The sequence below is a fragment of the Argopecten irradians genome, unplaced genomic scaffold (genome assembly GCF_041381155.1).
Source record: "Argopecten irradians isolate NY unplaced genomic scaffold, Ai_NY scaffold_0236, whole genome shotgun sequence".
Classification (NCBI taxonomy): Eukaryota; Metazoa; Mollusca; class Bivalvia; order Pectinida; family Pectinidae; genus Argopecten; species Argopecten irradians.
Window position 1 is genome coordinate 1 of NW_027187703.1, and position 66,798 is coordinate 66,798.

General features: G+C 36.7%; 3 protein-coding genes across 6 annotated transcripts; 1 reads left to right on the forward strand and 2 right to left on the reverse strand.

Annotated features, from left to right (window-relative positions):
• Positions 1-349: 349 nt before the first annotated feature.
• LOC138312179 (uncharacterized) lies at positions 350-5,009 on the reverse strand. The gene is given in 3 exon segments (XM_069253183.1): positions 350-1,878; positions 2,132-3,401; positions 3,403-5,009. Coding segments are annotated over 3 exon segments (2,280 nt in total). The 5' UTR covers positions 4,381-5,009; the 3' UTR covers positions 350-1,846.
• Positions 5,010-9,082: 4,073 nt separating this feature from the next.
• LOC138312177 (uncharacterized) lies at positions 9,083-16,604 on the forward strand. Of its 4 annotated transcripts, none has more exons than XM_069253182.1 (5): positions 9,083-10,514; positions 12,235-12,455; positions 13,393-13,734; positions 14,915-15,153; positions 15,445-16,604. In XM_069253182.1, the coding sequence occupies exons 3-5, from the start codon at positions 13,618-13,620 to the stop codon at positions 15,470-15,472; spliced, it is 384 nt and encodes a 127-aa protein (XP_069109283.1). In that variant the 5' UTR covers positions 9,083-10,514; positions 12,235-12,455; positions 13,393-13,617; the 3' UTR covers positions 15,473-16,604. The 4 variants fall into 4 exon arrangements, 3 of the variants coding, with proteins under 3 accessions (XP_069109283.1, XP_069109281.1, XP_069109282.1); XM_069253180.1 differs by having other exon boundaries at positions 10,249-10,514; positions 15,413-16,604; XR_011206882.1 differs by having other exon boundaries at positions 10,255-10,514; positions 13,393-13,625; positions 15,413-16,604.
• A 6,755-nt stretch (positions 16,605-23,359) lies between these two features.
• LOC138312180 (uncharacterized) lies at positions 23,360-54,494 on the reverse strand. Its single transcript, XM_069253184.1, is given in 19 exon segments — positions 23,360-25,770; positions 26,709-26,801; positions 28,353-28,434; positions 30,564-30,703; positions 32,352-32,465; positions 33,163-33,272; positions 36,154-39,792; positions 39,979-40,074; positions 40,398-40,466; positions 40,707-40,921; positions 41,343-41,450; positions 41,711-41,787; positions 42,119-42,355; positions 42,715-42,994; positions 43,769-44,066; positions 44,276-44,389; positions 44,972-45,103; positions 45,335-45,475; positions 52,671-54,494. Coding segments are annotated over 13 exon segments (2,274 nt in total). The 5' UTR covers positions 52,922-54,494; the 3' UTR covers positions 23,360-25,770; positions 26,709-26,801; positions 28,353-28,434; positions 30,564-30,703; positions 32,352-32,465; positions 33,163-33,272; positions 36,154-39,536.
• Positions 54,495-66,798: the final 12,304 nt, after the last annotated feature.

The window sequence follows — 66,798 nt, forward strand, 5'->3', positions numbered from 1 at the left end:
CTATCATATGCTGACCTTCTTTTACAAACCGCGTGAGTTATATGATAACAATATATATATTAATGTATGATGAATTTGCCTGCTTGAAAGGTAGACCCCTATGCTAGGACTGCAGTTGCCATGGTCACTTGGGCTTCATACTGTTTCCATCAACCACATGGTTATGATATTCTAAATTATCTAACTTTGGCCAGAGTGGGGCAGGTGCCTGGGGCCTTCTTTGGGCAACCTTCAATATGTTCAGTCAAGTGTATCACAGACTATATAGCTAACAACACCTGTATATACATGCAGTACCTTCTCCTACAACTCCAACGGACCCTTTTAATAACAAACACAAACAAATCACTAAAGTGCAACCGGGGCGACCGACCCGTTACTGTTTTATTACACACCACTTTCTAATCAACAATCCTCGTACCAGTACAGTATATGTATACATTATTATCAGAATTCAATAAACTGTTTATGAACAGTGTTACCTTAAAACAAATTTAAATAGTCTCTGCTTAAATATACCCTACAAAAATGTAAATGTACACATAACGTAATTTAATTACCATGATTATATCGCTTATTGAACAAACAGAAACTATTAAAAATTCACCACCACCGAATTAGATGTTTACGGTACAGATGCCGGTCGCCTGAATGACCACGCATTGAAGCACGCACGTGCTTTCCGACCACGCTCACGACGCCACCTGGCGGCCCGTGCTACGACAGGAGAAATTAATTTCGTTCTAATTCCGTTGTCAAACGAAAGAAATAATATTTCTCCTACAACTCCAACGGACCCTTTTAATAACAAACACAAACAAATCACTAAAGTGCAACCGGGGCGACCGACCCGTTACTGAACCCAAAGAAAGGGAGCGCATTTTATATACCGAGGTTTCTAGAAACCAAAAGCCTTTCTTCTAAAGAATCTTTAACATACCCATCCTTCGCGTTTTCGGATTTCCACCTCCCGTGTCGCTTAAAAATCCTGTCAGACACTTTTAAATTTGCCGCGCTTGTCGCACCGCCAGCCCTCAAGCTATGTAACCCGTACTTAGAAATATCCGGTACAAAAGGAGTAAAGACCTGTAAAAATAATTCGCGCATGCGAGTATACGACAATGGCTTATTGTCATCACGTAGCGTATGTCCGCTTGAGGTCTTCGTAATAGATCGAAATATGTACTGATCGGTACCTGTAATTAACCCCGCGAGAACAATGTACCTCTCCAAATTACACACGGGACATAACTTAGAGTATGTCTTAGCTATAACGACATGATTCCCGTCTCTATATATATCGGTTTTACTCTGTCGAATTGACACTATCAAGTATCCATCATGAAAATCAAGATCACACATACGTAATTGCAATAATTCCGAAACGCGCAAAAAACCAGCATAGGCTAACAAGCAACAACAAATAGTGCGCTGTGAAAATAAGTCGTTATCCTTATAATTGGCACAATACACTGAATCCAACAGTTCTGGAGTAATAGGGTCCTTCCTGTTCTTCGTTGTAGATAGAAGCCTCTTTGCACCCTCGAGAATATTTTTCACTAATAACGAATCTGTTGGTGAATCACTACCAATCACAGAATGAGCCCATTTTATACTATAAAAAGCTTGAATAACAACACTGGGCGTTGAACTGTTCTGCACTAAACTCGCGAGATAGAGGGCTACATGAATGGCCCTAGCCGGAAAACACTGTACCTCCTTAAGCCCTTTTCTCAAAGCCCATTCCTTCCACCGCAAGAAACCCTGATAATACGCTTTGGTGGTACTGTTAGCTTTGCTCTCAACCAAAAGTTGTGGGAGGAGACTGACGTATCCGACTAAGGCCTCAGGCAGCTCTGCTATCTCCCGCTTGAAAGCCTGCGAAAATACATTTAAACAAACGAGAATTCCAAATTAAAATATCAAACTATATTGCATTAAAAATGTAAAACAAACACTGGCATTCATCTATGAATGACTTAATTTGTTGTAAATCATAATTTACATAAGCAGAAAAAAGTATATACTTTATGTTCTGATATCCCATCTCAAAAACTACTAAAGTTTAACTGTAGAGCAATCATATCGAAGGGGAGATCATTCCTCCCAAAAATGGATTTATTGCCTCTACCTGGAGTATAAGACTCTTTGTTGGTAGGTAAATAGATAAACCCCACCACCTCTGGAATAAACCCATCACCACTTGGACATAAAAATGGCCAAAAACTGGCTGACCTCCACATCGGTACAACCATGGTCCCGTATGCGCCACACTGCTGCATATAACACAGAACCCGATGCACTATGCATACTGGTGGAACAAACCACCCGTTTACTCCATGCCAATCGGCCGTAAACGCATCCGTACCGGATGACCCAACATTCCAATACCTTGAAAAAAACACAGGTAGTTTGTTATTGTTAGTACTAGCAAACCAGTCTATCTCGTGGGGCCCCCACAGGGTATCCAAATAAACAAAAATATCGCTAGACACGCCCCAATCGTCACAATCGACAATACGACTGACATAATCAGCCTTTTCATTTTCGGTCCTAGGGACCCAATCAATATCTATTGATATACAGTTGCGTACACACGTGTCAAAAATAGAAAGGGCAATGCTCTGTAAATCGGCCTTCATACTACCCTTGTTAACAATAGATACGACATTCTGATTGTCCGTGTACCACTTGACCTTTTTGCCGCAAAATAAATGCAACATTGATAACAATACCCGGTCAACTGTAACCAATTCCCGCCAGGTAGAACTCTTTTCCATTTCTGATTCGGACCACATACCATGCGATGTACCCATAGGAGAATCAACAACATAACCGCCAAAACCTGTATGGCTAGCATCGCTATAAACAATAGACTGACATGACTGATCAACCGTGAACTTTCTTTCGTTTATCTTTTCTACACACCTGTCCCAAAACTTGAGTTGTTCCACACTCTGACTGGACAAAGATATACGACAATTCCACGAGGCTGACATGGCCACGTCCATACTTAAATTCCTCGTCATTATATTTACAATATTTCCCAAAATATATGACATGGATATAATCTGCCCAATGACTGAAGAAACTTTCTTCACGCTAACACATCCGCTCCCTGAAATATCTGCCATTACCCCAGAGATGCTAGAATGCAACTTGATCAATCTAACATCAGGTATTTTTAAAATACCTAAAACAGTGTCAATGTAGTTACCAAGGAAAACCAACTGTCTTACAGGTATCCAAGTAGACTTCTCAGGCTTAGGAACAAAACCACTCTGTACCAAATCGTATTTGACCTGTTTAGAAATCAACGTACACATAGCCTCGTCTCGATGAGTACCCAACCCGTCATCTAAATACATAAGTATCTCCTTTCCTTCAGACCTCCATTTTTTTAATTAGTGGTCTGGTCAATTTTGTAAAAATGTAACAGGCAGAACTTAAACCAAACGGAAGTACTTTGAATTTGAAATATTTGACTGTTCCTCCAAAATTCCAAGAAAACCCTAAAAACTCTCTATGGGGCTCGAATATGTCAACATGATGATAGGCCGAGTGAATATCAAACTTGAAACAAAAAGCATCTTTCTTAATAAACTGCATTGCAACTCTGATATCTTCAAACTTAACGCTAGTTTTCCATAAATGACAGTTTACATGCCTTAAATCTAAAATAAGGCGTTTCTTTCCACTGCTTTGTACGGAAACGGTTAATGGATTAACAACATAAGGCCTCACTTTGCACACTTCTACTAATTCTCTAGCTATCAACTCTGAAATAGCTTCACCAACAAAAGTTGTATGTTCCATCGCTGAACGATTATTCCGTAAAACTACCGACACAGGTGTAGAATAAAAAGGTATTTTATAACCTTCCCTAATAGTATTAAGGATAAATTCACTACAACCAATACGCTCCCAAAAACCAATACGTTCACGTAACCTGCCCCATACCCTGATATTTGCCTGACCCTGCTCATATTCAAAATAATCATCAGTAAGTACAAATTCAGAATACTCATCTTTTATAAAGTCATTCTTTCCCGACGTTTGGGATAGCCTTTCCTTGGTTCGGGCACTCGTTTCTCCAGTGTTGAAAGGATCCGCAACTGTGACAAGCGCCTGATCTACCTTTCCGCTGTGCGTATGCGTGTGTGACACCTGAGTGACCTTGTCCTGTCGTTGAATGGAACACAGGGACCCCGCTAAACCACGGCTCTGGGGGCCCACGAAAGGGCTGCTGGTAAGAAGGAAAAGGCCCACGAACACTGCCGACACCGCTGTGAGACTTGAACCCTGCTGATTTCTTTGCCTGCAGTTTTCCTTTTTTCTTTTTAATGGCACGGTTCTCAGCCCTGTTGATCCTTCCTTCATCGTCTGAGTCACTAGCTATCGGATTGTTTTCGTACTGACGAACTGTCTCCCAGCCGCCCTCACTAGAATCTGCAATTTTTATGTGTTTGTTTCTCTTGGACAGTTTCTCCGAAACACTCGTGACTAAGTCACGTGCATAATATAACTTTGCGTTGTCCAAAGCCCAACTAATTTGTCCGATATCTTCAGAAATTTCCGCGTTGAAATTATGCTGAACTTTATTACCCTCAAACTTCCACTTGTACGAACTTTCAACTTTCAGCTTCTTAACTTGAGTCGCCACGTTGGCAGCTGACCCTTTGACCTCCGCCTTCAATTGTATTATTTCTTGACGCAAATTGTTGTTAATTGCGCTAATGTTGGTACCTTGCGCCTTCACGGCATGCCAAATGTCTGTCAAGCTAATTTGCTCGTTAGCGGACTGTTCGTTAATGTCATCCATGGAAATAGCAATAATTCACCACCACCGAATTAGATGTTTACGGTACAGATGCCGGTCGCCTGAATGACCACGCATTGAAGCACGCACGTGCTTTCCGACCACGCTCACGACGCCACCTGGCGGCCCGTGCTACGACAGGAGAAATTAATTTCGTTCTAATTCCGTTGTCAAACGAAAGAAATAATATTTATCCCAACCCCAGGGGGTCCATTTATAGCATGCTGTACTTAGGTGGCAGCCTCTCTACATACATACATTGTACTCATCACACAAATACCTACAGTTATAAAACAATGCTAGTCAATAGGGATATGTGTTTTAACTGGTAGTGCATTTTAATTTATTTGTTAATGAAGCTTTATATATTAAAATTAAAAATAATCTAAATACCAAGTGTATAGTTAACTGAAACATTTATTTCAAGATTATTGGAATATCATATTTCATCCAATATCTTTTTATTAATTTAATTTTGTACACTGGCTTTTTACATAAATCAGAAACCTGATTATTATGACTATGTATATAAAATACCATATTACAATGTTGAATAAGTACCTAATCAACATTAATTTTGATTATAATATATATATGTATTATTCAAGGTTGTGACAGACATGCATGATTTACGCATTGTACAGCTACCGTCAGCTCCACTTCACGGCTGCCTGTCATGACAATAATTGAGGTGTATTCAGCATCACTTACTATATGTTTTTGCCAGCTAGTTTTTACCCTCATACCTCATCCCAATCCCCCCCCCCCCCCCCCGGGAACCGGTGTAAATGTTTACCCAGGCTCTACAACAAGTATGTACATGTATCTAAGTATCTAATAAGAATGGTACTTATGTGTTTCAAACTCACGAACCTATATGATTTTTAAACGGTAAAGTATATTTGTTTGTCTTAACAAACTTCCATAGAAACAATTCTAAAAACAAATATTATATAAAGATACTGCCCCCATTCTCATAAAGCCGTGCAAACACAGAAGGTAACGATTCTGCCTCTGGCCATCTATCGATGGTCACCTTGAGGCACCTGTATAGCTGGATACTGTGGCTTACCTGTATGTTTGACAAGTTATAATTATTGGACCATGACGCAATATACGATCAAGATAACTTGCGGGGTTGGGATCATAAACTTATGGTGTGTACCGGTAATTAAGAATCAAAACAATTAATTGGGTACTTGTAGGTAGACTAGCCACCAATATGTGGAGGACGTCGTATAGTTTGAAGTGGATTTAATTCTGCATGATATTTCAAAGACGTTCAGTTTTTAATAGAGAATATGTAATTAAGCTATTTTTATGTACAATACTTTTAGAACTTAAAATAGCAAGAAAAATATTATAAAAGTGTATATATTTTAATGAAAGACGATCTACAAGGGTATCGCTAGACAACTGATTGATAGGCACCAAATCTTTTTGTTTAAAAGCTATGTATTACCCGGTATATGATTGTATTACTGATAGCTTATTATAAAAGAAAAAGTGTCTCAAAAGCACATTAGGACTGGTTTTTGCTGCAATTCAAAGTTGTTTTTAACTTGTGAAAATGCTTGATGTAAACGATATATATATATACTTAATGAATATAAATCAATCTTTATTACTTTTGCAGTGAAAAGGTTTTATTCGTGTATACTAAAAATATTGTAATGTATAGTTATATCATGATAGTTATATATACTGTACATTAAATTGTAGATGTTGTAATTAAAAAAAAAATAAACACTTAAAAATTATAATTATGTATTATTTCAAATTGAAGAACTTATTCTTCCCCGATCCCTAACTGTAACACATCACCTTGTCTGTCTAGGTCTCAATGTATCTGGACACGATGTCCACCTGTAGTTGACACCGTGTTCACACGTAGTGCACTCCGTGTCTACCTGTAGTCTAAATCTTGTGCACTCCGTGTCTACCTGTAGTCTAAATCTTGTGCACTCCGTGTCTACCTGTAGTCTAAACCTCGTGCACTCCGTGTCTACCTGTAGTCTAAACGTAGTGCACTCCGTGTGCACAAGGGTGTAACCTTTAGTCTACTACCAGATGTAAATGCTATCAAAAATATGCGCGAATCTGTGCCGTCATCTTTGGCGTCAGGTTTTGTGAAGTCACTGCTGACGGTTCCGTGCGCTTGAGAACATACACAGTATATATTGGACCAGTACATTTATTGCGTTGTTCTTGTATATGTGTAAATTAAAACTACGTACAGTAATTTTAAAACGTATACTGATAACACATTTCGTCTAGTACAGAAATTTCAAATCTCGTGCTGATAACGAGAATTAAAACATGGCTGCCTACATGGAGGCGCGAGACTTTTCCCGCGGGACACAATTTCAAAGTCCAAGGGGTACTGGAATGTATTTGAATCTATATGCTCACACGTATTATGGTTAGTAGAGCTTCGCTCTACGCGGCCTTCGGCCGCGCAGAGAGCTGGGCTCTTATAAATCTACTTCGTCTAGTATAAAATATATATATAAAAAAAAATACCCCTATAGTATAAAAAAACATATAGGGGTATTTTTTTATATATTTATACTAAATATTATTGACAGAATATCAAGCTCCTGTGATGAGATATACCTCAGTTATGTCAGTGTCGTATCCAAGGAAGTGTCAGCCATTTTTCTTTCTGCTCTGCTTAAATTAGTTACCTTCACTGGCCAACCCCCTATATAAAGTAGCGAACTTCGTAATCTCCTCGCTGAAATGACGTTAGCATGCGTACACGATATTGTGTTTTGACGTCATTCCATCACCAATAGAAACAATAGTCCTGCACAAACATTAACGGGTATCCGTGGTATGTGAATAAGTGCCATTATGTCCAATACAAGCTAATATAAATTTTCAATATACATTTAGGTTTTATGCGCACATGTCACTCGTTCTGGACAGGTAGTCATGTGCACATGGCCAGTTGAGTGCATCGAGTATGATGATGTACATGGCAATATATATGTGGACGGATTATTATTTGGAATTCTATTCAGCTTTAGTTGACGTGTTTTTTAGGTCATCTGACCCGAAAGGTCAGGATGACCTATAGTCATGTTTCGTCCGTCGTCGTCTGTCGTGCGCCATCCGCCGTGCGTTAACTTTTCACATTTTGAACTCAAGTTCTACCAGTGTGATTTGGCTGAAACTTGCCTGAAATGATCCTGACATGGTCCCGACAAAGTGTTCTTATTTTTCGGGTCGATCCGAAATCCAAGATGGCCGCCACAGCCGCCATCTTGAAAACACATTTTGAACTTCTTCTCAAGTTCTACTGGTGCGATTTGGCTGAAACTTGCATGAAATGATCCTGACAAGGTCCGGACAAAGTGTTGTTACATCTCTGGTTCACTCAGATCCCAAATCGAAGATGGCTACCATGACACTATATCTAATTAATTTCCTATATGATTATTGCCAAGGTAGTCAGATGACCGTTAAGGCCCTTGGGCCTCTTGTTTGCTAAAACAATTAAGCCCCATACAGCATTATTAGTAGGTGATGCACAGTGGACAAATGCTAGGAGTAAATGTACATGTGTAGACTGAGCGCAGGTGTGTCAATTAATTTCACACGCTTTATATAGGGGTCGGTAAGCGTGTCTGAATGTAAAACAAGAATGGCTGTCTTTGACAGGGGAATGTCTCATAACAATTCTTGAAATACAAGTACATGTTTACTTTATTTTTAATCATTTGAATATTTTTTACCTTGCATTGTCAGCTTTAATAACGTAACTAATAGTGGCGTTCCGATTAGTCGAGTTCGTCGAGTATCGTTGGTTCGAGGTGTTTGATCAATTAATCGAGTAAGAAATCTGTAATCGAGTTTCATCAGAATTTTAGGACACCATGATAAAACAAAGTATAAAGTGAAGAAAATCAAGCGACATGAAAAAATGACAGCACCGAGAGGCCTCGCAATCGTAAGCCTTTGAAGGATTTTTTTTATATGAAATTTGTTTATACATCAAGGAATAAAGTAATCGATTTTAATCAATCATTGATTGGTTAAATAAAACTGATGATCGACCATTAAATTTCAACCTATTCCCAACATTACCAGGATTTTACAATAAATTTAATATCTGCCTCTGCCAGGGTTTGAACTCAGAACCTCATGATTACTAGTCTGACGCTCAACCGATTGAGCTAAAGAGAAGTTCTCTCTAACCGAGCGCTAGTATTGACCAGGGTTACATACTCCCCCTCCAGGTATCAACTCGTCCTCGAGTTTCAAGGGGTCACAACGATTCCTTCGCAGGTATTGTGAAGTATCATTCCCGAGTCCCTACATGGGAGCCAATGTAACAGGGTGCAGGATTTACAATAAATTTAATACCTGCCTATGCCAGGGTTCGAACTCAGAACCTCATGATTACTAGTCTGACACTCAACCGATGGATCTAAAGAAAAGTTCTCTCTAGCCAAGCAATATATTGCTGCTGGTATTGACCAGGGTTACACTAATTTATACTAGACTAATTAAGTAGATTTATATATTATAGACCAATTTCCTGTGGTCTCAGAAAAAAATAGGTATAACACCATGTTTATGTAGTCACTATAAGTCTAGAACCAGGGGTATGTACACATTACAAGTCTAACACCAGGATATATAGACACTATAACTTTTTAAGTGTTGTGATGTCATTGTAGGTAGGGCTGAACTTCCCAAATATTGGATTTCCAATGATCATTCACTGACTGTTGGTTTTTAATAATTGAGGAACTGGATTTCTCTCATGAACATTTTCGTTCATACTAATATTATTATATACAGATACACTTGTACAATTGTCTTGTAAATAAGTATATAGAATCATAAAGAATTATGAATTGCATTTATATATATGTTTAGAGATCTTAGGAACATATTGTTCGTATGCTTGCAATTTGTTGTCCATTAGATATGTGTATATTAATTAGCAATAGGGTTGTCATTGGTATTTTTTTTTTATTTATTGTCAATATTGATTCCATTAGTTTAGTATTGAAACAAATTTAAAAAGATCTATATTTTTTGGAATCCATCTCAGAAACACATGTACATATTGTATAACTATTGCCTAAAATTATATATAAGTACCGGTATTGTCAACATCTGACTCATGGACACAATCATGTATGCCTTCACTAGTACTGTCAAGTCATTGATGTCATTTAACTCGATCAACATGTATTATAGAGGCAGGGAATATAACTGGATACACTGGTTGCATACATAAGATAATGTCAGGATCAATGCCTTCGGGTAAAACGAGGATTCACAGTCAGATCATTTTACATATTCTATATAAGTATTATTGGTTTCAATGTGTTAAAACATTAATAGATTTGATTGAGTGCAAAATGTCTGCTTGTTTTTAAATTATTAATAAGTTACTCATTTTAAATTGACATCAAAGTAACAGTCAAACCAAAGCAAAACTGATATCAGATATTAATTTTTTTAGAGAAATTAATATTTAATAAATCTGTCATTAATACTTAAATCGACTTAGCCTCCTTATAATGCATATTTTTTTTATTGTAGATGTCACCACAGCATAGACCCTATTTTGTGACTTCTGCAGAGCACAATCTTCCCTACAATGCATATGTTGCTGATCATTTCACAAAGATCTACAAGAAAATGTTTCCCGATATCAAGCTTAAGATTTCCTGTAAGTTTGCCTGTAGTCAAACAAAGACCACCATGCTAGTGAAGAAAGCCCTGGCCCCAACGTTAGAGCAGGAAGTAGTTCAGCACCTGAGATCTAGCAGTAATGGTTCATTTCTTAAACAGCAGGACTGTCTCACGGTCCCTGGCCATGCCTATTTGTAACGTCAGCAATTCTAACTCTTCAACAAATGTTCTTGTAAGGATATCTTTCATAAGGTAATAAGTTCTAAATGAAGTAAGCTATAGCCTGTATGTAAAAAACCCATCTTGTTGGAATTTGAATGTAAAAAGAAAATTACTGTAATTACCTGCATATAACCTGCGCTGGGGTATAGCCCAGGGGAAGCAAAATCAAGCATTCTTTATGATTTTGAAAAATAAATTACAGATAACCCACACAGTCAGATTGCCTTCGGGTTATTCTTTGATGTAATCCTTGAAAATACAGTTGATTTTTGACAGGACATATGTAGTATATGATGATATACTAATAATGGTTCATGAGTCTATATATATACACATATATATATGCTTTATAGTCATTTCATTTCGAAAGGGCTATAGGTTTATTCAAAGATATGTAAAAAGCTATCAATAACATATTTTTTTCTTTGGAAATAGGTTTTAAATGCAAGGAATAATAGCTCATACAAAAATATTTTAGAATAGTGAGAGGGTTACCTGAACTATTTCCAACATTCATGTATAGCCCGCATATTTTTAGCCCACCATCAACAGATGGTGGGCTATTCAAATCGCTTTTCGTCTGTAGTCCGTCCGTTAATAATTCTTGTTATCGCTTTTTCTCAGAAAGTGCCATGAAGGGATCTTTCTCAAATTTCATATGTAGGTTCTCCAAGGGCCCTATAGCTAGTTATGCATTTTGCATTTTGGGATCAATCGGTAAACAAGATGGCCACCAGGCAGCCATCTTGGATTTTGATAGTTAAAGTTTGTTATCACTGTTTCTCATTAAGTACTAAAGGGATCAGGCAGCCATCTTGGATTTTGGTAGTAAAAAATTGTTTCCACTGTTTCTCAGAAAGTACTAAAGGGATAATTCTCAAATAACACATGAAGGTTCCTCTTGGGCCCTAGTTGTGCATACTGACATTTGGGACCGATCGGTCAACAAGATGGCTGACCATGCCAGTCGCCATCTTGAATTTTGATTGTTGAAGTTTGTTACCACTATTTTTTCAGTAAGTACTGCAAGGATCTGTCTCAAATTCCATATGTAGGTTCTCCTCGGGTCCTAGTTGTGCATTTTGGGACCGATCGGTCAACAAGATGGCGACAGGCCGCCATCTTTGATTTTGATAGTTGAAGTTTGGAAAGTAGAGAAAAGATCCATCTGACAATTGTCAGACATAGATCAATCTTTGGTGGGCACCAAGCTCCCTCTGGGATCTCTTGTTATAATTTGGTAATAGTTTTCACAGATAGCCCGCATCGGCAGATAGCCTGCATTAGGCATCTTCTGATATAAAAAATTGTATAGCCCGCTGGCAATACGCAGAAAACTACCGTAAATGATTAAAAATAAGAAATCGATATCCAGATATGTTATTTTTGATTTCAAATAATAAATTTCCTAGATTCAATAAATTTTGCTGTGCTTAACTGGCTAATAGATATTTAGTTAAGACTATTGTAATTTTGATTTGTAACTGATTCTTTTTTTTTTTTTTTTTTTCCTTTATTTTTTTTTTTTTTTGCAGGAATCATGATAATCCTTTACAGAATGTTATTTCCTTTGTCCCAGACAACTACTCTGTTATGAAAGGTAGACACAACTCTGATGACCTACATCAAAGAGAAAACACCCTTATATTTTTGATATTGGATGTAGCTGCCATCTGAGCAACCTGTGCACTGTGGCAGCTGTCAAGACCCTGCCTATGCCCATCGAGGATCTATTGGTGGACACCTTCTATTAGAGGTACATATAATTTGTATACATTGCTTGAGGTAATTGGTTCCCAAATTCTTTATAAGATTTAAACTTTTAAGACAAAGATCTCATATGATGTAATGTGTGTTAATATCATATAGTCCCACTTGAAAACATGTATTTATAACATTTATCATTCAGTGAAGATATTTCAGTGGGTGTTTGTTGAGATGATAGATTGAAACTGTGGGAATGTTAAAGATGCTCCACCTCTGACAAATGGAATTTTTTTTTACAATAAAAAACATTAGCAGACGAATTAGTATTTTTCTTCAGTTACAAAAGTTACTTACTGTACACCATTACCACTATTGAAAAGTTTCAGCTTCTAATTTTACTTCAAGATAAAAATATTAAACAATAATTACTTGCGTCCGGAAAAAAATTGATGGCACTATGTCCTATATGGAATGAGGTACATGATTGTCCTATATGGAATGGGTACTGATTGCGCATGCAACCGAAAGCAAAATTATATTGTTTTTTGTGTTAGTCAGACATATATATATACATGATTAAATACCAATCGTTGTTAAAATGATAAGAATCATTTATGCTCTGTCGGTGGTGGGGCTTAAAATAAAATATTGTTTGTTTCCCCTTTCCGACCTACCCACCAAAACACTCCCTACCCAAAATATTTTATTGGCATTTTCCATACCAAAAATATTTTTTCATTTCTAATTTTTCTTTGTTTTCTCTGTTTTGTTTCTTTTCTTATAATACATTTTATGCTTTTATAACTTCAGTTTTAGAAAGAAAACTAATAACTTGAGGTATTTGTTGTCTAATCAAAAAAAAAAAAACTACCTACCTACCCAACACTGGTATGGGTTGTTAAAGGGGAAACAAACAATTCATTAGGGCTGGCCTGGAACATCTTTAATTATTTAACTGAGAAATATGTTAAATTATATATTTTCAGCTCAGGCAGGAAAGAGAAGTACAAGGAATTTACAAAGTTTTGTGATGTGGAGCCAACCAAGATACTGAAACATTGCTCTACCCATTGGTTGAGCCTTGAGAAGTGTGTAAAGTGAAGTGCCTCCTAGATCACTGGCCAGCCCTCCAGAGCTACTTCAATTCTCGTGATGACGTGGAGAAGCCTGTCCGCATCAAGAGGATTGCTGGTCAACTATCATCTTCATAGATGAGAATGTACTACTTATTTCTGGCTTTCATCCTAGAGTCATTCAACGAGTTCAACATATCATTTCAGCTATTACTATTTCTTTTGAGGGCACTATTGTTTTATAGTGTTGTCAAGGTATGGCATAGTACCCGAGCCGTTTTTTTCCTGTGTAAATTCCTCAGCATTCAAGTTTTCAAACCATGACATCATAGTGTTTTGCAAAACGTCGTCTGCATATAGCTTGTTTGCCAGTGAACAGCGCAAATAGCGACAGTGACGTCATTTTTTTCAATGTCGACGTACATAACAAAAAGCATGCCAAACCATGCCATAATCCCACGGGAAACCATTGTATCCCACGGGAAACCATTGTCCCGGGACTATGGCTAAATAGTGCCTGGGGACTGAACCAATGAAAACGTGAGAAAAGGTCACGTTATGTACTAAAACTCTAATATGACAAGAAGATATGGCAATTGTTTTGAAAAAAAAATATGACAGAATATTTTTATCAGTATATGATTATGAGTATGATTAGTAGTTCTTATCAATGTAAAGTCTATATATATTTGTGTATGATTATCACACACCTATGTCTTAAAGGGACAATTCAGTCTAAGAGAACATTAAAATTTGTAATTATATAGGAAAAAATCCAGTTCTAATGGAAATTAAATCAGTCGGTTTTACTGTGATATGTCTGAAAAGCCCATAGTGGTGACATTTGTGTAGATGTTCGAACTCGCTCGCTGTCCGTCATTACACATTGTGGTCGAACTTCTTGTATGCCGAGCCCTGTCCCTTGCTCGTAGAGTAAGGCAACTTTTGTCTAGAACTGCTCAAATCGCTCTGACAGTAGTATGTTTACCTTATTAGGTGAATTGTCTTGTCTAAAAATCATTTTATCACCTTCTCAGTTGTTATGTAGTTTATTTGTTTAACGTGCGTGACTTTGGCTCGGGTATGGGTACAGCGTCCATATTGTACCTGCTAAATCGTATTGATCAACGATTTGATATTTCAACGATATTAATTAAAATACTTAACAATGTCGTGGAATTTGTCAATGTTTTATGTTATATGTTTCATAAGAAATGTAGAACAATACATTTATGTATATTTTGCTTCTTGGTTATGTAAAAGAATTAGCTTAAGTGAATTGTCCCTTTAATCTAGCTTTGATAATTCTTGATTATTTACACAACACTTTTTGATCTTTGATAATTCTTCAATATTTAAAATGTTTATTAGATTAACCTATTTATACATTCATATTAAGCTAGAATTTCTCTAATAACATTCCATTATACTTCAGGCTGATGAATTTAGGATTGGTTATATGGCAAAGGAGATCAGACGTCTACTGGGGAGATTCCTGGGCAGATTCGTCAAGGCGAAAGTCATCCGGGAAGCTGATCATTTGACCAAGGTTGAGTTTGACGACATCAACAACCAGATTCCAGACAGCATTGTGGACATTGGACCATTCTGCTATGCATACATAGTCGACAAAGAGGACAGCATTTCCCCATCCTTGACCAATAGAATTTTGGGGTAAGTTAAACAATATAAGTGTATAAATCATGAATATGTATTAAAAATAACTTGTAAAACATTTCAACATGATTAATCATGGATATTTAAAATTTTGCATTAATCTGAATTAAATGTATTTCCAGGATGATGATAACAATAATAGAAGTTTGTTATGATTTATTATCAATACTAATTACTTAAACTAATTTCAATTTCATTTGTGATAACTTGCCATAGAAAAACTTTACACTAAATATTTTCATATTTATTCTAACAGGTCTTTCAGGAAATTTTATTGCACTGTTGTAGACAAGATGATCAAGAAGTTTCCATTTGAGGATGCAGTTGGGTTACCTTAACCCTGCTACACGGTCTGATGGCACACCAACAGATGTGATGGCCATTGCCAGGAAGTTCCCAGGGATTGTTCCACAGGAGGACCTTCCCAAACTAGAGTGTCCTAGGCTTGGTTATAACTGGAACAAGGACATTAAGGCGTTTAAGCCCCATCAATCAATCAATCAACCAAACTAGAGGATGAACTGACTGATTAATCTGTGACAGCTGATTTTGAACTTCATGGGCCAGTATGGGAAAAATGTGTAATAACATCACAGGTGACAAGCAATTTCCAGTTCTGTTCATTCTGTCTGAAGCCATGTTGACCATTCCCAATGCACAAAATGGTGCACAAACTTCAGACAGAGAACCGAGTCCAGGAGGTCCTGAAGCTGGCAAACACAGCAACAAGGAACCATAATATGTGTCACCAATCTTCAGATTTCCAAATGGAATTGAGAGAATTAGTGCTTGAACTTAGCTTGTACTGTGATGTGTTCATATGGAACAATCTGTGATGTGTTCTTATGTGACTTGATCATGAACAGTATTTATTGAGTGGAGTTTGTCAATTTAATGGTTTAACAAACAGTTGATATTTTCTCTTTGAAAAAAAAGATATATGGATATCTGGTGTCATTTGCAGCTAGTCAGTTGTGTTTATTTAAATTTAATTGAGATGTTTGTCATATGGAGACATTCAGTTGTTATTTCTATTGAAAGTTTATTGTTATATGTATTCTGTGGACATCTGGGATGTCATTTGTAACTTATATACATTGTATAATAGTTGCTGTATTTGTTTTACAAAGTAGAGTAATATGTGTGATCAGATGTCATTTGTGAAATTGATATGAAGGAGTTCCTATTTTTTATTGAGAATTTGTGCAATCATTGTAGGGCATAATTTTATTATTAATTTCTAGAGTGTAGGTATGGGCATTATGATGCTGTTATACGATGTTTACTGAATATGTTGACATCTAAAGCTTTAACCTGGTGTTTTTCTTGTTAAGCACCTATTGCTTCTTATCAATTAACTTAAATTCATCCTCATGTGAAATCTTTCAAGATGTTAAATATTATGGAATTTATTCACAAATACAAATAAATGATATAGTTGTTTAAAACTGTTTTCAAGTTATCTGTACTGTATAGTGTGTTAAAAAAAATTCTCTAGATTTACTTCAATTGAGACTTATAGTTAATACGCCACAATGTGGCATGTCAACTCAAATGTCATCAAAAAATCAAATCTAAATCTTCATCAATGCAATTCAAGTTTGAAATAAGATGAACTTCAGTCTTATTGGGATTAAAAGATGCAAGCGATGCTTTTGCCCACCTGTTTATCTTTTCTAAATCACTATTAAGTACATATTCAATTTCTCTGCATGAAGATGAGGATTTTATTAGATTTATCGTCCGCAAAAAGACATGTAGAAGATTCAAGCTCAGCAATATTGTTCAGAAAGATAACAAAAAGAAGAGGACCAAGTATTGAGCCTTGAAGCACTCTAGCCTTAATCCTACATATTTCAGAAAATGGATTATTGTTATTACTTTTTGTTATCGAAAAATAAGATAATTTTCCAACCATAACAAGAAATATCCTGAAATACCATTGTTATTTTACAAGTACACCTTTGTGCCAGACCCAGTCGGAAGCTTTTGAAATATCACAATAAACTAACAAGTGATTTGTTTTCTCTTCCATAGGTACTACACTAACACCATACGTATCTGGGTACTGGAACACAAGCACCAAATATACATATCTAGGTACTAGAACACTAGCCCCATACATTTCTAGGTACTAGAACACAAGCACTATACATATCTAGGTACTACACTAACACCATACATATATCTAGGTACTAGAACACAAGCACTATACATATATGTGTACTAGAACACAAGCACCATACATATCTGGGTACTGGAACACAAGCACCAAATATACATATCTAGGTACTAGGACACTAGCCCCATACATGTCTAGGTACTAGAACACAAGCACCATACATATCTGGGTACTAGAACACAAGCACCATACATGTCTGGGTACTAGAACACAAGCACCATACATGTCTGGGTACTAGAACACAAGCACCATACATGTCTGGGTACTAGAACACAAGCACCATACACATCTGGGTACTAGAACACAAGCACCATACATGTCTGGGTACTAGAACACTAACACCATACATGTCTGGGTACTAGAACACTAACACCATACATGTCTGGGTACTAGAACACAAGCACCATACATGTCTGGGTACTAGAACACAAGCACCATACATGTCTGGGTACTAGAACACAAGCACCATACATGTCTGGGTACTAGAACACAAGCACCATACATGTCTGGGTACTAGAACACAAGCACCATACATGTCTGGGTACTAGAACACAAGCACCATACATGTCTGGGTACTAGAACACAAGCACCATACATGTCTGGGTACTAGAACACAAGCACCATACATGTCTGGGTACTAGAACACAAGCACCATACATGTCTGGGTACTAGAACACAAGCACCATACATGTCTGGGTACTAGAACACAAGCACCATACATGTCTGGGTACTAGAACACAAGCACCATACATGTCTGGGTACTAGAACACAAGCACCATACATGTCTGGGTACTAGAACACAAGCACCATACATGTCTGGGTACTAGAACACAAGCACCATACATGTCTGGGTACTAGAACACAAGCACCATACAAGTCTGGGTACTAGAACACAAGCACCATACATGTCTGGGTACTAGAACACAAGCACCATACATGTCTGGGTACTAGAACACAAGCACCATACATGTCTGGGTACTAGAACACTAACACCATACATGTCTGGGTACTAGAACACAAGCACCATACATGTCTGGGTACTAGAACACAAGCACCATACATGTCTGGGTACTAGAACACAAGCACCATACATGTCTGGGTACTAGAACACAAGCACCATACATGTCTGGGTACTAGAACACAAGCACCATACATGTCTGGGTACTAGAACACAACACCATACATGTCTGGGTACTAGAACACAAGCACCATACATGTCTGGGTACTAGAACACAAGCACCATACATGTCTGGGTACTAGAACACAAGCACCATACATGTCTGGGTACTAGAACACAAGCACCATACATGTCTGGGTACTAGAACACAAGCACCATACATGTCTGGGTACTAGAACACAAGCACCATACATGTCTGGGTACTAGAACACAAGCACCATACATGTCTGGGTACTAGAAACACAAGCACCATACATGTCTGGGTACTAGAACACTAACACCATACATGTCTGGGTACTAGAACACAAGCACCATACATGTCTGGGTACTAGAACACTAGCACCATACATGTCTGGGTACTAGAACACAGGCACCATACATGTCTGGGTACTAGAACACAAGCACCATACATGTCTGGGTACTAGAACACAAGCACCATACATGTCTGGGTACTAGAACACAAGCACCATACATGTCTGGGTACTAGAACACAAGCACCATACATGTCTGGGTACTAGAACACAAGCACCATACATGTCTGGGTACTAGAACACAAGCACCATACATGTCTGGGTACTAGAACACAAGCACCATACATGTCTGGGTACTAGAACACAAGCACCATACATGTCTGGGTACTAGAACACAAGCACCATACATGTCTGGGTACTAGAACACAAGCACCATACATGTCTGGGTACTAGAACACAAGCACCATACATGTCTGGGTACTAGAACACAAGCACCATACATGTCTGGGTACTAGAACACAAGCACCATACATGTCTGGGTACTAGAACACAAGCACCATACATGTCTGGGTACTAGAACACAAGCACCATACATGTCTGGGTACTAGAACACAAGCACCATACATGTCTGGGTACTAGAACACAAGCACCATACATGTCTGGGTACTAGAACACAAGCACCATACATGTCTGGGTACTAGAACACAAGCACCATACATGTCTGGGTACTAGAACACAAGCACCATACATGTCTGGGTACTAGAACACAAGCACCATACATGTCTGGGTACTAGAACACAAGCACCATACATGTCTGGGTACTAGAACACAAGCACCATACATGTCTGGGTACTAGAACACAAGCACCATACATGTCTGGGTACTAGAAACACTAATGTGGGTACACCATACATACATGTCTGGGTACTAGAACACAAGCACCATACATGTCTGGGTACTAGAACACAAGCACCATACATGTCTGGGTACTAGAACACAAGCACCATACATGTCTGGGTACTAGAAACACACAAGCACCATACATGTCTGGGTACTAGAACACAAGCACCATACATGTCTGGGTACTAGAACACAAGCACCATACATGTCTGGGTACTAGAACACAAGCACCATACATGTCTGGGTACTAGAACACAAGCACCATACATGTCTGGGTACTAGAACACAAGCACCATACATGTCTGGGTACTAGAACACAAGCACACCATACATGTCTGGGTACTAGAACACAAGCACCATACATGTCTGGGTACTAGAAACACAAGCACCATACATGTCTGGGTACTAGAACACAAGCACCATACATGTCTGGGTACTAGAACACAAGCACCATACATGTCTGGGTACTAGAACACAAGCACCATACATGTCTGGGTACTAGAACACAAGCACCATACATGTCTGGGTACTAGAACACAAGCACCATACATGTCTGGGTACTAGAACACAAGCACCATACATGTCTGGGTACTAGAACACAAGCACCATACATGTCTGGGTACTAGAACACAAGCACCATACATGTCTGGGTACTAGAACACAAGCACCATACATATATATTACTCGATGTAATGGTATACACGTCAAATACTTGTTTGTTTGATTAGTTTAACGTCCTATTAACAGCCAGGGTCATTTAAGGACGTGTCAGGTTTGTTACCACATGATAATGTCTGTATTTGATGTCTATAAGGTGTGTATACCACCACAACGACTTGTCACCACATGACAACGTCTGTATTTTGTGCGTATACCACCACATCGACTTGTCACCACATGATAACGTCTGTATTTGATGTCTATAAGGCGTGTATACCACCACATCGACTTTTCACCACATAATAACGTCTGTATTTGATGTCTATAAGGCGTGTATACCACCACATCGACTTGTCACCACATGATAACGTCTGTATTTTGTGCGTATACCACCACATCTACTTGTCACCACATGATAACGTCTGTATTTTGTGCGTATACCACCACATCGACTTGTCACCACATGATAACGTCTGTATTTGATGTCTATAAGGCGTGTATACCACCACATCGACTTTTCACCACATAATAACGTCTGTATTTGATGTCTATAAGGCGTGTATACCACCACATCGACTTGTCACCACATTATAACGTCTGTATTTGGTGTCTATAAGGTGTGTATACCACCACATCGACTTGTCACCACATTATAACGTCTGTATTTGATGTCTATATAAGGTAAGGTGTGTATACCACCACATCGACTTGTCACCACATTATAACGTCTGTATTTGATGTCTATAAGGCGTGTATACCACCACATCGACTTGTCACCACATTATAACGTCTGTATTTGATGTCTATAAGGCGTGTATACCACCACATCGACTTGTCACCACATGATAACGTCTGTATTTGATGTCTATAAGGCGTGTATACCACCACATCGACTTTTCACCACATAATAACGTCTGTATTTGATGTGTATAAGGCGTGTATACCACCACATCGAATTGTCACCACATGATAACGTCTGTATTTGATGTGTATACACCACATTTGATGTGTATACCATCACATCGACTTGTCACCACATTATAACGTCTGTATTTGATGTGTATAAGGTGTGTATACCACCACATCGACTTGTCACCACATATAACGTCTGTATTTGATGTGTAACACCACATTTGATGTGTATACCACCACATCGACTTGTCACCACATGATAACGTCTGTATTTGATGTTATAAGGCGTGTATACCACCACATCGACTTGTCACCACATTATAAGTCTGTATTGTATTTGATGTGTATACCACCACATCGACTTGTCACCACAGATAACGTCTGTTGATGTTAAGGTGTATACCACCACATCGACTTGTCACCACATTATAACGTCTGTATTTGATGTCTATAATGTGTATACCACCACATCGACTTGTCACCACATTATAACGTCTGTATTTGATGTCTATAAGCGTGTATACCACCACATCGACTTGTCACCACATGATAACGTCTGTATTTGTGTGTATACCACCACATCGACTTGTCACCACATGATAACGTCTGTATTTGATGTCTATAAGGCGTGTATACCACCACATCGACTTGTCACCACATGATAACGTCTGTATTTGATGTCTATAAGGCGTGTATACTACCACATCGACTTGTCACCACATGATAACGTCTGTATTTGATGTCTATAAGGTGTGTATAATACCACATCGACTTGTCACCACATGATAACGTCTGTATTTTGTGCGTATACCACCACATCGACTTGTCACCACATGATAACGTCTGTATTTGATGTCTACAAGGCGTGTATACCACCACATCGACTTTTCACCACATAATAACGTCTGTATTTGATGTGTATACCACCACATTTGATGTGTATACCACCACATCGACTTGTCACCACATTATAACGTCTGTATTTGGTGTGTATAAGGCGTGTTTACCACCACATCGACTTTTCACCACATAATAACGTCTGTATTTGATGTGTATAAGGCGTGTATACCACCACATCGAATTGTCACCACATGATAACGTCTGTATTTGATGTGTATACACCACATTTGATGTGTATACCATCACATCGACTTGTCACCACATTATAACGTCTGTATTTGATGTGTATAAGGTGTGTATACCACCACATCGACTTGTCATCACACGATAACGTCTGTATTTGATGTGTATAAGGTGTGTATACCACCACATCGACTGGTCACCACACGATAACGTCTGTATTTGATGTGTATACCACCACATCGACTTGTCACCACATTATAACGTCTGTATTTGATGTGTATACCACCACATCGACTTGTCACCACATTATAACGTCTGTATTTGATGTCTATAAGGTGTGTATACCACCACATCGACTTGTCACCACATTATAACGTCTGTATTTGATGTGTATAAGGCGTGTATACCACCACATCGACTTGTCACCACATTATAACGTCTGTATTTGATGTCTATAAGGTGTGTATACCACCACATCGACTTGTCACCACATGATAACGTCTGTATTTGATGTCTATAAGGCGTGTATACCACCACATCGACTTGTCACCACATGATAACGTCTGTATTTGATGTGTATAAGGCGTGTTTACCATCACATCGACTTGTCACCACATGATAATGTCTGTATTTGATGTGTATAAGGTGTGTATACCACCACATGATAACGTTTGTATTTGATGTGTATACCACCATATTAATTTGTCACCACATTGTAACAACTGTATTTGATTCTGTATGTCACCACACAAGGACTTGTATATTTGATCTTCTTTGTTCCAAGATAACCTCTGGAAGTTGGTTGTAATAGGTTAATGTACAGTAAAACACGTTTATAATGAACATTCTTACAGCGAATGCATGTTTCTAACATTTAGTAATTTTCGTTTCCTGTCAAGGTTCCTATAAGATGTCTGTAATATGTGTATAACAAACTGAATAAGGTGGTCCCCAAAGGTTTGTTATAACCATGGTTTACTGTATACCCGACCTATTGTACATGTAGCTTAATTATAACACAAACATATGACTATGTAAGAAGTTGTAATTATAGTTTATTAAATAATACATAATGTAATAATAATGCACATATTAAGTTATGTATCACCACAAAATGTATAAATACTTTGAAAGCACCCCTCTCCTTCATCCTAACTCAGTAAATACGATTGTATGGTAAATAACTTTTAAAATAAAATATGGCAGGAAAAACTATGATCTATGACCTGGGCTGATGCAAAATATCTGTTGAAAAAGTTTCAATTTTCAGCAGCTAGATAATCTGAATTTAATACATGTACCAGCACATGCTGACTCCAGTTTTATCTAAAATCATTTTGAGTATCACTAAAAGTTGAAGTTTGTGTCAATGAAAAATTAGTAAGTATTATATATGTATTTAGAGCCTATGCTAAAATTGGTGAAACTAGAACTGTCGCCAGATCTAGAGTGGACAACTAATAACCCCCGCTGCACAAAGGACTTTAGTAATAACTCCATTAATAGGGAACATATCAGAACCCTATATAGTTTATTCAATTCCCCTTTATGTCAGGGTTCTGTGCACCAAATTTTATCAAAATCTGTCAAGTAGTTTAGAAGGAGTTTGCAGGACAAAGTTGCATCTACAGATGGACAGACAGATGGATGGACGGACGGACGGACAGACGGACAACCTGATTCCAGTAATAACCTATAACACAAAATTTGCCTTAAAACCAAATATTCAACATATATTTTTTCTGCTTTTCTTTTAATACAGATCAATTAATACCGTTATTAATGAAAGTTTAATACAACAGGAAGATATGCATGTTAATTGTTCTTAGCTATAGGTAATTTCTTCTATTATATACATATGTAAATAACTATGAATAACTTAATTATTAAAAAATTCAAACTATTAAATGTTATTTTATAGATCCAGTCCAGTGCCAATACTGTAAATGTGGACATTTTCGTGAGGGGGAAATTTTGCTAATTATCTATCGGGAAAATAACAACACTGTGAAAGTTACATGCATACCAATAGCGAAATTAAGCGGAAATATCCATGTAGTATACAGTATGCTTTTATTAGTAAAGATATGCTCTTAAAAATATGCTTCTTTATACAGTACATGCATGTAATCATGTGGAGAGGGCATATATAGGCTTTGTCTGCTACCCGATCCAAAATTGAGTCTCTTTGATTTAATAAAATATTTTTAAAATAAAAAATAAACCTACATATCAAATTTGAGAGTTTCCTTCAGTATTTCCTGAGAAATACCAATAAAAACTTCATAAATTGTTGAATTCCAAGAAGGCTGCCTGGCGGCATCTTGTTTTTGATCAGACCCAATAGGCAATGTGTACAACTAGACACCAAGAAGAATTTACATATGCAATATGAGAAAAATTCCTTCAGCATTATCTGAGAAATAGTGCTATGGCAAAATCCAAGATGGCTGCCAGTCTGCCATCTTGCATTGGTCAAAATACAAAATACAAAAAGGCACCAAGGGGAACCAATATACCCAATTAGAGAAAGATACCTTCAATACTTTCTGAGAAATAGCGATAATTGTCAAAATCCAAGATGGCTGCCAGTCCGCCATCTTGTTATCCAATCAGTCCTAAAATACAATATGCACAACTAGGCACCAAGGCAAACCTATAAATGAAATTTGAGATAGATCTCTTATGTATTTTCTGCAAAATAGCTATAACAAGAATTGTTTAATATGGAGGGAAGGACAGAAGGAAGAACGGATGAACAGATCATGGACATTAGACAATTTGAATCAGATAGGGACTAAAAAATGTTGAATCTTGGAAAATCTATGTCAGCTTTTGAATAAACAGGAATGACATTAAACACCCAGTCTATACAACAGAGACATGTTGCCAAAGAAAATACACCTTCTCTTCAAAATTGATAAGAAATTTGCTGTCACTGGACAACAACATTTTTCTTTAAGACTCTGCAAAAATTTCTTTATAGCCCTGTAACTTTTCTTCTTGATATCTTGTTTAAAGTACAGATAACATTATCCACCCAGGCTTCATCCATTGTATAAATCAAATTTCTTCAGAAATAGTTTTACGTTTCTGTTGTACAATTTTTTAACCAACTGTGTTATTTTTAAGAAATTTGTCCTTGACATTATTCTGAAATTAACCAAATGTAATTCTGGGTGAATTGTGACTATGTGAGCATTCATACTATTTGTATTTGCCATATAATATAACATAATATACATTTACAGTTTTGAACAAAGACCAAATGTACTATTCCCTTCTTCAATGGAATCCTCTGAAACATCCTTGAGCCACATTTCTTAATTGACCTCCCATTGATCACCCTAGTAGACTGCTCCTGAACAAAATTTTCAACTTCAGCAAAGGGTGGTGTCAGTCTTGGGAAGCTTGCAATGTTCATCCAGAAGCACTTCAAATCTGGCACACTTGTCAATAAATAAATGAATAATTAAATTATGTATAGGTATACTGATATTGACAAAAGGGAGAGTTCAATTCAATAGTTTTTATCCATAGTGGCTCATGAGCATTAAAAGGAAATACAATAAAGCATATTCTAAGCAACCTAATAACCAACAAGCACACAAAACATTTTTATAGTTATAACTAGCACTGCAAGCAAATGGTTAACTAATATCCCCGCTACCACTCATTTGGGAACATAGCAACCAAATGTTGTTTTAATCCATGGATAAAGTTCAATTATGTTCATTTTGACATTTCATTTGGTAACAATGACAACCAAATGACAGCCATTGTATTTGTCATCCTTTCAAAAACTCTGTGGCTTAATCGGACAATATCTTCATTTAGATATGATCAACCAGAAGCCTCTCTTTTGTTTCCATGGTTTGATTTGGTTTATTAGACTTAATGTCTTATTAACAGCTATCAGGTAATGTTAGGACAGCCTCGCCTGTGTACAATGTGTTGTGTGTGTGAATGTCTGTATGTTTTGGGAGGCTGTGTATGTGATATATTTATATTGTGTTTCCAAGGTATCCATTGTTATTATTAAACCATGTGATGTGGTAATTAATAGACATCCATGTGTTACAAAATTGATTCAAAGTTTAAAGTTATTGCCTATATTACAAAACCTGTGTATATTGACTTGGTTACCTTGGCAATCAAAAGTTTGGGAAAATAAGTGTTCTTTTATATCTACACATTATTGTGAATTTTCATCAGAATTGGTCCAGTTCAGGAGGAGTTGTACGGACAACATTTGCAGATGACAGACATCCAGACATAAGGACAGACATCCAGGGAAGTTGATTCCAACGTATAGCCCTAACTTCATTGCAGGGGGTATAAGAACAAAATTATTTCAACTATATTCAATACAATTTAAGTTACTTACCAAATGGGCAGGACATAGATGTAGATCAGGAAACTGGTGATGTAATTTTCCCGAGCATCTCCTGTCGCCATTCTTCCAGAGTCTGAAGATTTTCTGTGCATTCAAAGATAAAGATAAAATGTAAAATCTCTTAATGAAAGCAAGCAATATTTCCGATATCCATGATACAGGTAAGCTTGTTTACCTAGTACATGAGCAATGTATTTCAATTTCAAGAAGACTTCGTTGTTTTTATTTACAAATGTACATCAGATGGATTGGACATCTGAGGCCTAGGCTATGCCCATTTACATGCAAGTCCTTTCCAAATTATCAATTAACATATAAATATACATTCTGCATAACAAGTTTTACCTGATATGTGTTGTAATACATGACTTTCCAATGTTTTTGTCATAAAATGCGTTATGATTAAATGATACATCCATACCAGCTTGAGCTACACCAATTAGGCTTTCTCAGAAACATGGTCTATAACATGCTGTGTGCGAGTGATATGTTACTGCTGTGTTCTAGTGACTTTCCTGATGGCATCCACAGGTAATGGAATTTGTATAAATACTTAACTTATAAATAAATTCAGTCAATTTAACTACAAGTATAGATAACTATCAACAAGAGGCCCAGAGGGCCTGTATCGCTCACCTGTTTTGTTTTTTTTGAGTAATTCTGTAATTTAGTAATTAGTGATTCAAAAATCACAAAGACTTTTACAATTAGGAAAATAGCAAAATTGACTCCATGATTTGTTTAATTTTGAATCCCAACCATATAATGATGCTATAGATACCATACCAATATGCTATCCAATACATAGTTTCAGAGAGGAAGTAATTTTTATGAAAAGAGTAGCCTTATTAACCTTTTTGGCCCCGCGCCTAAGGCCCCGGGGGTCAGCCCCATCATTTGTACAATTTTGAATCCTCACCTTAAGGATGCTACCATTGCACTATGAGTGCTATCCCATGCTTAGTTTCAGAGAAGAAGTCGTTTATATGGAAATAGCCAAATTGACCCCTTTTGGCCCCGCCCCTCAGGCCCCTGGGGGTTCAGCCCCATCGTTTGTACAATTTTGAATCCCCACCCTATAAGGATGCTACCATTGCATTATGAGTGCTATCCCATACTTAGTTTCAGAGAAGAACTTGTTTATATGGAAATAGCCAAATTGACCCCTTTTGACCCCGCCCCTCAGGCCCCTGGGGGTCAGCCCCATCGTTTGTACAATTTTGAATCCCCATCCTATAAGGATGCTACCATTGCAGTATGGATGCTATCCCATGCTTAGTGTCAGAGAAGAAGTCGTTTATATGGAAATAGCCAAATTAGCCCCTTTTGGCCCCACCCCTCAGGCCCCGCCCCTCAGGCTCCTGGGGGGTCAGCCCAATTTTTTGTACAATTTTCAGTCAGTAACCCATAAGGATGCTACCAGTCAAATTTTGTTGAATTCCGACCAGCGGTTATGGAGAAGAAGTCGATTGTTGGCGGACGGACGGACGACGGACGCCACGGTATGGCATAAGCTCACCTTCGTCCTTCGGACCAGGTGAGCTAATAAATTAATGCATCTGGTCTAGTGAGATATTGACCTGGTAGTGATCAACAGACATATCTCAAATTTACCATATTGTAAAGTAACTTCACCTCTACTGATGTCTTTGGCTGTAGTGCCTTTTTCATTGAAGAGATCTGGTTAGCATGACGTCATGATCACGATCACAACATTCTGTAATGAGAGTAAAAATTGTCTAGCGATAAGTGAACACCACATTGCCACCTTATATTTAGGATATCTGTAATCCAATATCATATTCAAGTCAGCTGTTACACAAAAGACAGTTTTATTCTGAATAAAATATAATGAAATATCTGATTTCAGGAGTTTTTTGTTAGTTAATGAAAATATGAAATGATTGATATTATTATGTCATTTTATGAATTTTCAAGGAAGTTTGCTTCTAGAAGTATATAGGTTAGGTCTAATGATCAAGGCTCAGTTATTCAAAAGGTGATTATTAATAAGCTTATCATAGTTATGTATGTTTAAAAAATAATCTGAGGGTTGATAAACACAATATATAACTTACATGTATATTGATTATTGCAATAGAAACAAATAAAGACGATAAGAATGACCTTTTAAAAAAAAAATGTTATTCATGGCAACAAGTAAGTCCCAAAATGGTGCACTAAAGAACTATTACTGTCGACGCGGGATTACATCGAAAGGCACGGCTGCATTACTTCCTCGATATGTGGATGAACTAGTTACCTGTGCATCTATACACACAAGTGTGGTTAATTTATTCTGGGAATGAAGCGCTTGTTTTCATTGGTCGACGCATTTCTATAAACACGCCCATTTCCTCAAAAAATAAGCTTCAGAAAAAGAAATCGGTATTTAAAAATCAGTTTCAGTACCGATACATATCTGACGTAAGCGACGTAAAGCAGAAAATTTGAAGGAAAAACACACATTTTGCTGATTTACATGAAAGACGAATTCTCTATTATCGTGAGCATTAATTTGTAACAGAAGCCATGCGTGTAGTCAAAGCCCCAAAACAGCACTGCTGATCGAGGCCTAGAATCTACAACGACGTCCGTAATTATTTACCGGCAGTAAACCACAGAAAATCTAGTTAAGTATTAGTTCTTTGTTATATTTCGTAACTAAACATATGTTTTTTAATTATAAATAGAGTCGGTTGCTTTTACGAAACTACTGCTGAAAATGTTTACTTTCTGTTCGTAAAATTAGGTCACAATCGAACTGTCAGATTGTCTACCCCTCCGATCGCAGATTGTCTACGTCTACAGATACAGATTTAAACTGATGAAAAGTATGTATCGTTTACGGTTACATTGTTAAAATATTACCAACAAGTGGATTGTTTTGGCTGGAGCTGAATATCCAGCGTTCTCGCTGACATGACACCGCGTAGGGCTAACTGGCTTGCCCAAACCAGCGTACGGCACATGTTTACAATATGTATGTTGTTGGGGTGCTGTTTTGTGCACAATATTTCAGCGCAAATAATAATAATAATAAAATTTTATTTATTACTTAAAATGTTCATTTGAATTCATTTTCTGTTGTAAAAGGCATTATAATGATCATTTATTCAGTCTTTAATTCAAAAATCTTTGTGGCAATAATCAAAATACCCCGGTACCGTCATTTATGAGGATCCCATTGTGCCGATTTGCCGACAAAAATCTTAATTTTACTTTGATCATTTGTTCGAACTGATTAACTAGATTTTTTTCCCTAAAAAAATGTGTGTTTGAACTATCCGTCGGTTCAAATTAACCGGGGCATTACAATACAGTATATATGTAAAGTTCTACACCGAAACTGAGAGGCCATGTACTACGCCGTCACATCTCGGTGATCACTGAATTGAAGAGTTTTACATGAACAGTGTACGTGCTGTCAGTGTTGTTTATGGGGCAGGGCTTATGAAGTCAGACTCGACCAATCGCCACGCGCATGTTATCCCATTCAATTTGTGCCTCTAGTGATGAAAGGAACTTCCTCCGTCTGTCTGGTTAGTACTTCACCTGTGCCTTTCGAAGTAATCCCGCATCGACAGTAAATTAAATGATAAAAAATTAAGATCAACTTTACTTCAATCTTAACTCAACAGACTGACAATGATAATCTTAAAAAGGAAACACCAGTAGCCATGCCGGACTCCAACAAAATGAATGACTGTTCATTCACTTACTTGGTGCCTCTATAAACATATTTGCATCAGTTTACTTTGAATTCGTAAATTCTGTTTGTACAAATTAATTAATTTGGTTTACAGTAATCATACCTTCATCAAGAACTGACCAAGAGTTACCTACCAAACATCATTCATTGGTATGAGATCAGCCAGGTTACTTTCTCCTTCCTCACCAGTCTCCTTGTCATCTTCGTCCTCCTCGTCATCCCCAGAATGTGTGATAAGTCCTCTAGTTGGAGCCGGTGGCTTCTTTCATTTTACCTGTAAAGTAACAAAGGAGTAGACTAACTAGAACTGTCACCAGAGTTAACAACTAATACTCCCTGTTGCACAAAATTAATAATAACTCCATTAATAGAGGAAATTGCAGAACCCAATATAGTTTTCTTATATCCCCTTTATATCAGGGTTTTATGTACCAAATTTAATCAAAATCTGTCAAGTAGTTTAGGAGGAGTTTGCCGAACAAAGTTCCAGTATACCCCATTAACTTCATTGCGGGTGGTATAATAAAAGGAGTCACAAAGCTACAATAGTTATTCTGACTTAATTTTGTTAATCGCCTACACTTTTGACTGTTACCTTAAAGTGCACTATACTTTGACCTTAACCTTACCATGCCCTACACTTTGACCTTTACCTTGCAGTTCCCTACACTTTGACCTTTACTTTGCAGTTCCCTACACTTTGACCTTTACTTTGCAGTTCCCTACACTTTGACAGTTACGTTACTGACCCCTATACTTTGACCTTAACCTTACCGTGCCCTACACTTTGACCTTAACCTTACAGTGCCCTACACTTTGACCTTTACTTTGCAGTTCCCTACACTTTGGTTTTTCTCCGGGTACTCTGGCTTTCCTCCACCAACAAACCTGGCACGTCCTTAAATGACCCTGGCTGTTAATAGGACGTTAAACTAATCAAAACTTTTACCATTACCTTACTGTCCCCTACACTATACTTCGACCTTAACCTTACTGTCCCCTACACTATGCTTTGACCTTAACCTTACCGTGCCCTACACTTTGACCTTAACCTTACCGTGCCCTACACTTTGACCTTAACCTTACAGTGCCCTACACTTTGACCTTAACCTTACCATGCCCTACACTTTGACCTTTAACTTACTGTCCCCTACACTTTGACCTTTAACTTACTGTCCCCTACACTTTGACCTTTACCTTGCAGTGCCCTACACTTTGACCTTTACCTTGCAGTGCCCTACACTTTGACCGTTACCTTACTGTCCCATACACTTTGACCTTTACCTTACTGTCCCTTACACTTTGACCTTTACCTTACTGTCCCTTACACTTTGACCTTTATCTCACAGTGCCCTAAACTTTGACTTATACCTTAAAGTGCCCTACACTTTGACCTTTACCTTGCAGTTCCCTACACTTTGACCATTACCTTACTGTCCCCTACACTATACTTTGACCTAAACCTTACCGTGCCCTACACTTTGACCTTAACCTTACAGTTCCCTACACTTTGACTGTTACGTTACTGTCCCCTACACTTTGACCTTTACCTTACAGTCTCCTTCACTTTGACCTTTACCTTGCAGTTCCCTACACTTTGACCATTACCTTACTGTCCCCTACACTTTGACCTTTACCTTACAGTCTCCTTCACTTTGACCTTTACCTTAGAGTCCCCTACTTTTTGACTTTACCTTACAGTCTCCTACACTTTGACCTTTACCTTACAGTCTCCTTCACTTTGACCTTAACCTTACAGTCCCCTACATTTTGGCCTTAACCTTAAAGTGCACTATACTTTGACCTTTACCTTACTGTCCCCTACACTTCGACACCTTACAATCTCCTTCACTTTGACCTTTACCTTAGAGTCCCCTACTCTTTGACCTTTATCTTACGGTCTCCTACACTTTGTCCTTTACCTTACTGTCTCCTAGACAACTGATGAGAGCTGGACCGATGACATTGATGTGATGTTTACAGTGTGGTTCCATATTTTTGGCCGAAGTTAAACAAATGGCTATTGTCATGTTCACCTGCAAACAAAGAAATATACACTTCAATGTGATTTTTGCTGGGAATAAAATTGTATTTTCTTTCCACAAAACACATTTTCTAGCCATTTAAATGTTCAAAATTCACAAAATTTAATTTTATAAAGTGTATCTAACAGAAACACATTATCAGGCTTAATTTACTTACAACAACTAGAACTGTCGCCAGAGTGGACGACTAATACCCCCTGCTACACAAATTTAGCAATAACTCCATTAACAGGGGACATTGCAGAACCCTATATAGTTTTCTCAACTCCCCTTTATGTCAGGATTCTGGGTATCAAAGGACTATGTATGGTTTGGGCCCTTTTTGGCCCCCAAATCCATCAAATTTTCAAACCTGTTCATTTGTTGTATTCTAAATATTTAGTATATCCCTAATTCATCTATGATGACTGTTTTCTAATTTTGCAGATGAATTTACCATGGTAACCATTAAGTATGCAAATGTGGAAATTTTGACAATTTTTGCGATTTTTTATAGGTTGTTGTTTTAGAAACCATAGGGCGCATCCTTGAACAAACTTTATACTTCTCCTAAAGTATAGGAAGTGCAGACATATTCTCAGTCAATATTAAGTTTGTTCGAGGATGTTCGATAGTTTCATAGACAAAAACAGTCTATACAATTAAGTTAGGGATATACTAAATATGAAAACTACAACAATTTAGATACCAAATAACAGAAGATACTGGTGTCCTTCTTCATCCACACCCCGCATGAAGATCGTTCTGCTGCCTTAGCATAGCACTGCACTGCTGTCCTTCTGGTCCTGCCCAACAACCCTAAAGCAGATAGCAACGATTTAATAATGATTTGCATAATCATTACTTGCTCCATTAGCAGTAATAGGCACCAATCGTAGCTCTAAAGACGACACTATTATCTGTCTAAAAGTCTTTTGAGCTACAATATTGCAGCTACATCCGGCTAGGTCCTGGACGGTACATCTTCACCTTTCCTCAATCCTGTTAAGTAACATTTCATGATTATAATCAGATTCACAATGTAGCCTACAGTAGGTCTACTCCGATGTGAAAAAAATCATAGTTAAGATTAGTAACGTTATTAAAGGGAAAACAAGTATACTTGTATTTCAAGAATCGTTTGAGACATTCCCCATTCAAGGGCAGCCATATCTGTTTTACATTCAGACCCGCTCACTGACCCCTATATAAAACGTGTGAATTGACACACGTGCGCTCATGATCAGTCTATACATGTACATATACACCTAGCAGTTGTCCACTGTGTACCGCCGGTGACAGCCTTATATCCCTACGGCCCAATAGTCTGAAGGCCCGTCAGTCCGAAGGCCCATTAGTCCTAAGGCCCGTTAGTCCGAAGGCCCAATAGTCCGAAGGCCCGATAGTCTGAAAACAGATAATATAATTGGGATTTATATGCGAACAGTACTTGAAATGAAACAAACGTTTATTACAGTTTTTGATGCAAAAGATTTGTTGTAAACTTGCTAAGGTATACTTACATGTATGTGACTATATATAGAATTGATACGAAAAATGATATGAAACAACGAAATGTAGCGCATTTTCAAAATGAGCATAATCTTGAAATACATAAACGTATCTGATATTAAAGAGTAAAATTTTTTATATGTACAATGCAATCCTGTTTAATATTTCCCCCAAAAAATATCATTATGCGGACCATTTCCATCATTATGGGTAGAATAAACAATTCAAAGAATGGGGAAGCAAAAATAAGTCGTTAAATACATGTATATATTGTACAATATAACGACGTTTACAGGTATAATAAAAGTCATTTTTCGGTTAGATTTGATTATATACATCATTTATTCATGAAGCAATGTTAATCCTAATGCAATACAGTGTACAAAAGGCTAACAATCGGAGTTTGCATGTTTGTAAGATAATCCATAGAATGTATGCTTGTGAGATATCCTATAAAATGTAAGATGTTATTTCAATTTTAATTTTTTTTTCAATTTTTTTTTTTTATTTTTTTTTTTTTATTTTGATGTAATTTTGACCTGGCATTGCTCCATGAAAAAATGACAACTTGCTGTCCATGGAAATTGTCAGATCAGCAGCGCCGAAAAATGTTTTCGTCAAAATACGTTAATTATAACAACTCTATAACTTGCAATATTTACTAATTTTCGGACTAACGGGCCTTCGGACTATTGGGCCTTCGGACCATTGAGCCTTCGGACTAACGGACCTTCGGACTATTGGGCCGTAGGGATATAAGGGTGTCACCGTACCGCCTACTAATACGTAAACAAAGTCATTATCTATAATTCTGTATAGGGCTTGTTTTAGCAAAAAAACATGTCAACTCCTCTAAGCTTTGATTTAGATGTTTGTCAAAATCAAAATTTCACACGTTGTCAAGTGAATAGAAATCCAAATAATAACCCGTCCACATATGCACTCAACTGGCCATGTGTACGTGACTACTTGTCCCGAACGAGCGACAACTTAGCTACCAATTACACACACGTGTCAATGTACGCGTAAAACCTATAAATAGTGTATATTGAAGTGTTATATTTAAGCATTGAAGTCACTATTTTTTAATTTCATCGGGGTATGAAAGAAATTGTGTTTGCAAACTGTGTGAATCCGCGTAGCAGATTCTCACAAATGTTTGCAAACAAAATTTATTGAGAAAGTTTTATGGTGCCGGGCCCCGATAACGTTTGTGCAGTACTATTGTTTCTATTGGTGATGGAATGACGTCAAAAGATGATATCCTGTGCTAACGTCAGACTCAGACTGCTTACAAAACATTACCGCCGAGAAGCGTCCATTTCCTTCGTCTTTTCAACAAATGAATATTTTTTCTATCCATACCAATCCATTTTACCATGCATGCATCTCATATCATCTCAATACAGTAGCTTTGCATAATATGAGAAAATGGCGACGGCGAGGAGAGAAATTTCAAACTGCGGAAAAGAAGCTACTGTATTGAGATAATATGAGGTGCATGCGTGGTAAAATGGATTGGTATGAGTAGAAAAAATATTCATTTGTTGAAAAGACCAAAGTAAGGGACGCTTCTCGGCGGTAATGTTTACAAAACTGTCTGAATCGGAGATGACCTGACCCGATACCAAACGGTGTCGGCTTATTCCAGGTTTTCGAGGACTACTGCGCTCTGGCATGAGAAGGATAAGTCACATTGGGTTTTGGGGAAGTCCAAGGCAGGGGCTTTTGTGTTTGTGCACTGACCGTGACGTTGGGCGACGACTGATTTTCCTTTGATATCCGCCGGCGCAGCCTTTGATGTAGCTTGCGGGTGCGAGGGTTACCGTCTTACTTTCTGAAGCGGGGCCGTCATTTCATGAGCTGTCGATCTTTTTTAACGAAAATTTAAGACATATCCTCTAAATATTCCGTCTTTAAAGCAAGTAATATACGTCATGAAATTTAATAAACTTTACAATGGTGTTTCGTTTGATTCGATAAGACAAGTATTTGTTTAGAAAAACGGTTTTTATTCCCGGTTCATAGGCGTCTCGCGTGGTGTTTAGTAATGGAAAGAGACAGTCACGAATCCTTCTCACTTATAAATCCTTGATCTCACTTATAAATCCTTGCAGGTACATTTGTACTTGTCCCTTAACTGTACAGTACATCGCAGGGATTTCGAAATACTGTTTCATACGCTTACCTCTGTTCAACGACTTAACGCTTGGCTAGCTGTTGATACAGCATGGCTTCTGGCATAACGTAAGACGTTATGATGCTATCCTCAGTCTAGGCATACTACGAAGCGTAGGCAATATGGCGGCGATCGATGTTATTCAAAACCGGAAGCGGGTACTGTAGTTTTTTGATTGGTCCACCAATGAGATACAGTCTCTCAAATACTCATTTAAATACTTTTTACAAATATGGTCATCCGTGGTTTGGGACCATCGTACCTCTGATCAGATTTCGTAAACAAATTTACGATCTCGATTTATTGTATTGTCCGAAATCGATTGAATATCTTGTTTGGTTAATTATATCCGTTGGGAACCGACTTATCCTGCATTAATTTTTTTTCTATTATTATTTATAACACAGGTTGATCTCGAATCATCTAGATCTGTAGATTTGAGTCTACAAGAGCAACGATCGCGAGCTCGAAGTCTATGCGTGGGAGGGTGAGAGGGAGAGGACGTCGTTGAAGAGGTCGAGGAGACAGAGGATCAGGACAAGGGCGAGGGAGGGGGCAAGGTAGAAGTGCCCCAGTTGTTCCTGATCAGCCAGAACAATCAGACAGGGAACGAGTGAACCAAATGAGAGAGAGGAGAGGAGACGTCAAACTCGAGTATGTATGAATATACATGTAACGTTACGTAGGAGCAGTTTCAGTTTGATCATAAATTAGTTTATATGAACATTTTGCTATTATTTATTATTCATGTTTGGCATACTATAAAATACGATCAGCACTCGAAACGCGCAACTAAACCACCTCCTGCGCTGCAAGATTACCAATTTTGGGATATAGCTGTGTAACCCATACAGATACTACAGAAATGCAATAATTTATTTGGAAATATTATCTATAGCTTGGTTAGATGAGATACTATTATAATTATTGTATCATTGTTTCAAATTTTTCTTGATTTCATTGTTTCAGGACCTGATATAATATTATAATCCTTGAAATAATAAAGTATATTCTGTAGATCATATTTCATCTGATATCTTCGATATTCCTTGCAGTGTATCACTGTATGTTTTTATATTCATATGTGGTGTACATTAATGTATATTATATGTAATATGATGTAACACATTTACTTTCAGGAATTAGAGACTCTGGTACTTGACCCACAGGTCTTGGCGTTAGGACACAGGTACCACAGAGATATGCTAGGAAGGACGAGGGAAAGGGTGGACAATTACAATAAATCTATGCGCCATTCAGCTTATAGAAACTTCACTTTGTGGCGCCATGGAAGACTAGGCCAGGGAAAAAGAAAAGTGATACCAAGTTGTGTGATAAGGAAAATCAGGAATAAATTTCCTTCCTCGACAAATACATACACAGGTTTCCAGCCAGGACGTTTTGTGTACTAGTTAGTTTTATTTGATTTAATTTTTACTTGACTATGTGAATCAGGTCATAGAAACAAATATATGTAGTAGGCCGGACATCTTCCCCACAAACATTTTTCTATGAACTTGATAAGGCAAGAAAGAGAGATTTTTGTGTTATTTGGTGTAAGTTATACATTTTCAGGTGTAAGGATATATATGACAACATTTCATGTGTTCATATTTTATGAACTTCAGTCACATCTAACTTTCCTTTTTACTTTGTGTTGGTTGTATATTTTTGTGCATTGCGTGGTTGCAAGTTATATATAGAGTGTTTAACTTCAACCTCTTCTAAAGAAACAAATATTAGACAGAATCACAAAGGTCTCAAAGATAGTTTTACATATCATGATATCTAACTATACTTATGTGAAAGGTAACATTTTTATTTTAGAGAGCAAAGCAAGTAGCTATATAGATTAGAATGAATGTGTCAAAATGTTTGTAATGTAGAGTACATTGGGCAAAAAATAAAATAATAAACTCATATAAGAAAAAGTGAATTCATATAAAGTGTTATTTTTCATTATCTCACATGTCCACATGGAATGGCTGGTGGTTTGTAGTCTACTCAGCCTGTCGTGTTCAAATTGTTTCTTATACCGTATTTCACCGCAAATAAACCCCCTCCGGCAAATAAGACTCCCACCTATTTCGACACATTTTCAGACTGTTACAACACTGACAAGACATTGAAAAATCCAAGATGGCCACCTCATAGATCAATGTTATCAGGCGGGCTGTCCGCAAAGAAGACCCCCCACCACTTTTGACCTTTATTACCTATCTGTGTGGGGCGTCTTATTTGCGGTGAAATATGGTAATGGTTTATAAAAAGCGTAAAAAATACTTGGTCCATACCATACTTATAGAACGACTTCTGAGTGTGTTCAAATTTTGTTTTCTATAACCAGCAGCCTTAGTGACTTGATAATGAAATGGAAGAGGAGGGTGAAAATGTTATAGTTCTGTGTGAAGGATCCATGATCTCTTTCCCTTCTCACACGATGCCTCCAACTTCCATCTTTACCCATAAAATAAATACTGAACATAATGTGAAGACTATCTTGGTATCATATCGTCATTATTGGTAATTCCTGGTAGATCTAGGGAAGTTTTATGTACTATAAACGGCACAACGACGACCAAAACAAACATAATGGATTTAGGTCAACAATATTTCCAGTCAAAAAGATAAAGATATAAATTTCTGACATTCTATTTTTAATTGTTAATCATGTCTTATTTAGAAAAGAAGTTTCAAAATTACTAAAAACACTGTAAGAAGAAATCAAGAAACATCATTTGTACAATGATATACTGTTTTATTACTTGACAAATGTCTTGGCAGAGTGTATCAATTCTACATTCCATAAAAGCAATAAACTAATTTTTAGCACCAACGAAATATACCTTCAATACATGCTAAAGAGATGCATCTTATCAGGGACCATCTTTTCACATATATGAAATAAATGGTAAAACATCAATATATCACATGATAAACATGATCTTCCTACCAACAATCACTGAACCATAAAACCAAGTAAGTACAGGGTAGGTAACAAAATCATAGAAAGGGTCAATCCTCATACGGCAAAACAGAACGCTCATCAAATAACAAATATATATTTTGAGTCATTATCTTATGCTATGTATGTGAAAGCAGCAAGGACTTTGACACCACCATCCATCTGGTTTAACAGTGGTTTGTTTTGCAAGCACAAGTCAGAATACAGCAGTATGGGGTCATTCGGTTATTGATAACATCATGATAAGTGTGGTGACATGGATAAACAATAGTTTTGAGTCACAGTTAAAATTTCAACCAATCAAAAGACCGAACAGTCATAATACACAAGTAAAATGCCAAAATATTTATCCAACACCAAGCACATTTGAACAAGGGCCCGGGAGTGGAATGACATGACATAATTGGTTGAAATCACAATTACAAAGTCATTGGTCTTGGAATCGAGAATGCTTCCTTTCTACTAAGACCTTTGTAGATTCTGGGGAGACAGCAGCTATTGTCTTCCTAATGCGTCTTGGATCATCCTCCTCCAAAGGAAACCTCTTGGGTAAGGGACCTTGGTGTTCCTTCAGGGCACGAACAACTTCAGAAAGAAGGCCTGGAATGTAGTTATAGTTCTTTCTCTCTTTTACTGCAACCGCAGTCCAGTTCTTACTTCTCTTGGAGTATTTCCGCACATATCTAAAACAAGAAATATGTTTATCAAACACATTACAAACTTTATATCTGAAGATCTTGTAACAACTGACATGTAATTATTGAGCTTATAATATTCTTTTTCATCTGACTTTATCAATTTATATAAGTTGGAATGGTACCTCTTTCTCAACGTCATTACATCTGACTTAGCTAATTGAGATTGCATACCTGGTTTCCCCCTCTTTGGTAGCAACAGTTTGTCTGTTCTTGTGGTGCTGGTAATCCAGGACAGCAAGCTGGTTCCTAGCTCTGTACATTGGGAATCTAAAAAACAGATGCTCACAATAAATTCAAAATCTATATTGTATTATGTACGTTCTACATTCATCCTAAAATAAGTAGAGTTCTAAAATCTTACTTTGTTAGGTACACAGATCTTTGAAAAAATTAAAACCTATAATGTACATGTACATCTGCATACCACAACACAAATCAAAAGGCTAATATGTTTTAAAAGAATATTTTGAAAGAAATTGGATAATATAAAGACTGACACAGACAATGAATGTGCATCTGATACTCCAATAACAAAATAAATCCGATGAAAACACATATTGAATCAATATATCTAACGAAATAATACTTACACATAAGTAAATCTTTTGGCAGCATACATCAGAATTTGCTCATGGAAGCTCTCTAATTCGCCTGTGTGCCTGAAAAAATATGAGGGAAACATATTATTGCCATAATGATTTGAAATGTACTGCCCTAAATTCTACCCTCACCAATAAGTTGATGTGAAATTAATGCATCATGTGAAGATTTGCATTACAATTGCAACCATGATTCTACTAAATCTTACAAGCTAGTCATGTGTAGAGACTGATTGAATACAAGATGGACAAAATTATTAACTTGTGATAGGTATTACAATGTGAACTACTCGGCCTTACCTAAAGTTCACAAAGAACTTCATTTTGTGGAGAAGTCTGGTGTCTAAGACCAATTTTCCAAGGGCAGAGTGGGCATCAGAGCCTGGCTCTAACCATTTGTCTTGATGCTCCTCCTGGTTTATTAGGTCATGTTCACTGGCAGCTGGTCCTGCCCCATCTCCACTCATCCATTCATGTACATTGGTAGTATGGTGCAATATCCCTTTCCATCTAGCCTAAATAATAACACAGGAGGTGAAATGTTATGGTAAGTTTAAATGTTTAAAGACAAAGGACAGATATTAGGCAATACTGCATTCATTTATCATGGGCATTGTCATAAATTTGACCAATGCTGATAATACTAACCCAATACAACACTGGACTTATAATACTTATAATCAACTGTCTTGGCTTCTTTGTAATTGACAAAGGGGTCACTAAAAATTCATCCATTGTTACATCTTGCACTTTGAATGTAGTTAGGTTATGTATTTGAACATTGTATAACCATTCCTAGTGTGCAACAGGCTAAAACAAGAAGAAGAAATCGCATGAAACAGATGATAGACATGCACTTGCTTTCTTGTTTTCATTTCAGAACACCTTTACCACATGAAAAGAATGTTAAACCTTTTTTTATCTCTATATACTTACTATAAGAGCAATCTCGCTGCCTTCAGCTTTTCGACTGCAGTACCGGAAATGGTTGATTATGTCTGAAGCCCATGGTCTTAGCATTTTATTTCTGCTTTCTGATGCAACCTGTGAAGACAAAGAGAAACCTAAATATGAAATTTCTTAGATAGCACATTTAGAAACAGTAATAACAAACAGTTAATATTGCTTTCCCTAGTAAGGATGCAGATAGTGCATTTTGGAAACAATAAGTCTTCAAGATGGCCGACAGGCAGCCATCTTGGATTTTGATCATCTCAATGACTAATAATGCAATTATTTGTAATGTATTTCATGTACAGATGTAAACACAAAACTATTCATGGCTGCAAATATTTCAAACTTACTGCATTTATTTTCTTTCCGATGTTTTTTGCACCATGCCAAGTGTCATAACTATGACAGATTTGAGGATATCTTTCACCTGAAACCATAATGAATCATGTAATTATTTTGCACAATCAGTATGAGATAATAGAGTATTTCTGTATGATTGTTATATTGATATGATGAACTCATACTTTATCTGTACTGGATTATAAATATCAATAGGAAGTTCATGGTTTATTGTTGATTTATGTTTTACAAACAGCCATGTGATAAATATGTTTAGTAACATGGTGAAGAATTAAAGGAGTCAACAGAGATTAACCTTCAACCGATGATCAGTAATTTACTACTACTCTGATCAATTATAAATACGAATAAAGTTCACTTAATAAATTAAATGGGTTATGAAAGAACAAAACACATACGCAGTAAAGCTGTGATCTGGGGATGTGCATCTGTTCAAACCTCTTTCACATCTATATCATTTTCCAGAAGGTACTGCAAAGCCCTTATGAAACCCTCTTTCTCCATTGCAGTAGAGTTTAGCTGTGTCATTCTTTTGTCTATGATGACACTGCTGATTATGTCCTTGGTTTCATATTCCATAAAAGAATATGTGCAGTACATAGCCGAATGACCAGGACTATCATTATGACCATCCCCTACAAACATAAAACATAATATAGAAAAAGAGAAACATCTATCATCAAGTTATAGATAGAAAAACGGATGAACACACGTCTGCCCCATTTAATATACACAAAAAAAAAAAAAGAAACGGAGAACTTGAATATGATCTGCTTGGTTTTGTTTTGGAAGTCTCAACTTTAAACTTAAAATTTCAAAGTAACATGTCGCAACAGGTATGAATGTTTTTACTAGCTTTCATAACATAATATAATAGAATACAGTGTATATATTATGTAGCTTTCACAGAATACCTTTTGGTGGTTTCCTCTAAGAATCTTGCATTCAAAACAAATCATATATTTCATATGTTTCTGTTATAAGAAATAATTACCTGCAATGATGATTTCCTTTCCTCTGTGTCTTTGTAAAATCGCCATCATCATCTGTTGGTAACTGCTATTGATGACTGGGGCAGTAAATAACCTTTGAATTCGATGATGGGTTGTGGATGAAATCATGCCTAGGTTCAGGAATTTGGCCATAAGAGAAATTTTCTGGAAGTTGTTGCCACTAATAAGAATGACTGCTGACATCAGCAAATTCCCCGAAAACATTCTTTTAATTTTTGGCTGGGAGTTCCATGTGTACACCGTGTGTCCTCCAGTGCATATCTAATGAAAACAAATCATGCTTGTATGAAATATAGCATTCTCATAAATGAATACATAAACAACAAACAATAGCAGTCTAAAAGAGAAAAGAAAGGAGATTTAAAAGCTGATTTCACTTATTTCACTTACATAATGAAAATTGGGTAGCTCGTTCATAATACATTTTTTGTACTACTAGCTATAGGTATTTTTTTCTGTGGAGTCGTCCAATTATTGTATTTAGAATTCTGACATTAGCCTGGCTTGAAAGAAGGTATAAGTCAGTTATTATTTAGTAGCATTTATCACTAGTCCAACAGTTTGGTTTAAATTTTATCAGTTTAATGTCCTTTTACAGCCAAGGTCATGTAAGAACGTACCAGGTTTGTTGGTGGAAGAAAGCCATAGTACCCGGAAACTAGAGTCCTAGGGGAACCTGTATATGAAATTTGAGAAAGATCCCTTCAGTATTTTCTGAGAAATAGCGGTAACAAGAATTGTTAACGGACGGACGGACGGACGGACGACGGACCACGAACGAAAGGCGATTTGAATAGCCCACCATCTGATGATGGTGGGCTAAAAAACAACCAACTAGCCGTCTGTACCTGGCAACTGCCCCAAATGGGATTTGAACCTGCATCCCAGAGCTGGAGTCTGTGTGGTAAAATGTCGAGACATCTAACCACTCAGCCACCGTCAGCCCCTCTAGTCCAATATTAGAACCATATGCCCTAAAGTCATTCTTGCCATACATACAAGTTGAAATGAAAACAGTCGTCGGTAGAAACTTACCCAAACAAGTTGAACAGCACTTCTAACATATCTAAAGCTAATGGAAATTTTCCCGTCACAGTTTTTTTTCTGGCAAACACTTGGAATCCGTAGATGGGCAAGTTTTTTCAGTGAGGATTCAAAGCAAATGGACTTTTTCTCCTGAACTACATCCACCTCATCACCAGAAAGGTCTTCAATGTCTTCCTCCTCCTCCTCTTCTTCCTCCTCTCCCTCCTCCTCATTAGGAATATCAAAGTCAAGGAGATCATCTGCCATTACCTGAGTTTCCAAATGGCTATATAATTCATCACCATCACTGCAATACATGTATAAAGATTTTGGTAAAATTAGTGGTCTGAAAGTGGAATGTTCATATTTGTTTCTGCAAAAATACATATTTCTGTATATCAGTATCAATATTCAAATTAACTCTAATTTTTATTGAAATTAAAACTGTTTTCATAAAAAAATTCTTTCTGCTAGAGATCCTTTATTGGCAAAAGCTATAAAGTTTATTATTCTTACCATAAAGACATTTCAAACTCTAAATCATCATCACAATCATCATTGATGTCACTTTCAGCAGGGCTGTATGTATCGTCCTTTTTCAATGCCTCATCATCTTCGGAGAATGAAAACCTGGTAAATAAAATATAATTGATATTTCTCAATACATTTTTTTATCATAATGAAGATTATGCATTACTTTTTTTTTTTTTTTTTTTTTTTTGTAATTGTTTAAAATCAATTTTGCAACAATGCCCTTAGCACAATACTGGAAGGTATTCTTTGTCATAATTTTGCATCTTCATTTTATATAAGCATTATTTTCTTTCAGGATGTTTCTTTAGCTAGATACTGGTGTATCGCCTTCATAACTCACATCTATTATTAGGATTTGTCACACTGACTAAAGTCAGTGCTCTATTGATTATGAATTGATTGTCAACAGATCCCTAGCATCTCTATAAACCATAGATTTGATTGGTCACTGCTTTACAGTTGTTTAGGTTAGACTAACACAATTGTTAACAATGATGATTATCCGTAAAATGTTATACTGGTGATCATGAACAGTCTACATCTCCATGTCAACAGAATGATGCCATAATGGCTAATGTTTTGGATGTAAGTTATATCAGTACAGATTCATTTCTGTCTGGTATAATAATATATACATATTTATTATTGTGACAAAGAAATGTCACTACAGGTAGATACCTTATAAAAGATGACTCTGCTTTTGCTGCCTTCTCTTCATAGCGTGTTAACAAGCTCTTATGTGTTGGCTCTTCACTGTCAGTTGACAATTCCTCAACCCCAGATATCTCACAAGAAGATTTGACACTCCCTCTAAAAAATAGCACCACTTATCAATAAAAAAAACGTTGGCATCAAGATAATAAACAAAGAAATGTAATCCTAGTTGATAACACATGTATATCATAATTTAGTTGTAATTATCATAAAATTAATTACGTAGCATAAAATATTTCTGGAAAATAATCATCAATATAACAACATCCAGAATAATTTCAAGTAATAATTTCGTATAATTCTATAAAACATGTACATTGTACTTACTCAATATCAGATATATCTGGAACTACCAGCTTTGATCCAGGTACTACTGGAGTTGAAAATACAGCTCCAGGGCCGACAGGTGTGGATGATGCAGCTTCTAAGACTGGGTTTTGGATGCGGGCTGTTTGTTTATTGCTATACCTATAACAAAAATATTTACTAAAAAGTTACTGAAATTACATAATCAGTATTTCCTTACATTTACATGTATCAGCTAACATGTAAATCAAGTATAACAGGCTACAGCATTCCATAATTAATTAAAACAATAATTATTTTTACTACATTATAATAATCGCTAAGCGGATTCACACGCTTTGCAAAAAAATCTTTCATTCCCCCGACGAAATAAAAATTAGTGACTTCAATGCTAATTGAATAATAGAAGATCTAGAGTATAATCAAAGTACTGAAAGTACTAAATGGCTCGGTCTTGATGATAGGAGAAATATATTTTTAAGGTCAATACTACTGTAGTTTTGTACAATAAGAAATATATTTGGCCGGTGTTCCTTCCAGTTTGGACTTTTGAGGATTCCTTGGACACCAAGGTGTAAAATAAGAGACACATACTAAAATCTTGGAAACCTATTCTAATATTTCCTATGATGTTATATGTCAAATGATTTTATAACACATTCAGCATTTTCCTTGTTAATTTGATGTTAATGAAAATATCCATTCTTAATGACTATTGTCATCAAGTTCCTGGGACCACAGTATCAGTTAACAAGTATCGTTTGCAGCAGAGAAAGACAAGAGGCGTACTTTTCTATGACAAAATGTCTTAAATATAGAATATGTCTGTCCTCTAGAAGACTTATCAATATCACCACCACGTGATTTTTGAATAAATTGGTCAATTGGTCTACTTTTAACAAGTTTTGTAACTATTCTTTTGTAAAACAGCAAGTTGATTGATATACATTGTATCCGAACTTCAATTCAAACCGGATAACTTGTTAGCTCACCATAGACCATGAAATTGTTTGTACACTTTCTTAACTTCAGGATTGTTTTACAAAATTACAACTGAATTTTTCTACAACATTTTTTTTATTTTCAAATCCCCATACCTCTGATGAGTATACTAAAACTGTCATTACAAGTGAATCAAATATTTTCAGTTTAAGATGAACAGGAAGAGATACATTCCTTTATTTCTTATAAATAGCAAACACCGATTTAATTGTTTGTTCAGCAGGTTTTTTCCCTTTCTTTAAAAACGCTACCATTAACATTATGTTCTGTACCTAGATATGTAAACAATTCTTATAAATCTAATTCTGTATTCCATAACATCAACTGGTGTTGTGGTACCGATTTACGTCTTGAGAATATCACAATTTTTATCTTTCTGATATTAAGTTCTAATTTCCATGTTATGCAATATTGTTAAAATTCAGGTAACATTTGTTGTAGACCATCAAATATTTCTGATATCATAACAGTGTTATTGGCAAATAATATGATAAAAAGTTTGGGATACATTTCAATATCATATACCGTAAAAACTTGTATAATTTGCGCAGGTACTTTTTAGGGCTGAAAATGCTGAAAAAATCTACTATCAGTATATTTTGCGCATCAAAAAATGGGGAAATACAATGTCCAGGGAGTCCCAAAACCGATGTATGAAGGTGACAATTTCAATGCAAAATATTCCCCATAAATGCTTGACAACTTGCACAAAAAGTGTTGTATTTAGAAGAAATAACATATGAAAACCGCATTGTGTTTGTTTTCTTTTATTGGCCACCGTAACCTGAAACTGAAATATCTAGCAGATATGTCCAAAACATCGGCTGTCTGGTCCGCCGTACTCCGTGCACATGTCGATGTTTTGAGATATTACACATGAATAGTAATCAGGAATATTTGAAAAGAGTAGAATATATTTACATTGGCACAATAAGTAATTAGTGTGTTTGAGATCATTAACAATCAACAGTAATCAGCTAGCGGATACGTAGTTTAGCTTGCAACAATCACAGTGTGCATAATTTGTCGAGATTTGTAAGACAAAATATTCTTTTCCACCAGGTAAGATTCTAAGTCATAAAGGTAGATTGAAAATAAGGAAGGGAGATAAAATAACCAGATAAATATTTGTAGCGGGATCAGACTGGGTTGACTATCGGTGATCAGGTAGCTCAGTCGGAAGAGCTATATTTTCTTCTCTCCTGTTACAGAATTGGCACCCAACTAAATAACCAACGGTTGTGGTGTTTGAAAGGGTCTCGTATGTATTCAAAAAAGGAGGGAGGAGTGTAGCGGGACTGGACTGGGTCGATTATCGATGACAAGGTAGAGCACGGTAGAGCACTTAGCTAGTGTTCGGAGAGTCCCGGGATTGAATCCCGGTCTTGCCGCTACATTTTCTCCTCTCCTGTTACATATGGTACCATACTGTGCATGTAGATATTCAAGGTAAATCAACAATGTTCGCTGATCTTGCAGAATTGCCTTACAGTGTTATAATGAATGCAGTTAATGTATGTCTCATTGGTGTGATTGATTTAAAGGCAGTTCATGTGGTGACCGAAAAAAAAGTAAAATTAATACATTGATAGCCAAATCGGGGAAAACATAAGACGACCTGTGTTATACAAATTAATGTTTAATTGATTTTCATTAAATTGTCTCGAAGGTGATGATTAGTGTGTTATGAACGATAAGCTTCAAATGTTTTTGACAAAAAATATACCAGCTAATGTCATATTGTGTTTTAAATTTAAATTATCTTTTATTTATTCTTTTCATTTCAAGCATGTACATGTCATAGAATATAAACAAATGTCAGGTATATGCTTAAATCATATTACAGTTAAATTCACAATAAGGAATTTGAAGATGATGATAGGAATTTTTTCGGATTGATAATTATTAAAATATTAAGCTTCCACAGTGGAAAATTACTTCTTTTTGTTCACACAATTCTTCTCCTAGACTGTTTCCAGTTGAAATGAAACATGCATGCTGACATTCTGTAAAACATAAGGAAACAATAAATGTGTTAACAGAGTAATTACTGAAAAGGCTAATATCATATAATTAAACATTTTAATCATAAATACCAATACCAGCATAGAGGAAATATTATTGAAGTTTAATTCCCGCTGCTCTTCAGTCCTCCTGTTTTACATGTAAGAGTTTTGTCCTTCATAAATTGTTTGTAATATAGCAGTTGTTATATAATGTGCACAAAGAAGTATAAATATACACACGTATGCATGGGTACAGTGGTAAATTAATAAGTTATACAGAAAATGATGGTGCTGATCATGAAAAGCGTAAAGTCTATTTTGTTGAGTGAAAAGTTAAAAAAACTACCCATGTCAAAGTGGAAGGCAGTTCTTAAGCAGTTTTTAAGCCTTCACAGTTTACTGTATAAGCAGTTCTTTTAGCAGTTCTTTAGCCTTTATAATGCAACTGGCTGGGACTGTTAACTCTTAGCAATCCATTGGAAAAATTGGCAGTCCCTTAACCTTCACAGCTAGTCCACTAGCAGTCGGTTAGCAGTTCCTTAGCAGTTTTTAGGCAGTTATTAGGCAGTTCTTAGGCAGTCCGTTTTAAAATGAACTGCCTAAAATGTCCATATATGGCGCATGTGACTGCTTACTTTAGGCAGTTCTTAGGCAGTCTATTTCAAATTGAACTGCCTAAAATGTCCAAATATGGCACAAGCGACTGCTTAATGTACGAATCAAAACTGCCTAATATCTATAAATTAGGGCTGTCACGGGTTCTAAATTTTGTCCCCGGGTACCCGAATTTTAGTACCCGACCCGTACCCGGGTACTCGACACAGATCTACTGCTTTTGTAACAAATTGGATTACGTTGTGTTTGTTGTTTGGAAAGATTGGTTGATGGACGGAGATTCGATGAAATCATATGTGGGTTCAGTAAAGATAGCTTCAGTCGTTAAGTGTCTACTTCATTTCTATTTGACATTCATAACTGCTAATGAGCTGCCGTAAAGTGTCAGTCTAGCCAGCGTGTCTGTAGCTATACCAGTCCCAGAGGAATGTTTTTGCACATGCGCAACAGGAAGTACTACATTCGGACGGTCTCTTGTGTTATCCGATATGACTATAGTGTGACCTATTTAAGTGCACATGTCCGTCAAGTAGATTGTTCTCGCATCAAAAAACGGTCATGAGAATTTAAATGTATTGAAAAGATAAGGTTTCATCCTTGGTGAATGAAAACAAAAACAAATGAGTTGGATTTTGTAATACTTTTAATATAGGTTCTGGACTTGTTTACGTACATCCAGACGAATTGTCCTATTTTGACGGGTACCCGGGTACACATTTTTTGACCCGGTTACATCCCCAACCCGACCCGTAACCGGGTACTCGGGTACTCGTAACAGCCCTACTATAAATAGCTCACAAAACTGCTAAAAACAATCCAAATATGGAGCATGCGACTGCTTATATTTATGAATCACAATTGCTTAATACTTATAAAAATGAAAATACTATAATGTGGAAAATATACATGACAAGTTATATATAATTACACTAACTCTAAGATAAAGTTTGCGGTTTTTAAAAAATAACTTGCCTTGCATTATGCATTTACCGGTATTCATTTTTCAGAAATGTAGAAAATAAAAGATTGAATTAACCAATCCAAGATATATACACATAAATCATAATTTTTATTTTGTGTCATACAAATTACTTTAAAAAGAAAATGCATCAATTATATTATACTGGGGGTGTATAAGAGTAAAATGGAAAATGCATTTGAACTTTATCAATAAAAAACAAGAGATCCCAGAGGGATCTTGGCGCCCACCAAAGAATGATCTATGTCTGACAACAGAAAGAGGGATCTTTTCCCTGCTTTTCAAACTTTTACTACATACTATATATGAAACTTGAGAAAGATATGTAACAGTAACAAACTTCAATTATCAAAATTCAAGATGGCTACCTGTTGATCATCTTGCTGACCGATCTGTCCCAAAATGCAATATGCACAACTAGGGTCATAGGGGAACCTACATATGAAATTTGAGAAAGATTCCTTCAGTACTTTCTGGGAAATAGTGTTAACAAACTTTAACTATCAAAATCCAAGATGGCCGCCGGTCGGCTATCTTGTTGACCGATCACTCCCCAAAATGCAATATACACAACTAGGGTTCAAGGGGAACATGCATATGAAATTTGAGAGAGATCCCTTCAGTACTTTCTGAGAAATAGCGGTAACAAACTTTAACTATCAAAATCCAAGATGGCCGTCAGTCAGTCAGCCATCTTGTTGACTGATTGGTCCCAAAATCCAATATGCACAACTAGGGCCCTAGGAGAACCAACATATGAAATTTGAGAAAGATCCCTTCAAAACTTTCTGAGAAATAGCGGTAACAAACTTTAACTATCAAAATCCAAGATGGCCGCCTGTCCGCCATCTTGTTGACCGATCGGTCCCAAAACGCAATATGCACAACTAGGGTCCGAGGGGAACCTACATATGAAATGTGAGAAAGATCCCTTCAGTACTTTCTGAGAAATAGCGGTAACAAACTTTAACTATCAAAATCCAAGATGGCCGCCTGTCGGCCATCTTGTTCGCCGATCGGTCCCAAAATGCAATATGCACAACTAGGGTCCTAGGGGAACCTACATATGAAATTTGAGAAAGATCCCTTCTGTACTTTCTGAGAAATAGCGGTAACAAACTTTAACTATCAAAATCCAAGATGGCCGCCTGTCGGCCATCTTGTTGACCGATCGGTCCCAAAATGCAATATGCACAACTAGGGCCATAGGGGAACCTACATATGAAATTTGAAAAAGATCCCTTTAGTACTTTCTGAGAAATAGCGGTAACAAGAATTGTTAACGGACGGACGGACGGACGGAACGACGGACCACGGACGAAAGGCGATTTGAATAGCCCACCATCTGATGATGGTGGGCTAAAAATATCACTTCGAGTTATATGAACATTCCATATATGATTTATGTCATTCGGCCAAAAATTTACTTCGTATTACCTAGTTTAATGAATATGCTGTATGTATATGATCAGAACGTCAAGCTCCTGTGGTGAAAATAACTAAAATGTTTTAAAAGTATGGTTTAGTGGTAATCTCTGAACGTACTTTAGTATATGGATATAATCTGATATTTATACATGTGCTTATAAAATTATCGATAATTATGGATGTGGTAAATATTCATACCTTATTAACTGCAGTTAGTTTTAAGATTACGCCATCCCTGGACATTTACAAAATGTTCACCGTCTGTCACGTACTATTTTATCAGTAGACCAAATTTGTCCAAAATTTTGTTAGAGTTGTCTTTCTTCCATTGTAGTTCCGGATGAACGCCATGTGCCATAACACAACCGTGATAAATGCATTTCCATTTCGCCATGAAATGTATTTGCTCCGAGACAAATTTGATTCAAATTACAAAATGCATTAAGGTATCAATTTTGATGTTCGAGGTGAAATATTGATTTCATTTTTTTTCCATTGCGGGATAACTGTCACTAATAGGGAGTAAACGACTGGGGGGAACCAGCTTCGAAGCGAAGCATTTTTGGGACGAAACGTCTTCATTCATTGTAAACACCATTTTGGGAACGAAAAGTCTAGATACTTTGTAAATAATTCAGGTGAAAATTTTCAAACAGAAGATCTTTTGGATAGTGTATATAGTAAGGATATAAAAGCCGTAATATACTATTCCTATTTCAACGTTACAGATACGCTTATATCAGTAACTTTCATATTCAAAATTTGCTATTTAAAATTCCCGGTAAAATCAAAGTTGTTGAATACACTGCCGCTAGGAGCGCTAGTATCTGCGAGCAATTTCTAAGCCAATCATATTGAGGAAATTGACTGTAAGAGAATTTTGCAACCAGGATCACAATGGCGAGGTGATCCTCGCCAAAAACAATAACAACTAATAGAAATACCTAACGTCACGGGCGGCTGAGAGACAAGTTTCATAATGATATAAATAATATATGTTACACATATTGCTGCCACAGATATTGTGTTTACAGCAAACGGAAATTAAACATGCGTGATTATTTATAAATTAGTGTTAGTATAATTACATTTCATTACCCCTTATGAGGCCCCTTAATTAGCGATCGTAAACTGTTCAGACCTATTTTATCGAGTTCGTCTGCGTAAAAATGAGTCAAATCGAAGTCTGAAGGATCGTTTTACACATGTCATATGATCTAAAACACTTCATGTTATTGAAACACACTCGCTAGCATAGTACATAAAACATATATGTAGTTAATCTGACACGGCATGTCCACTGACATATGTTGAAATCTAAACTTACCACGAGTCCAACAGAGTCTTGGCAAGCTCTGCATCAGATGCGGCTTCGATCTCTACTTTTGCAGCATTCCACCTCTCAAGTTCAATCCCTAAAGATATCCTTCGATGCTGCCGACTCCATTCCAATTTCCTCCTCTTTGTTGCCGATTCAGACACAGTTTTTTTTCTCACACGCTTTCGATCATCCATGTTTTGTTTACGCTTAGTATGCAGCAATGCGCATGCGCGAAACTTCGACAACCTAAACGTCATTTACATCGTATTTCGTCCATCAGTCGTTTTATATTAAACAAGGATTTCCATCAATTTTGTATTCAAGACACGTTTGTTCAATTTCATATGCATTAAGAAATTAAATTGAGGTACTTTTAATATGATTTTTCGTCTTTTCTCCTATTTGTCTGGTTTTACAAAAAATATTTATTTGCTTGAGCGAAACCTACCTTTAATGTGTACATGATTAAGGGGCGAATTTAATGGTTATTTAACAGGAAATTTAATGGGAAATTTTAAAGGTCATTTTAATGGTGAATGCATCCAGTAGTGTTTGTTCTGCAACAATTCCACACTTAGGGTTATTTAAACATGCATATTAACTCAATTAAAAACCGCACCTTATTAACTGAGATCACAAGTGGACAGTTATTAAATTTTAAACCTGGCACATCCTTAAATGACCCTGGCTGTTAATAGAATGGTATCCCAATCAAACCAAATGGTTACAAACATTCAAACTTTGAAAGAAACTTCAGAAAACAAATCCATCAAAAGCATTGCTAATACTTCTTGCAGGTTGTTTCCTATGTAGAAAGTCTTTGTTTTGTTGGCGGCCTAAGGCGAGCCAGCTATTATTGTGTTAACATATCCCTACTGTACAATACTGTCAAGGGTACATTTACTGGCAGAGTCTGGTACTCTGTATCATCATTGTTTTCTAAAATCCCCCAGAAGCTCAGAGTAAAAAACAAGAGATCCCAGAGGGATCTTGGCGCCCACCAAAGAATGATCTATGTCTGACAACAGAAAGAGGGATCTTTTCCCCGCTTTTCAAACTTTTACTACATATTATATATGAAACTTGAGAAAGATCTTTTCAGTACTTTCTGAGATATGTAGCAGTAACCAACTTCAATTATCAAAATCCAAGATGGCAACCTGTCGATCATCTTGCTGACCGATCAGTCAGAAAATGCACTAGACCCCTTCGGGAACCTGCACATGAAATTTAAGAAAGATCCCTTCAGTACTTTCTGAGAAATAGCGGTAACAAACTTTAACTATCAAAATCCAAGATGGCCGCCGTTCAGCCATCTTGTTGACCGATCGGTCCCAAAATGCAATATGCACAACTAGGGTCCTAGGGGAACTTACATATGAAATTTGAGAAAGATCCCTTCAGTACTTTCTGAGAAATAGCGGTAACAAACTTTAACTATCAAAATCCAAGATGGCCGCCGGTTGGCCATCTTGTTGACCGATCGCTCCCAAAATGCAATATGCACAACTAGGGCCCTAGGGGAACCTACATATGGAATTTGAGAAAGATTCCTTCCGTACTTTCTGGGAAATAGCGGTAACAAACTTTAACTATCAAAATCCAAGATGGCCGCTGGTCGGCCATCTTGTAGACCGATTGGTCCCAAAATGCAATATGCACAACTAGGGCCCTAGGGGAACCTACATGTGAAATTTGAGAAAGATCCCTTCAGTACTTTCTGGGAAATAGCGGTAACAAACTTTAACTATCAAAATCCAAGATGGCCGCCAGTCGGCCATCTTGTTGACTGATTGGTCCCAAAATGCAATATTCACAACTAGGGCCCTAGGGGAACCTACATATGAAATTTGAGAAAGATTCCTTCCGTACTTTCTGGGAAATAGCGGTAACAAACTTTAACTATCAAAATCCAAGATGGCCGACGGTCGGCCATCTTGTTGACCGATCCGTCCCAAAATGCAATATGCACAACTATGGCCCTGGGGGAACCTACATATGAAATTTGAGAAAGATTCCTTCAATACTTTTTGAGAAATAGCGGTAACAAACTTTAACAATCAAAATCCAAGATGGCCACCTGGCGGCCATCTTGTTGACCGATCCGTCCCAAAATGTAATATGCACAACTAGGGTCCTAGGGGAACTTACATGTGAAATTTGAGAAAGATCCCTTCAGTACTTTCTGGGAAATAGCGGTAACAAACTTTAACTATCAAAATCCAAGATGGCCGCCAGTCGGCCATCTTGTCGACCGATCCGTCCCAAAATGCAATATGCACAACTATGGCCCTGGGGGAACCTACATATGAAATTTGAGAAAGATTCCTTCAATACTTTTTGAGAAATAGCGGTAACAAACTTTAACAATCAAAATCCAAGATGGCCACCTGGCGGCCATCTTGTTGACCGATCCGTCCCAAAATGTAATATGCACAACTAGGGTCCTAGGGGAACTTACATGTGAAATTTGAGAAAGATCCCTTCAGTACTTTCTGGGAAATAGCGGTAACAAACTTTAACTATCAAAATCCAAGATGGCCGCCAGTCGGCCATCTTGTTGACTGATTGGTCCCAAAATGCAATATTCACAACTAGGGCCCTAGGGGAACCTACATATGAAATTTGAGAAAGATTCCTTCCGTACTTTCTGGGAAATAGCGGTAACAAACTTTAACTATCAAAATCCAAGATGGCCGCTGGTTGGCCATCTTGTAGACCGATTGGTCCCAAAATGCAATATGCACAACTAGGGCCCTAGGGGAACCTACATGTGAAATTTGAGAAAGATCCCTTCAGTACTTTCTGGGAAATAGAGGTAACAAACTTTAACTATCAAAATCCAAGATGGCCGACGGTCGGCCATCTTGTCGACCGATCCGTCCCAAAATGCAATATGCACAACTATGGCCCTGGGGGAACCTACATATGAAATTTGAGAAAGATTCCTTCAATACTTTTTGAGAAATAGCGGTAACAAACTTTAACAATCAAAATCCAAGATGGCCACCTGGCGGCCATCTTGTTGACCGATCCGTCCCAAAATGTAATATGCACAACTAGGGCCATAGGGGAACCTACATATGAAATTTGAAAAAGATCCCTTCGGTACTTTCTGAGAAATAGCGGTAACAAGAATTGTTAACGGACGGACGGATGGACGGAAGGACGGACGGACGGACAGACCACGGACCACGGACGAAAGGCGATTTGAATAGCCCACCATCTGATGATGGTGGGCTAAAAACTCTTAACTTATGTACCTGGGGCACTCCAGCTTTTCTCGTAACCGTTTTTACTCCAGCTTTTCTTGTCATCCTTTTTTCATATTAAATATTAGGTTTTGTATCAAGTGCAGTGCCAGACTCCACATGCTTTAGGACTGTAGGCAAAAATGGCTGTAGGAAATGTATATGTACCGACTATCACAGAAATTAAGCTGTAGTCTTCCTTGGTAATGAACATGTCTTGATCTATGTATAAATGTAACTTAACTAAATTAACGCATTATTTATCTTCACTATTTCTATACAACTCTCATTTTACAGGTCATCCCGAGGGGTACAGTGACCTACATTTAGATTTATTATATTGTCAACAAAACTAGGACAGGACAAGATGGGACAGATCCGTAATACTAAAGATGTCCCCCCCCTCCTCCCCATCCAATTTCATGTAGGGGTTATTAGAAGATTCCATCATGAAATATTTTTACTGACTTGCAGACCACACAAAGAAAGTTTAAGGACGACAACAGATATTCAGGTAGATTCTCCTTTTAAAATGACATTAAAAACAGACACAATACTCTTGTAAAATTGTTTAATTTTATTGCTAAAAGATATTTTCATATCAAATGTCGTAAGTGTTTCTGCACTAGCTAACACAGCGACCTAAACATAATATTTACATAAACTTTACACTGGGAAACTCCATTATAAGGTACAGTACATCTATCGGGACAACACTCTCAAAACCTTATCTCATTTAAACAGATCAAATATTCACAAAATATATATGTTCTGCACTTAAAGCATGAATCATCATTTTCTTTCATTCAGTATTTCCCTACACCAGAGTGAAGATCATGTCGCACATTACAGTTAACCACTAGTTAATGTACACTGGGCTGTCACAACTGTTTTATAAATAGAAATATACCTCTCAATAATATCCATTTTAAATGGGAGATTTTTCCCTCCTTAGAGAACCTATTATGTTTGGTGGTAGATCACATTCAATAAGGAACCTAATAACTTGGTGATAAAGATTTCTACAATTTTTTTTTCCGTCACAAGATCTAAATTAAATGTTGTCGTTTCAATACATTAAAACTCATTTTTACCATTGTCTGTTTTATCCTGCGCTTGGTTTATCAAGTTCTACAAGCCTTCAGTCATTAAATTCGAATTACTGGTGATGCGTTGGAGCTTGAGAAGCATTTGGTACTGTCTTGTTCTGCTCCTTGCTGAAGACCACCCTTATTCTTTATAAATACATTATTCATATCAAACTTAATTCATTATTCACTTTCCGAATCTTTTAAAACCCTTGGCCCGAAGAAAGCACATTTTCCTTTATTACCATCAATAAAACATGAAATTGTCAGGACCATTAATCACCTGAAAGTTTGAATAATGATTTCATAAATTTAACACAATAATTATGACCACTTACAATAAGCATTATACACATGATTAATACATTTCATAATATTTCACAAAAAAAACCACCTTTTGTTGGCAACAGATATGACAGTGATAGCTAAATTCTTTGAAAGTATTAAAAAACAAACAAAAGCAAATTTTAAAATACTGCACAAGACATCAAGTGGTCGCCTGTATCAAGGTGAGATAGACTAATTTACATTTCTAATATGCCAGTTTCATAAATTATGTCTATAACATTAGGGTGAGCTATGAATGTTGATTGTAATTGTTGTCTATTGGGGGTTGTAACCTGAGAAACTCCCCGTCCTCTACCCAAGGTCACTCGACTTACTTGACTGACTTACTCGTACAGGTAATTAATGCCACGATCTGTAAATAATTCTAATCTTAAACTTTTCAACCTCTGGTTCAGTCTGCCAACACGACATTATCAACTACAATTATAGAAATAAATGAAATTGAAGGAAATTAAATTTCCAATTTAACAAAAGATCTGTAATAATCTGAAGGTATCTGCTTTCTGATCTGTTATATCTTTTTAATTACTCAAATAAAATTAGCTTGGTCTATAGACTGGTGTACAGAAATCTGGATTTTCACACACCGTTGTAACCTAATATAGTTAATGATATATATAGGAACTTTTCATGTAATCAAATCAAGGGCCATAACTCCAAAAAAGTTTGTTATTGTTATGCATTATCCTACAGATATGAATTGCTGTACATTGAACAGATATGAAACTTTTGACTTTTAAGATTTAAAAATATTATTAAAAGAATGAAATGCACTAATGAGTATAGGAGGAGACTATTTCTATGTATTGAGTACAAAAATGTCATGTCTAGCTGACTGGTCCCAGCGTCTATAACATCTGTAATTGATAAACATTTTAATTTACACTGATTAGATAGGACGTATAGCATTTAATCATATGATGCTGAAATTGATACTGTTAGTTTAATCAACTCTAGAGTAAACAACTGTTTATAAAATGTGTGGTAACAATGTGATCCAGTACAAACAAATAACAGTTAGTAATGTGTTAAATAGCTTAGTGATAAGTCGACCATCGTCAATATGACAATAGACTCTAGTTTATACAGATATCATAGACATAGTCCTATATTTTGTTTAGGTCTGAAATTGTATTGTTGTTTTTCTCATGGCCACTTAATTGTTTCTGACACCTGTATTCTACCCCTACACATTTCACACCGCGTAGAACACAAAGTGATTAGATCTATTATTAACTGTGTGAAAGCAATCTTGATATCACTTATGAAATGACAAGAGGCCTAAAGGGCCTGTATCCTTCACAGCCCAAAACATGGAAAATATGAAATCCACAACTGATAATGATTGATACATAGTAAAATTGTAACTCACATTGTAACAATGCTAATTTGAATAATAAATATATATATATGTCTAATTAAAATTTTGAAAACATAAACAAAATTATCACAAAAGCTTGATAGAAGACAACAGACAGGAAGAAATGGTGTGAGAAATGGACTTGACACGAGTGTTGATCCACCACTTACACCACCACTTACACAACTGTAATCTGTAATTATCACACAGGCTCGGCTACTATTGATCAGTGTGATGAGTATACAAGGTCATCAACACAGAGAGGTCACTACAATTAAACCCTTAGTCAGTCAGTCACAGATGTATCCCTCTAATACAAGGTCATCAACACAGAGAGGTCACTACAATTAAACCCTTAGTCAGTCAGTCACAGATGTATCCCTCTAATACAAGGTCATCAACACAGAGAGGTCACTACAATTAAACCCTTAGTCAGTCAGTCACAGATGTATCCCTCTAATACAAGGTCATCAACACAGAGAGGTCACTACAATTAAACCCTTAGTCAGTCAGTCACAGATGTATCCCTCTAATACAAGGTCATCAACACAGAGAGGTCACTACAATTAAACTCTTAGTCAGTCAGTCACAGATGTATCCCTCTAATACAAGGTCATCAACACAGAGAGGTCACTACAATTAAACCCTTAGTCAGTCAGTCACAGATGTATCCCTCTAATACAAGGTCATCAACACAGAGAGGTCACTACAATTAAACTCTTAGTCAGTCAGTCACAGATGTATCCCTCTAATACAAGGTCATCAACACAGAGAGGTCACCACAATTAAACCCTTAGTCAGTCAGTCACAGATGTATCCCTCTAATACAAGGTCATCAACACAGACAGGTCACTACAATTAAACCCTTAGTCAGTCAGTCACAGATGTATCCCTCTAATACAAGGTCATCAACACAGAGAGGTCACTACAATTAAACCCTTAGTCAGTCAGTCACAGATGTATCCCTCTAATACAAGGTCATCAACACAGAGAGGTCACTACAATTAAACCCTTAGTCAGTCAGTCACAGATGTATCCCTCTAATACAAGGTCATCAACACAGAGAGGTCACTACAATTAAACCCTTAGTCAGTCAGTCGCAGATGTATCCCTCTAATACAAGGTCATCAACACAGAGAGGTCACTACAATTAAACTCTTAGTCAGTCAGTCACAGATGTATCCCTCTAATACAAGGTCATCAACACAGAGAGGTCACTACAATTAAACCCTTAGTCAGTCAGTCACAGATGTATCCCTCTAATACAAGGTCATCAACACAGAGAGGTCACTACAATTAAACCCTTAGTCAGTCAGTCACAGATGTATCCCTCTAATACAAGGTCATCAACACAGAGAGGTCACCACAATTAAACCCTTAGTCAGTCAGTCACAGATGTATCCCTCTAATACAAGGTCATCAACACAGACAGGTCACTACAATTAAACCCTTAGTCAGTCAGTCACAGATGTATCCCTCTAATACAAGGTCATCAACACAGAGAGGTCACTACAATTAAACCCTTAGTCAGTCAGTCACAGATGTATCCCTCCAATACAAGGTCATCAACACAGAGAGGTCACTACAATTAAACCCTTAGTCAGTCAGTCACAGATGTATCCCTCTAATACAAGGTCATCAACACAGAGAGGTCACTACAATTAAACCCTTAGTCAGTCAGTCGCAGATGTATCCCTCTAATACAAGGTCATCAACACAGAGAGGTCACTACAATTAAACTCTTAGTCAGTCAGTCACAGATGTATCCCTCTAATACAAGGTCATCAACACAGAGAGGTCACTACAATTAAACTCTTAGTCAGTCAGTCACAGATGTATCCCTCTAATACAAGGTCATCAACACAGAGAGGTCACTACAATTAAACCCTTAGTCAGTCAGTCACAGATGTATCCCTCTAATACAAGGTCATCAACACAGAGAGGTCACTACAATTAAACCCTTAGTCAGTCAGTCACAGATGTATCCCTCTAATACAAGGTCATCAACACAGAGAGGTCACTACAATTAAACCCTTAGTCAGTCAGTCACGGATGTATCCCTCTAATACAAGGTCATCAACACAGAGAGGTCACTACAATTAAACCCTTAGTCAGTCAGTCGCAGATGTATCCCTCTAATACAAGGTCATCAACACAGAGAGGTCACTACAATTAAACTCTTAGTCAGTCAGTCACAGATGTATCCCTCTAATACAAGGTCATCAACACAGAGAGGTCACTACAATTAAACCCTTAGTCAGTCAGTCGCAGATGTATCCCTCTAATACAAGGTCATCAACACAGAGAGGTCACTACAATTAAACCCTTAGTCAGTCAGTCACAGATGTATCTTTCTAATACAAGGTCATCAACACAGAGAGATCAAACTCTAAATAACAATTCTAGTTTTTTTTAAATCAGAATCCACTTAGAAGTCATCCAAACTAGGTTTCAGCTGCATGTGTTTCCTTCTCATAAAGAAGTATTCTTTATTTTTTTTGTTTTCAGACGTCCGTAGCCATTTATTGAGCTGAAGTGAAGCTGTGTTCTCCAAAAGGATAAGACTCCTCTGAAATGACCGTCTACCATTGTAAGCTGACAATAAGACTAAATATATCTATACTTACCACGCCATCAATATCCAGGACGGAGGTGTGGAGGTCAAGGTCACAACCTGCAACGAAACAAATACTCCATTTAAACACATGCTACCAAAATGTTTTAATTGATCATGTCCTATAGGAAACCATTATATCCACCTCTCAATAATCTATATCCATCCCTTATAACCAGTGAGACTCATTCATGTACCACGTGATACCTAATGTTACGTTTGTGCGGGATGTTTGTTTCTATTGGTGATGGAATGACATCAAATGATGTTATCGTGGGATCACGTCATTTCAGCGGGAAGATTACACAGAGTTAAGTTCTATCACCACTGGAGATACTAGTCCTCCACAAATATTATCGGGTATCACATTCATATTCATCTCTCAATATGTTATATCCATCCCTTACCAATTCATTTCCACCTCTCAATACCAATTCATATCTACCTCTCAATAAGTTATATCCATCCCTCATCAATTCATATCCATCTCTCAATAAGTTATATCTATCCCTTATCAATTCATATCCACCTCTCAATAAGTTTATATCCATCCTTATCAATTCATATCCACATCTCAATAAGTTATATCCATCCCTCATCAATTCATATCCATCTCTCAATAAGTTATATCTATCCCTTATCAATTCATATCCACATCTCAATAAGTTATATCCATCCCTCATCAATTCATATCCACATCTCAATAAGTTATATCCATCCCTCATCAATTCATATCCATCTCTCAATAAGTTATATCCATCCCTTACCAATTCATATCCACATCTCAATAATTTATATCCATCCCTTATCAATTCATATCCACATCTCAATAAGTTATATCCATCCCTCATCAATTCATATCCCTATCTCAATAAGTTATATCTTTCCCTCATCAATTCATATCCATCTCTCAATAAGTTATATCCATCCCTTACCAATTCATATCCACATCTCAATAGGTTATATCCATTCCTCATCAATTCATATCCATCTCTCAATAAGTTATATCTATCCCTTATCAATTCATATCCACATCTCAATAAGTTATATCCATCCCTCATCAATTCATATCCACATCTCAATAAGTTATATCCATCCCTCATCAATTCATATCCATCTCTCAATAAGTTATATCCATCCCTTACCAATTCATATCCACATCTCAATAATTTATATCCACCCCTAAACAATTCATATCTACCTCTCAAGAAGTTATATATCCATCCTTTATCAATTCATATTACCTCTCAATAAGTTATATCCATCCATCATCAATTCATATCCATACCTCAATAAGTTATATCCATCCCTTATCAATTCATATCCACATCTCAATAAGTTATATCCATCCCTCATCAATTCATATCCCCATCTCAATAAGTTATATCCATCCCTCATCAATTCATATCCACATCTCAATAAATTATATCCATCCCTTATCAATTCATATCCATCTCTCAATAAGTTATATCTTTCCCTTATCAATTCATATCCACATCTCAATAAATTATATCCATCCCTTATCAATTCATATCCATCTCTCAATAAGTATATCTATCCCTTATCAATTCATATCCACATCTCAATAAGTTATATCCATCCCTTACCAATTCATATCCACATCTCAATAAATTATATCCATCCCTTATCAATTCATATCCATCTCTCAATAAGTTATATCTTTCCCTTATCAATTCATATCTACCTCTCAATAAGTTATATCCATCTCTTACTAATTCATATCCACCTCCTTTTATCTGAGAATAACCTCATTTATGGAACTCTGGATTACTCACTGAATATGTGTTTAACTATCTTAGATGTTAAGGTACATGTATAAATTATTGTGAGTCATTTTGATTGAAGAAATGTCATCTCTTTCGTCTTCTTATATGCTGGTGAAATTTAGAAGAATGTAATCATCATTGAACTCCACTGAATTGTTCTCATGTTTGATTCGACAATTCAAAGCCAACAAACCTAATTGTCAATAAGCGACCATTCTGTCTCAACACATTGTTTAAATTTGAAATTCTAACTGTTTGGTAATTGAACAGTGTTCAAATTAATTTTCTGATGAGTAGGCATAACCCAAACCATAATTGAATTGGAAGAAGTCAGCCATGTAAATTCTGGAGGAGAGCTATTTCTACACCATCTTCTTTGTTTCTCCTCCCAAATTTTGTACACCTAATGAAATCTTCACATCTGTCAACATAACCACAGGCCGGGAGCATCATCTGAGGATCATGTCACTCAGAGCTACTAACATCATTAAATTGATACTGTTACTAGCAGTAAATGGAACAATTACGGACTAGATAACATTGTCGTTTAATCTGGTTAATCAAACACGATGTACTACTAGTGATTTATCAACCACACATCAGTTTGTTTCTATCTTATGTAAGAATTTAATCCTATACTTTAATAAAGAATCTGTATTTTTTCTCTTGGCAAAGACAATAAATATTTCATGTCAACATTTCAATGGTTGATTATGTAAACTTAAATTGAATTTTTATAACTCCACTGTCCAACTACAATTGCTTTCTTCAAAATGTTGGTAACCAAACGGTAAAACCATCTAAAATTTAGTTTCCGTTGGTTTCCATGGCAGCCTAACTTCCATCATTTTTTTTTTATTGCAATATTGAAAATTTTGTACTAAGGTTACTACTGTACAGAGAACAAAAGTCACTAGGTTGGGAGTTGTGTAACATAAGCCGTCCATATTTAGACTGTTAATGAAACACCTTCTATCATAGATATGACACCATCGTTCATGTTTCCAATTAAACTAACATATAGATACATGTTTGTACATTAAACATTTACTTGGCTGATGACGTATCTCTCTTGGTTGTACTTTCATAACCAAATATTTACATTTTCACTTCGCCCCGCCTCAATGAAACTAGTAAACTCCGATCACTTCATTTCCCAATGAAGATGCTTGGTCACGCGCTGACCTCTGACCGGCGTGAGGAATACATTTTGACATTGTTTACATTTTGACCTAGTTTTACGCCGCTTCAGTTTTGAATGAACTTTCTGCCTGTCTTTGTACATTCAGAAATGCTTGAGAAAGTGATATTAGAAATTGTCAGTAATATAATATTATACAGATATTTTACACGTATTTTGGTGAAACGCTGACTTAGGCTCAAGCCCCGGAAAAATGCTGAACATAGGCTACCGAACGCATGAGGTTCACCACTCATCGCAAATAGGCATAATCGAACGCAAATGGTTATGATAATGTGCACAATATATGTGATGCGGTGATATACATGCAAGCTTAGAAACGATAGATTCCATTAAATAGCAAACAGGCTGATTTCAGTGAAATTAAGCCTAACAAAACGATTCTGTGAGTGTCGAAACCCACAGCATTGGAGGGTCGTTGGAAACCGCCAAATATTCAAATCAATGTTTCTCTACTTACTTTATACAGCATTTTAATCCCAAAACTCCAGTTGACAGAGAAGTTATCACATTTCAAGAATAACACAGAAGTCTTCCAGTGATCTGCGACTAAATCCCACATTTTAACACGTTTTATTGAGCCCCGGAAGCACCATGCTTATTGGGCTGCATCACAACCATAGACCAGGGGTTGGATTTCACAACATGTTTAGTTAATAAACATTTAAATGTCAGCTACAAATAATTACCAGACGGAAATACAACATTCAGTTACATTCCACAACAACAATTTGAATTTTTAAAAGATTATGTTTTAGATAAACTATTCACATTTTTCACCACAATTAAAAATGTCAGCTGCTAGTACTGCGCAAATGAGTAAAATTTAAGCCATTAATTCCTGTACATAGAAACAGTATTTAGGAAATTGCGTATTTTTTAATTTTAACAACGCACAAGAATGAAGTTGTTTCGGAACTACATTTTGTGTTGCCTTGGTGACGAGAAAACGTGACTGGCGGCAAACGTAGCTGTACTACATGTACGATAATGGTACACTGTTGCAAATTTGTATAATAATCTGATACCGAATACATATAATTTGATTTTTATCAGCAAGCCAGGAATATTGAGTTAAGGATAACTTTGATAATCAATATGTTGCTTGCATTGACTTGAATAAGTTTTCCATGGTAACAGAACAAAGTATCGAAAATGAAAGGTTCCCACTAGCATTAAACTTTCTTCATCAGTCAATGCAAGCAATCAAAATTGACAATCAATCCTTAGATTGAGTTGTGATAGTACTCCCTAAGACATGTACAGAAAAGTTTAATTTCTGTAGCACAACCTAAAACTGAACATGCCCACGAAGAACTTTGCCCACGGTCCTGACATAGGAGTTATAGCGCTCGTAAACGATAGCTCTACAGACGGGACGGACGCTTGTGGACGGCACTATATGCACGAAAACACGTGACAGATAGCAATGGGAAGGGAATATACCCCCGCAAACTTTGCACTTTTGACCTTATCGATGTGGGGGATAATGGGAATTAAGGTGCTACAATATATACGATTTTAACCAATTTATTACCATACATGCTAGGAAATCCTTACATTCAAAGAGTCTGTATGTAAATTATTTTGTCAAATTCCATTCAAACATCAAGTAGATGTGCTGTAACTAGCCTTGTAGGCTTAGAAACTAGAAATTTCTTGGCCAGCTGTGTTCAGCCATTTCAGTTCAGTATGGAATCTATGTGTTCACACCACAGGTTTTTCATAGGCTACTGCAAAAATATCAGATTTGGTTATGTTTCAAATTTTGCTTCAGAAAGATAACATAAATACCTCAGGGTTGTATATAAGGGCACAGCATGCATTATAAATTAACAGAACAGTATGTTAATTTCTGTGTCCATTCAATTGTGTTTTCAGATTAATTCTGCTTAATCATAATCTTCCCATATTGTATCCAGTATGATGACCTTTATTTTCCAATACCAGGCAAATGAAATCAAATTCACTCAAATAAACTAAAACATAAATTCTCCAGGTATAAATTGTTAGATCTGTATAATATATCTACCCTAAATACGATCTTAAATGAGTGTTTCAACAGCAACTCGATTCATCACCCCATGAAATTGACCAAAGCAATATTCAATCCTTAAATGATTATGGTATTTAAAGTTTTAGCAGTTTGTAAAATTATTGTTATTTTTCAGACACAGACTGACAATGAGGAAGAGAACCCTGTGAACTTTGACCCCCGTCACTGAATGATGTTACTGGTTCCTGGGAAGCTGGACCTATCATGATTTCCTCGCCTTTACCTTTCCTCTTTGGAACTTTGTGATAAACACCTGTTATTTGTTCTGACTGGAGTCAAATATACAATCAAGAAACCAAGACAATTGTTATGAACTTTTAGAGCAAACACTTTTGGTATTTTGAAAAAAAAGGTAGTCAAAAACTTTAAATGTTAAAATTCAAGATGGCCATCAGTCAGCCATGTTGATGATAGGTTGCATAATAAGAG

Coding starts and splice junctions, on each gene's coding strand:
- LOC138312177 (XM_069253180.1), top strand. CDS start 13,618: ATGAGAATGTACTACTTATTTCTGGCTTTCATCCTAGAGTCATTCAAC. Junction 13,735..14,914: donor TGTTTTATAGTGTTGTCAAG/GTATGGCATAGT, acceptor ATTATACTTCAG/GCTGATGAATTTAGGATTGG. Junction 15,154..15,412: donor TTGACCAATAGAATTTTGGG/GTAAGTTAAACA, acceptor TTATTCTAACAG/GTCTTTCAGGAAATTTTATT.